General features: G+C 40.7%; 1 protein-coding gene across 4 annotated transcripts; it reads right to left on the reverse strand.

The window, feature by feature from the left end:
- Positions 1-18,311: 18,311 nt before the first annotated feature.
- Positions 18,312-60,215, reverse strand: lipe.L (lipase, hormone-sensitive L homeolog). 4 transcript variants are annotated; one of them, XM_041568323.1, is made up of 12 exons: positions 60,069-60,176; positions 47,513-47,534; positions 36,999-37,537; positions 30,340-30,430; positions 28,920-28,946; positions 28,634-28,779; positions 27,882-28,067; positions 27,241-27,535; positions 24,056-24,283; positions 23,781-23,942; positions 22,044-22,630; positions 20,081-20,429 (listed from the first exon to the last, which is right to left on the reverse strand). In XM_041568323.1, the coding sequence occupies exons 1-12, from the start codon at positions 60,159-60,161 to the stop codon at positions 20,139-20,141; spliced, it is 2,667 nt and encodes an 888-aa protein (XP_041424257.1). In that variant the 5' UTR covers positions 60,162-60,176; the 3' UTR covers positions 20,081-20,138.
- Positions 60,216-60,953: the final 738 nt, after the last annotated feature.

Here is a 60,953-nt window from a genome sequence, read left to right on the forward strand (position 1 = left end):
GCACTCGTCAGCACTTCACTTATATTTGATGAGTATTTGATGTGAAACATAACGTATGCCTCTGTGAGTATAATCGACTACCAGAATAACGCTGTTTGGCATGTGGGTATTAACCATACTCTACAGAAATCTTTTCCCTTTTCTAAAACACTATATCACTATATCTGATGGTGTGTGTGTATACTTGAATGATTCAGCTGCACATTAATGATATATTGGGAATTCTAACGCTTATAAGAGTGAATGTGAATTTAACAAAGAACGCTACACTATTATTATATTTTTCTTGTTTTTTCCCTATTCCTTTTTGATCTATGATCAGTAACACCTTTTGGAACAATTGAGTTTGAAGAAAACCTACGCGTTTATACCAAAAGATGGCACCCACAACAGCAAATGTGTTGAAACCCTTAGGGTGTTTTATTGAGATCTCCACAATCTAAGGGTTTCAGCACGTTTGCTGTTGTGCGTGCCATCTGATTTTCTTTTTGTATGAGGACTTTCGAAACCTCATGCAGCAGCGGTTCCAGATCGTGCTGTACAACCTACACGTTACTGAACTGGGGATAACACTTTATATTTTTGCATCTTATTTTAAGGCATTTGCAATTTGCTGTTTAGGGTTGGCTTATATTTGCTCTTATCTGTCATATGTAGCGTATTAAACTGGTTTCACTTCCATGTGCTTGGATTTATATTCTATTGTCTATTTTTTTTTCTTCTTTTTATAACACCTAGAAACCAAGAGGTCACCATTACATTTGCAAGTAACAAGGGAGCTAAAGAATTCCCTGGATACCCAAAGCAGCTGTCGGCACAGCCATCAACATTTCTTCCCTGTATGTCCTTTCCCCTTGTACAATGGATTGTAGTTTCAGTTCTTGATGCCTCATCAGTAGACCTATCATAATAGCTCATAGCAATGGCCCAAATAAAATGTACTGGCCCTGAAATAATCTTTTAAGGCCATTTCTAAGGAATGATAATAAAATAAAGTCACAATAAACAGACTTTTATTGTAACTTTATTTTATTATTGTGTTATTCAGTGTTAATTGTCTAGTCTGTGAATTCAAGTAAGGATTTCATTGTACTATGTACTGTACTCTGTACATATAACAAAAATTTGAATCTTTTCCCAGATTTTTCTTGTGGCTCAATTATTTTCCAGAGGAAAAGGTTTCCTATGTGAAATCTAGATTTCGCATTGGCCTAAGGCACAAGGAAAGTGAGGTCTCTGGCAAATTCTTCAACCAGTTTCTACAGTGGCACTATAATGCAAGACCTACGCTAATCAGAATCTCTAAGGGAGTTGGTACTTTTCCACTATGTATCAGTATCTCTGTATTAAACCAGTCACATGGTGCCCCCTTCAGGGTTATGGGGCACACTCTGGGGAACTACTGGAGTTCCAAGTTCACCTCTGTTTCTGGTTGATATTTCTGCTCAGAACTATAAAAACCAAGTCTGTGTATAATGTATTGTCAATGGATCTGGTCATACAGTCCTCGACTCGTTGTGAAACCAATGGCACGGTCTCTATGTACTGGCACATGAGTGTTTGCCTTTGTGTAAGTAATTATTTATGCTGCATTCCATGTCCATGCCCTGACTTTATAATATTAATAGGGAGACCCCGCTTTAGCAATGATACTGGTAATACTATTATTGATCAATCTAGCTCACAAGCACAGCTTGCATTACAAACCTGCTCAGTTAACTGAAGTGTCCCCTCAACAAATGTATTTTCTGTAAGGCTGGGGTACAAAAACAAATATACGAACAGTAGGACGGCACTCCGGTAAAAAGCAGGTTTTTATTGTAGAGAACTGCAAGGATACATAAACCTTATGCGTTTCGGGAACACCTTCCCTTAATCATAGGCATCGATTAAAACAAATAAACACAAGCCAGTGACATAACTAACATATAGGGCCCCACAGAAAACAATTTTTCAGGCCCCCAAAACATCTAGAGGTTTTACCAATTTATTGATATTGTATATAAATTAGGGCCAAATGGGGCCCCTATACCTCCCGGGCCCCCCTGCAGCCACAGGGTCTGTTCCTCTGTAGTTACGTGCCTGAGGGCAGCCTTTCCATTTACAGAAGTCTCTCTAAAACAGCAACCCCACACCCAAGCACCCAGCATGCCAATTACAGTCAATGGCTGGAGTCAAGAATGCTATAATAAAGGGGTTGTTCACCTTTAAATTAACTTTCAGTATGTAGTGATATTCTGAGACAATTTGCATCTGGTTTACATTTTTTATGGTTTTTGGAGTTATTTAGCTTTTTATTCAGCAGCTCTCCACTTTGCAATTTCAGCACTCTGATTTCTAGGGTCCAAATTCCCCTAGCAACCATGCATTGAAATGAATAAGAGACTGGAATGTGAATAAGAGAGGTCCTGAATAAAAAGAGGAGTAATAAAAAATAGCAATAAGAATACATATGTAGCCTTACAGATCATTTGTTTTTAGATGGGGTCAAATGGGAATGGGAAATAGTCAGAAGTAAAAGGTAAATAATTAAAAATCTAGAAAAAATAAACAAAATAAAGAACAGAATGGAAAAGTTGTTTAGAATGAGCCATTCAATAATGTATTAAAAGTTAACATAACGTTAACCCTACTAACAAGCTTTGCCACCTTTTTGCACTTGCTCAATTGAATATACATATTGTACTGTATTTCTTGGAGAACAATCCATAGCTCTGAATCAGTGGGTGCCTTGGACTCACTACAACAATCGTATTCTGGATTAACACTTATTATGTGTAACTACATGCTATTTATAGTACAAAGGACTTACTTTGTATATGAGATATTGATTTTGTGTTGGGAATGATTCATTTTATTTATACTGGATTGGAATAGCCATAGAATAGTTTACTGGAAATGACTCACATTATATATATAATATGGGAAAGGTTACATGGTTCACTGGGAATGACTCACGTTCAAAATGTAAATCTGGCCAATCTGTACACTGTGTGCTCTGCAAATGGGGCCTGACACTATTTATAGCAAAGGGGAGGAATATCCAGGGTCTTTTGCTTTGTGATGCTGAATTTATTGAAATGTTGACATACTAACTGTGTACACATCTCTGCATTATGGATACAACCTGCTCCGTGGTGGGTAATTCAGAACTGACAGATTGACAGTGATCTGCAGTTTCCATAATTCATTGTAAAAATGAATACCTATAAGGTCACAAGAGGAACAATAGGCAAATCCCCAACCTTCCCCTCTTTGGGGTAAATTTATCAAAGAGTGAAGTTCCGCCCCTAGAGTGAAATTCCGCAGCTCTCCATTCATTTCTATGGGATTTTGAAAGGTGTATTTATCAATGGGTGAAAGTGAAATTTCACCCTTCGATAAATACACCTTTAAAAACCCCATAGAAATGAATGGGAAGTGGCCGAATTTCACTTTAGTGGCGGAACTTCACTATTAACTTCACTCTTTGATAAATATACCCCTTTGTGTTCATAAAAAGGGACATTTTTACAAAAATTTATATTTTACAGAGTCCATGAAGTTTGAGACCTTACCAGAGTGAGAATTACCTGTTTGACCCTCGCTGATAAGGTTCAGTTGGTGGAATTACGTAAATCCAATAAGCTCATAAATTGAATCCAAATAAATTATATTAATTGCTACTTTTGGGTGACTATGGGAAACTTTTAGTTTCTCATTCCTCTTGTGTGCTAAGCTAGTTTGGTAAACCTGTCAATATACAATGATTGTATTCCATTTTGTCTGCTAGAAGCCGGGCCACCATCAGAAATAATGAGGCCTCCAATACTACATGATTACCTTCATTGTATAAATGCACAAGATCCATATACCACAGATATTTAAGTAGCATTGTCTTTGGGCCCAAAAGCAGCTCCTCCAGATGCTGTTACATTGGACACTCCTACATCTGGGATGTGCATTGGTTGCCAATGGAATGTGTCAGTCCACAAAAGTGATCCCCAATCAGTGGCTTGTAAGCAACATGTTACTCACCAACCCCCTGGATGTTGCTGTCAGTGGCCTCAAAGCAGGAGCTTTAGACACTCCTACACTCCTTTCAGGCCCTCTTTGGCCCTTTCTCAAGCTTGAGAAAGGGCCAAAGAGGGCCTGAAATGTCGCTGTATCCAGATTGTTGCCATGTATATCTAATAAAGGCTTTTTATTCACAATACGGACCAGTGCTGTGCTTCAAGTATTGTACATCTTAGAGTGGATCTGATAGGTTTCCCTGTCTCCTGCTCTGTTCTTCCTTCGCTATGCTCCCTATGTGTACCCTGCTCTTCCTGCCATATGCTCCCTGTGTGTGCCATACTTGCCTATCCTGCTCTGCCTGTGGAACATAAGCCTGGTATTTGTTATGGGGGTTTGTCAGCATATGGAAATTATTGTTAGGGCCCCTAAGGTGTTTAGTCATGTGCTGGGGGTGCTGTGTTATCCACAGGGGAAAAGGAGGCATATGGATTTAAGGGTATGTCTTAATATGACTTTTTTTCACATAAGAGTGATAAGTGATATCCCTGCAGTGAGCACCAACCATTTGGGTTTTTCGTGTGCTACCACAATTAATGTGGACATGGTCTTAAAAGTTCTTGTGGTTTAAAGTGGGTGTGGTTTAAAAACAAGGCGTGGTTAACACTGGCTTACATTAACGGACCTCCTTCCATGTAGGCCTGAAAAATTCCGGCCCTTGGTAACACAGAAGTTGGACAGCCCTGCTGCAGGAGATGATTAGCCAGTTCTCTATAAAATCTATCTGGAAATCTCCCACAATGACACTAAAGAATTATGAGCTAGCAGCATAAAGTACTGTATAGCCACCTGATAACTGATTTGCCTAGAAGCCAGTAACAGTGGTAGTCTGGGTTGATTAGCCACGATAGCTCGGAGACTACACAGTCTTAATCCATTCATTTGTCTCACATCAGCCACGCGGCAACTGCACAGCATTCATTTTAGTAGAAATGGGGGAGTGTTACCAGCTGCATCTGTACTATAAACTGTATTCCTTGGTTTCCAGGTTACCACCAACATGACCGTGTTGTTCCTCATCTTCTTGCTGTTAGATCGCCATCTACTGTTTTGTAGCAATACAGTAAATCAGACACTTTCACTACTGTTTATAAAGGGAAAAAAAATTGTTCTGGCAGAGGGACTTCATACCTCCCAACATTTGAAAAACAAAAAGAGGGACAAAAACTTGCACCTGCTTGGCTGTTCTGGGCTCTCCACCAAAAAAGGCTCTTATTTTAATTTATTTTCAGAAATGTTGTATCTGTTTCTCGAGTCAGTGCAGGAGATCAAAGAGAAAGTTGGGACATTTCAGTAAGAAAGCCGGGACATCGGGCTGAGCTATCAAAATCAGGACTGTCCAGCAGAAAAAGGGACAATTGGGAGGTATGGCTTTAAATGAACCATAGTGAGAAGAAGACTGGACACAATGTGTACAATGTATAGGGTCACAAGATAATAAGAATATTTTTTTGCTTTGGCTCAACCACCCACAGTGCGTTAGTACCCTGGGTGTCATCCACCAGCACAGACGTTGTAGGGCTGGTTTCATTTGTCATAGTAGAAGTTACTCTGGACTCTAACGTGAATTCTTTATGGTGCATATTCTTTTGGACATTATATATACTGTGCCACGGTAATGTTTATTTGCTGGACACTGTTCCTTTAAATATCATGTAGACATATGGATTTCTTTAAAATCTCTCTTAGGTGGGTGCTGTTTGTAGTCCCACAAATGATCAAGAACTGCTTCCAACAAATTATCATCACGTGATACTCACACCTTTCAGGTTTAGTGTTCACAGCACCTCAGAGGTAGTATTGCCTTTGGTGCACAGTCCCCATTGAATGCGAATCTCACAGGGGTCCAATGCTCCAAGGATCTCTCTATCCCTGAGCCTAACCCCTTGAGTCGCTAAGATGGCGGCCTTGTCAGTGCAGGGTACTAACACTCTTGGTCTCCCCGTCGGAGCATCTGGCTGCTCTCTAAATAACTCCTGATCCTGTTTCTCACTCCTAGAGTGACTATACCAAAACTGTCCTTGCACCTACTTCCCCCCTTCCTTTGTTCCAGTCCCTGTGGAGCAGCACAATGCTTTCTCCAGCAAGTGTGGAGCCCAAAAGAGACTGAGCACATGGGACCTTCTCCTTCTGTAAAATGGAATAGTGACATCTACTGGCCAGTCACTGAACTGCCAGCATTATACATTCACACTAGAAAAGAAAACAGCTCCCCTGACTGAGGAGCCAATCTAGCTCACTAAGTTATGCCCAGGGGACCAAAGGAGCAAAACTTTTACCCTTGTACATACTGTTACGTATTTAGTTCTGGCCACAAGTATTAGTATTCATGTTCTTCTGTGTTCATAAAGTGTTTTTGAAACCTGTCCGTTCTAGGAAAGGTTTCCAGTATGTGATGCTACATTCTTTTTCCTCTGCTTGATGTAAAGAGAATAAAGTATCAGTCATGCCTGCAGCATCATCCACATTGGTAAGAAACCTGACTGCTCCTGCACCTCCAAATAAACGACATATACTCTGCTAATATGTAATGGGCCAAATTGCAGGCCATGGATACCAGGCCACATACAGCTCTCAGATAGATCTAGCAGATACAGCTCCAGCTATTGATCTGAATAGTACTGCAGTTACAGGTATAAGCACTACTTATGCTCCCAGCAGAGTTAGTCAAGAGAAAAAGTCAGACAGCAGAAGTAATGGCTGCTAACAGCTCAAATTTCTCTCACAAACCAGAAGTATCTTGGAAGTTTAAAATAAACACCTGGGATTCTGTAAGATTGTGGTGGGTTACGACACTGATAACTAATGGCACTTCGTGCTTTACTTTGGCAAGAGAATTTTTAAAAATATGGCTGATAAGCTAGGGCTGTACACAGACTCTTTTTATAGATTTTTTTATTAAATTGCTGTCACCTGCACTTTATCTTTATATTTATTTTCACTTGGATCAGTGCAATACAACTCAACCAGGTCTACACATTGATCTAGGAGAGAGATTTGTGGCCATTAAGCTCCTTCAACACCTGAAACCCAGCCTTGGCGAGGGTACAACAGCTGACTGGACTTTTTTGGAGTTCTAGTTATATTCAAGTGGCCTTTGTAAGCTTCATGGCTGAAGGAGGGGGATAATGTGGTGAAGGGGTTCCGAAAACTCTTGCCTCCAGTGGGTTTTCTGGCCAGGGAGGTCAGAAATAAAGAGGCCCATCCCAGTCTTTGGATAAAGTTGGGCCTGAAGACTTTATTTCATTGAGGGCCTGGGGACCTGGAGTTTTGGATTTTTACTTTTTTAAGGCCTTATTTTTTTCCCATTTTTTTTTTTTAATGCACTTTTGCACTTTGTGGGTGATGAGCCACTGCTCCGCCTTTAATAATAATAATAATAATAATAATAATAATGCTTCAGGTCCTGGTATCACAAAAGATATATACTATGTAGATGTAAGCAAACAGAGTTCCTATTTACGCAACTGGTTCTTATTCTTTTGATTTCTGTAATAATAAAACAGTATCTTTTACTTTTACTGTGTGGTAACTAAGCTGAATAAAGCCATGTTAATGTTTATTAGTAGCCTTAAGAAATGGCTAGCCAACTTATGGAAAAACCCCTTATATGGAGTCCAGTTTCCAAGCATTCCAGATACCTGCATTCCATTTCCATATTATATAGTAACCTGCAAGGAAATATTCAGCCCTGCAAATGTACCTGAGAAATCAAGCCATATATTGCCTTCTAGTGGGCTATCAGGGTACTGCAGGCATAACGCTAGATTTAGCCATATAATGCATTACAGCGACTAGGTAATTTTCATAAACACTCTCAAATAAACAGTGACCTCTGGTGTCATGAAAAGGTGGTGGAATGCCAAGCATCTCTTAAATGGGTTATTCACGTTTGAGTCAACTTTTAGTATGATGTAGAGAGTGATATTCTGAGACAATTTGCAATTGGTTTTCATTTTTTATTATTTGTGGTTTTTGAGCTATTTAGATTTTTACTCAGCAGCTCTCCAGTCTGCAATTTCAGAAATCTGGTTGCTAGGGTCCAAATTACCCTAGCAACCATGCACTGATTTTAATGAGAGACTGGAATATGAATAGGAGAGGGGCTGAATAGAAAGATGAGTAATAAAAGGTATCAATAACAAATGTGTGGCCTTAAAGAGCATTTGTTTTTTAGATTGGACCAGTGAGCCCGATTTGAAAGCTGGAAAGAGTCAGAAGAAGACAAATCATTTAAAAACTAAAAAATAAATAATGAAGACCAACTGAAAAATTGCTTAGAATTGGCCATTATATAACATAATGTGCAAGGGAAACCTGTATTTATACCTGCTAAGTATAAAGTTCAGGGTTCCCACTGCGTGTGTTGCAACTGCATATTTTAGTACAGGTATTGGATCCATTATCTGGAAACCTGTTATCCAGAAAACTCCAAATTATAAACTCCATTTTTTCCAAATAATCTAAATGTTTATAAATGTTTTTACTCTGAATTTGATCTAAACTAAGACATAATCAACAACAACAAAAAGGAAATCAGATGGCACTCGCCACCACAAAATGTGCTAGACTTTCTTGGTTTAATGAGATCTCCACGCGACATTTTGGGAGATATACCCCCTTTCTCAAGTGCCATCTGATTTGCTTTTTGTTATTGTTCTGCATGGAACCCCTGAGCAGCAGAGTTCCCAGATAGAGCACCATGTTATTTGTTACACAGGACCTGGATTTGTGTTAAGCTATAATTAACTCTTATTGGAAGCAGAACCAGCCTATTGGGTTTATTTCATGTTTATATGATTTTCTAGTATATAAAGATCCAAATTACCCGTGCCCACCAACACGAGGGCCTTGATAATGCAAATGCAATGCACAAGTTTTATCACAAGGCTTATCACCCCGTAGTGTTGATATCCAATATAGAATAGTTCAAAAGACTGTGATTTGTGTGTTGTGGTGCTCTATCCGGAAACCTTGCTGCATGAATAGGTTTCAATATTCCATGCGAAAAATAAAAAATCAGATGGCACACACTTCAGCAATTGTGCTAAAACTTAAGTGGTTTATTTGAGATCTCCATACAACGTTTTGGAGGTACAACCTCCTTTCTCAAGTGCTCTCATTCGTGTAATTAAACCCACAGGTATATCAAGGTACAGGGGTGGAACACTCCTCCCCTCTAATTAAGTGACATCACTAAGTGCATACAGTACATTATACAAAAATGTTGCAGTGTATTATACATTATATTGTATCATTATTGTATCATAATACCTGAATAGTGACAAACCGTGATAAACAGTGTTCAAAGGTGACCTTTTTTTGAAGATTATGTCCATATTTGTGTCAATAAATTAGTATGTATTAGAGTATCTATTGGAGCTCGGGACCTTTGGGTTCCTGGCTCAATGCTTTAACAATTGGACCAGGAGAGAAGCTTGCAAGCTTGCTCAGTACCTGCCCTTTCCATCCAATTCCCAGCAGCAGCAGCCTTATTGGTGGGTCAGTGTCAGCTAATCAGGCTGCCGTATATAAGGCCAGCACTCCTCATTGCTGGTGCGTGAGCAGAGGCCTAAACTTGAGCACTGAGGCACTGTCCCTGGATCTCGTCCCTGTCTGTGCCTTGCCTTGTCTAGTTTCTATGCTGTTCTCCACTTTTCTGGTTGCTGCTTCTACTATCTACTTTACCTGCTTCTGTTCCTGTCTGTCCTGCTCATCCCCCATCCCGACTTGGTTTTTTTTTTTTTTTAAATTTCTTTATTTAATCAAATTTTCCCCAAAAAAAACCACGGAACAAAACATACAAAGTAAATACATAGTACAAACAATATCCAAAAAAACAGAAAAATAAAAAACAAACAAAGGGGTACAGAAAAAAAAAAGGGGTAAGGGGGGGATACTTTGCACCGCCTTATGCTTTATTTAAGATCCCAATACCAGGCTTAGCCATTTCTCCCATAAACCTATGCCATGGGTGCCATATTTTCCAGTAAATGCCACTATTTTTACCGACTTGGTTTTTCATCCTGTTCCTGACTCTGCTTCTTCTCCCACACCGCCCATCTTGGATCCAGTCTTGCTTTCTTCGCCCACTCTGTCCTGCTCCTGTCAGCACGGTATCAGCTCCTGCCTGAAGGACTCGCCTTCCTACCTCTTTCTCCTCTTTAGTGCCCCCTACCTATCCTTGACAGTTTCAACATTTATTTTAGGTATAGGCCACACAGGGAGAGCAGCAGATGCTACTTAAAACTGCCTGGATAGAAGGTTTGTTTTCTAAGCTTGGCTGTGTACCGGTAAGTGCTCCCACTATCACTTTGTTGCTGGACTTGTTTTCTATGGGGCCTGTTATATCCCACTCCTATAATAAAAAGATTGACTTCATGTATTGATTCACCAAATACAAATATATGTACCCAAGTCCATGACCCGTTCTAGTGTGTTGATTTTGGATGGAATGGCAGAGATAGTAGAAGCAGCTACTGTAGTTAAACAAATTGAAGGAGTGAGACTTGGCACAGGCTCCACCGTGCTTCAAAGTAAATAAGCAAACACAACAAGGCAGTTACTGTAGCTGCGTTACCATGCCTACCATGCGGTATGGAGATAGGGTCCGGGCACATATTCCTGTCTGGCATTTTATTATTTATCAAAATTTGGAATATTCAAGAACACAACAGGGGATTCACCTGTGCAACAAGAACTGAGATTAGGCACCATCAGACTTTTAAGGCTATAGAAATACCTTGAGTACATAAGACATAACCTTTGCACAAACCTTTGTTTGTTAATCTTGAGAAAGTCAAATAAAAGGCCAAATGCCAGTTTAACCCATGAAGCCTTTCCTTCCCAAATGTATGGTTCTCGTCATCTTTCAATACTGATCTGACATAATAGTCTTTGTAAGAGTCTAGAAATGCACCCAGTCTATGACTAGTTCATCATCACCTCCCTATGTAGGGGAATTCTGTCCAATGACCTCCTTTACAGAAAACAAACTTTTCCTGCATTGATAGTTAGAGTTTCTTCCTTTCCGTTTCATTGGGTGTTGTACTTTTCCCATCAGATTGATTTACCAAAGCTGCTCCTTATGGATCAGCCTGAGTTAGACTGTGCCCACAAAGGACAGAGAACTAATCCAGCCCCTGTCTGAACCCGGACAAAGGTACATGACCATAAAGTCATCATCAGTAGGAATGCTGAGTAGTAGATATTTATGGGGGGGTTGGTTGATATTCAGTAAATGTCTATGGAATTGCTGTATTGCAGATGGGATGTGTTGGAGTCCTGATGCATGGCACTGGCAGCCATTGAATGTACATGCAGAACAATGGGAGATGCTGAAGACTCTCTGGGAATGAGTATATTTGTTTGTATATTGGAACTATAGAATGAGGGGCTATAATATCAATTTTGGTCACAAAAAGTTTGCCCTTGTTGCTCTGTATATGGCTAGCGTTACCCTCACTGTGTTTGACAAAATTTCGCTTAGTGCCCCGTTTTACCTTTGACTTTAAATAGCAGCGAGTGATTGTTTAATGAGTACAGAGCTCTGCTCAGAAAATGAATTGAGTGAGTGGAGAAGAGTCTTGACATTTCTCTGTGTTTCACACTTTCAATTGTGTCTGAAATGAACAGCAAGTGGCCCTGTTGTTTCAAATTCATTATATTATCAGTGTAAAAGCTGCTAATATCTTGAAAACTAGAAAATGCATGCAAATTGTTCAGAAGAGCACTTCGATGTTGAATTTTGAGGGTTTTTATTTCCTTTGAAGGTAAACTGAGCGGCTCTCCAGAGACCTCAACAAATAAAAGAGAAGCTCAGTTTCAAATAATCTTTGTATGTTATTATCCCTATCTCCATTATTTATCTCTGTTCTTTTACTTATACAGGCCTACAGGACAGACTGAAACCTGTTAAGACTTATGCTGCTGCCCTGTAATGAATCCATAGCACTTGCAAGTAAATACACATGAATAGCATTGGTTACTGCCATGTTGGAATGTACAGCTGGACAACATCCAAGTGGCCACACCTTCCATTATCCTGCCCAGGCACATCAAACTTTGCATTTTGTTCAATTGTGTGTAAGATCCCATTGTAACAAAGGAGTAAGTGGAAAGGCATATTTACATAAGAATAGAAGGATATATTTAAACATATTTTGAACAGCAATTTTCTTTTAGGCAGGGGCCAGACACGAGATGCTCAGACATCTCATAAAGGGATTCAGTTGTCAGAATAAAGAATTTCCTCTTTTGTGTTGTGTAACGCAGTGCAAACATTGGGCACTTAATGCAGGTAACCCAACATTGGAGTCTGGCCTGTGCATTTCAAAGACATCAAATTGCCCCAAAATTCTCTGGTTCATCAGTGGGTCCCGAACCTTTTGCTTTCAACTTTGGTGCAACACAACTAGGGATGCACCCAACTATTTGGGATTCGGCCGAATCCCCGAATCCTTCATGAAAGATTCGGCCGAATAACGAACAGAATCTGAACCCTAATTTGCATATGTAAATTTGGGGTAGGAAAGGAAAAAGTGGAAAAAAATCTTCTTTTGTGACGAAAAGTCAGGTGATTTCCCTCCCCACCCCTAATTTACATATTCAAATTAGGATTTGGATTCGGTTCGGCCAGGCACAAGGATTCGGGCCGAATCCTGCTGAAAAAGGCTGAATGCTGGCCGAATCCCGAACCGAATCCTGGATTCGGTGCATCCCTAAACAGAACTCAAAATGATCGTAATAAGGATCCAAACACACACAGACAAGCATGCAGTTAGTTCAGGAATCCATTGAAATTATACAAGAGGGAGTATTTATGCTTTGCTGCCCATAAATGAGAAATCTAACAGTAGGTATGTTTTAATTTTTTTTTGTATTATTTGTATTTTCACCTTTCAGATGGGGGGTGGGGGTAAAGTGGACCCTAGCAATCAGATAGCTGCTGAAGTCCAATTGTCTCAGAATACTACTAGTCTGCATCATACTAAAAGTTTATTCACAGGTGAACTACCCCTTACTTTCCCAGCTGTCAGCAATAGTTTCTGATATTGGCCTTGGTGCTCCGAACGTTTGCAATGTATTTTTATTGTTAGCCAATATAGGTATCACTTCTACAATACTTTTTGTATTTGTTGGTTTTTTTCATTTGTTATTTTTGCAACCACAGTTTTTGTTTTGTGCTTTTCTTTTCTGGGATTTCAGGCAGCTGGAGCTCCCAATACAGGTCAGTTAACTTGAAAGCAGAATGTATTTTTTTAAAAAAAAACAATAGTCAGCATCTTTCAAATACTCACTAAACCTCTGTTCTCTGACCTTTCATGAATCATGCTTGGCAGCCCTCTGATCACCACCCGATGTGCCCTCATTCAAGTCTGCACTTGTCTATTGGGACTGTACAAAGAGCACTCTGCTTGCGTGTGAGTGAGTGTGTGTGTGCAATATCCCTGCAGGCGTCTCTTCACTGCTGTTATCTGTGGCCCTGGAACATGTCAGGTGAAGGTCAGAGTCAATTTCACGTACATTCCCTCCCTGCAAGGCTAAACTGCTATACATCAGATAACACACACAGGAGACAGCATTTTGCCTAAAATAGAGGCTGCTATACATGAGTTACTACACACACATAGAAAGGCAATATAAACCCTTGTTCCATTTAGTGAAGCCAATAAAAAATGTTTTGCTGAAAACGTCCTAGTAAAAAACCCACACAATTACAGATGCCAGGGGATTGGCCAATGTGAATCCTGCCTAATATGTCTGTTTCAGTCATCTTGTTCATATTTAACAGAATACCTTAATAAAGGTATGAGATCTGTTTTCCAGAATTCTCTGGACCTGGGGTTTTCCTGGATAACGGATCTCTTCGTAATTTGGATTTTCATACCTTAAATCATGTAAACATTAAATAAAAGCAATAGGCTGGTTTTACCTCCAATAAGGATTAATTATATCTTAGTTTGGGTCATGTGCAAGCTACTGTTTTATTATTACAGAGAAAAAGGAAATCATTTGGAAAAAATTGGATTATTTTGGATAAAATGGGAGTCTATGGGAGATGGCCTTCCCGTAATTTTTAGCTTTCTGGGTCTCCAGATAATGGATCCCATACCCGTTCACAGTTTTGGCTTGATGCCATTACATTGTAACCATCTATATCAGGACAGACAACTCTGTATGTGTTAAAAGTACACATAAAGTACACATAATAGGGTGTAGGATCCGTTTGCATTCATTGGGCTATTACTACTGAAAAGATGAGACTGAGAATCTTCCTGTATAATGACCTCCTCTGAGTAAATGCCTATTTCCTCTCCTAGATATACCTGAAAGAACAGCTTGAAGGTGCATTAGGTAGAGATATGGGGTGACAGCCTTGGGTTGGACTGGGCCCAGACCCACTCCCCGTGGCCAAGACCCTATGTGCTGCTCCCTAACCCCCCGCTGGTGGAGGGGGGTTGCAGTGAGGTGAGGGCCAGGATGGGGGGGGGCAAGTGGGCACCTGATGCAGCAGCCCCGGACTCATCCCCAGTCTGACACAGCCGACAACTTATTTACAGTGTCTAAAACAAAGCTGAATGGCTGATGACACCAGTTTTTTCCAAGGAGTCCAACAACACCAGTACTAGTGGTTCTGATGATGCCTCTGGGTAGAGGGGACAGAAACAATACTCTCTGACAATAGTTCAATAATCTGTGCTACAACAACAACAACAAAAAAACACAGCTCCTAACATACATCCTCTTCTTTCTATTCTATAGATTCACAGAGTGGCTTGTAGAACAGTCAGAGGCTAATCATATATATTTTTGAAACCAACATGGAATTACACCACAGTTGCATTTAAATGTATATAGGTGAACCATCTATATTTGTCTCTCCTCTCTGTTGTTCTGTGCAAGGAGGGGGAGGAGTCCCTGCCTCTGTGAGCTGACAGGAAATGCTGGGAGAGAAGCTGACAGGAAGGAAGGTCTGCAAAGGAAATGCTGCTGGGAGACAGAAGCAGCAAAGTGTAAGCAATGCACCAGATGCTATTGTGTGTGAAAAGCCAGTTAGGAACCCCAGTGGCGGAAGGTTCCCAGGGAGGGGTATTGTTGCACCCCAGTCTGTCCTGACCCTGGGAGGAGGCACACCGAATTATAGTGTACCTTCCCCCCCTACAGTGAAGATACAGGACTCCTGTAGCGCCACAAGGAAGAAAATCAGTGCTAGATTTCTTGCAGTAGTAGAATGGGGGGAGAGGGGGTGTGTGTGTGTGTGTGTGTGTGTGTGTGTGTGTGTGTGTGTGTGTGTGTGTGTGTGTGTGTGTGTGTGTGTGTGTGTGTGTGTGTGTGTGTGTGTGTGTGTGTGTGTGTGTGTGTGTGTGTGTGTGTGTGTGTGTGTGTGTGTGTGTGTGTGTGTGTGTGTGTGTGTGTGTGTGTGTGTGTGTGTGTGTGTGTGTGTGTGTGTGTGTGTGTGTGTGTGTGTGTGTGTGTGTGTGTGTGTGTGTGTGTGTGTGTAGAAGAAAGGGCACCCTTACTAGAAAAAAAAACCCATTAAGGAGAACTTGAACTCAAAAATTATGAAAATAACTGCCACAATGATCTGCCCATGCCCTTGAAGTAGCAAAATGTGGTAACCAGGTGCACTTTCTGACCAGTCAGTCCTTTGGTTATACAGAGGGACAGCACATCACTTTGCAGGGTAGCAATTGTAAATAGAATGCTTTCAGTCCCACATTCCACCCCAAAACCACAAAGAGGCAGAACACATTGTCAGTACAAGCCCTATTTATTTGGAATATATTGAACATAATTGTAATGTATATTGCCCTGTTTTTCAGTAAGGAGCAATAGGCATAAAATATTATCAAGTACATAGGAATAAACCAGTTGATATGAATTGCAAATAATATTCTAAAAAGCGGTTATATTTTACATTAGACGGTGTGCGTGGATAAAAAAAAAAATCCGACTTAAACCCACATATAGCCCTGCCTCCTGGCAAACATTAAAATGCAGGAATTCTAAATGGGAAAACATGTACTTGTTTTGCTCTTTGTGCTCATAATATCAAATCCCAATGAGTGAACCCCAAATACTGACATCTGTCTGCTTATCTGATGTACTTGGCTTTCAATGGACAGCAGCACTAAATCTTTTTAAAGGGGTGGTTAACCTTTACATTAACTTCTAGTATGTTATAGAAGGTCCTATTCTGAACAACTTTTCAATTGGTTTGCATTCTTTACTTTTTGAAGTTCTTTTTTTTAATTATTTGATTTTCTTTTCTGCCTCTTCCGAGCTTTCAAATAAGGAAAAACATTTACTCTTTGAGTCTACAATTCTATTGTTATTGTTCATTTATATTGCTTAGCTTCATATTTAGTGCCTCTCCTATTCGTTTTCCAGTTTATCATTCAAACCACTGTCTGGTCGCTACGGTAAAGAAGACTGCAGTAACCAGGTAGCTGCTCAAATCTCAAACGAGAAAGCTGCAAGCTAAATAAAAGCTAAATGTCTGCATCGTACTAAAATTTAAAGGTGAACTATCCCCTATAAGTTTCATAAATAGAAACCGAGACATACAGAAATACAAATAAATGCTTGTTATGAGCAGGGTTCACTTTGACCTTATTGTAAAGTTGAACAGAATATACAGCCAAGTCTTATTTATTTATATATATTTATCAAAGAGGGAAGTTAGAGATCTCCATAGTCCGCAGAGTGAAATATCGCCTCTCTCCATTTATTTCTATGGGATTTTTAAAGGCATATTTATCAAATGGTGAACTTTCACTATCACCCTTTGATAAATATGCGTTTAAAAATCCCATAGATATGAATGGAGAGAGGAGGAATTTCACTCTAGAGGACTGTGGTGATCTCTAACTTCACTCTTTGATAAATATAACCCAGAGTCTTAAGCTGGCCATAGACGCAAAGATTTGACCGTATGAATCTCCGTTTCGTACGATTTTCAGGCCATGTGTGGAGTTCCCCCGACATTTCTTGTGCCATGGCGATCAGTCGTTCAGACGATCGGACAAGTTAGAAAATTTCTGTGGGCTGCAGATAATATCTCTGCATGTATTTCTGATCTGACGATATCAGTGGGAGACTGTCACCAGCTTTTGTCAGACATAACTTTCGTACGATTGCTGTCAGAGTCAGAACATTGTCTGATCTGTTCTTTTACTACTTTATTTGATCTGAATGGTTAGTGGCAGGTCAGGAGATGGCACCGAATGATCGTTCGTCCGATATGAAGGTAAATCTGCACGTCTATGGCCACCTTTATTAATATGCAGTGAGGGCGGGGGTAGGGGGGATGCTTTCACTATTTACAAAGGCAAGGTTGTAAAACCTCTCTGACATTGCATTACTCAGTAAGGGTGGTGGCAGACGGGGAGATTAGTCGCTGAGCAACAGATTTTCTCTACTGCGTGCAACTAGTCTCCCCAAATGCCTTCCCGCTGGCAAGAATGTGAATCGCCGGCAGGATGGCATACGTGGAAACCAAATGATAGGATCTGTACAGATCTCTCCGACACTGAGGTTGTACAGATACTGGAAAGCCTTTCTGTAGATGCTAAATGTTATGCAGTGTGAAACCAAATACAAAATATTCTGATGAAAGTGGCTTTTCCCCCTATGGTTGCAGCACTTGTAACAAACAGAATTCACCCATGTCACAGGTCTGTATTGATCAGCTGGTGCATAAAACGTTCTTGTGGACACACACATACTGTACATGGGGTTTCAGAACATGACATGTTGGTATTTACAAATGAGAGGAATATGTACAGATAATGACACATAAATATGAATGAGTATATGAATATTAGCAATTTACACATATAAAAGTTAAAAAATTCACAAATACGAGCAACTCCTTTAGGCAAAATTCACATTTTCTGTACACAGTGCAGTGATCGGAGACACTGACACCAGAAAATGATTTGTACTGTGGCGCACGGCCATTCACATGCCGAATTTCCACATCTAATTCAAATAATGTGAATTGTGTCTAATGAACGCCTGTATCTATACACACGTATAACAAATATAAAATTGTACACACAAAGGTAAAATCTCACAAAAAGCTGATATATACATACACACACACACACATGTACATCAACTATGCAGACATTCTTGCAGGGACAGTATGGCTGCACAGTTGCTCATATAAACATGTCACATACAGACACACAAAGCGGCGGCTTTTCCAGTATAGTGGTAAATAATAACAGAGGATAAAAATGCAGTGGTTATAGGAGACAACCCAAAGAGCTCACATTCAGCTTTATTGGGAGAGGTCACTTTAACAGTATGTGCAGAATCGGACACTGTCCTTTTGTTTTGTAAAAGACACAACTATCAGTGGTGTAACTAGGGACCCGTGGGACCTCCTGCCACTACACACGTGGCCCATATCAGAACAGAGATCTGGGCAGAGGGGCACAGTTCCTTATTGGACCCATGCTAGTGATGTCACAGACGACTACATTAAGGGGATTATTTATCAAAATCCGAGTATTTTCTGAAAACTACTCCGACCAAATCCGCACAGGTTTTTTTCCCCTTATTTATCAATACATTTTTCTGAAAATTTCCTGTGCAGGGAAAAACTACCCCAATACAATAAGGGAAAAATTGAATCATACTAATTTTTCGGATTTTCTGCCCAAAAACCACGGATTATTCCACTATTGAGCTTTTTTTTTTATTCTGACTTTTAACACCCTCTGAAAAATTCGAGTTTTTTTTTTTTTGCACTAAAAATTCGGATTTTATAGTAAAACAAAAAACAAGTTTTTCGAGTTTTTGGACTTTAAAGGGGTTGTTCACCTTTAACTTACCTTTTAGTATATCATAGAATGGCCATTTCTAAGCACCTTTTCAGTTGGTTTTCACTATTTATATTTTATAGTTTTTCGATTATTTGCCTTTTTCGACCAACTCATTCTAGCTTTCAAATGGGGGGTCACTGACCCCATCTAAACAAATGCTCTGTAAAGCTACAAATGTATTGTTATTGCTACTTACTCCTCTTTCTATTCAGGTCCTCCCCTATTCACCTTCAAGTCTCTAATTCAAATTAATTCATTGTCGCTAGGCTAATTTAGACCCTAGCAACCAGATTGCTGAACTTGCAAACTGGAGAGCTGCTGAATAAAAAACAAAATAACAAAAAACGCAAATATTGAAAAATGAAAATTAATTGCAAATTGGCTCAGAATTTCACTCTCTATATCATACTTAAAGGTAGCTCAAAGGTGAACAACCCCTTTAATAAATAAACCCCTAAATGTTTTCCCCACTAACGCATGAACTAAATCCGGAGAGGTTTTATGAGCCTTCCTAGGGCAGGGAAATACAATATATACATACAGGGGGTATAATATACACAGGTAACCTAATTTGAGGTAGGTTTTTAGGGCTCCTTTTGGTTTGTGGCATAAAACTGTTTTGCATACAACTATCTTTGGTGGGAAATATCCTCTTGTCTCTAGTCTGTCCCTGGCCAGATCCCCATGGTTAATCAAAAGACATTTTGATTATGCTTCCCCTTTTGGTTTAATCTTCAGTGAAGCTCATGCACAATGACTCACAAGGGGGCAAAGGTATAGAGCAGAAAAACAATAATATGCTATGACTTGACCCAGGATGAGAGGCACCACCAGTGGGCAAAATGGAGTTGCATGAAGCTGCTGTCTGTGTAAGCCAATCAGCAGCCCCATATTATTACAAGCAAAACAAAAGAGACTTGTACTGTGTAAATCCTCAAACAGCTTAAAATACTCTGTTGTGACTCAAGAGATTACCAATAATTGTAACCCAATGACATCCCACCTGCCAATGGCAATATATTCGGCTTTCCCATCCCAACTGGAGAGAATTCTATCTATGCGATGGTGTAATAACAGCCCTACTTGTTGCAATACTAAAGAAAAATAAAAACATAGCAGCTTCCGGTTAGTACCTCAGTGACTTGTAACATGTACAGGAGAATTAACACTTGGACTACTGATTGAGGTGATGTGTTAAACTGGAGTGCTCTATTTCTTATTGGACTACATTAAACAAACACAAGGTTCTTAAGCTCCAATCTCTCTCTCCGTCACTAAGTTCTTCCCCAGGGTCCGTTCAAGCTTCCTGTGCTTTCGAGGCTCGGTGGGTGGAGGAGGCGGTGCCTCGTTGTGCAGGATCTGACGGATGCATTGGACACACACGGCCGTGGCTTCCCGAGTCTCTCTGGACAGCTGAGACAAACTAAGGAATCCATGAGGAAGGTCTTCCACCACCTGCAGGGTGACTGGGCGATTCAGCGCTCGCAGACGCTTAGCAAACATGACAGAATCATCTAACATTGGGTCCAGGGCGCAGGCCTTTAAAAAAAAATAAAAAGGAGATGTTCAGGATTAGGAAGAGGTGCTGTAATAGAAGATGAAGGAAGAAGCATGCAGTTATACCTTAAAGGGTTTGTTCACCTTCAAATTAACTTATTATTATGTAGAGAGTGATATTCTGAGACTATTTGCAATTGGTTTTCATTATTTGAGGTTTTCGAGTTATTTAGCTTTTTATTCAGCAGCTTTCCAGTTTTCCATTTCAGCAATCTGGTAGCTAGGGTCCAAATTACCCTAGAAACCATTCATTGGTTTGAATAAGAAACTGGAACATGAATAGGAGACTTTCTGAATAGAAAGATGAGTAATAAAAAGTAGCATTAGCAAGACAATTTGTAGCCTTACAGAGCCTTTATTTTTTTAGATGGGGTCAGTGACCCCCATCTGAAAGCTGGAAAGAATCAAAAGAAGGCAAATAATTAAAAAAACTATAAAAAATAAACAATAAAGTCCAATTGAAAAATTGCTTAGAATTGGCCATACTGTAACATACGAACAGTTAACTTAAAGGCTTATTTAATGCTTTTGTATATTCCCCCTATTTTATAATGACTCATATATAACTCATATGTCCACACTCAAGTGCATTATTTGCAGCAGTCAATCTCATGACTGTAAGTGAACAGCATCACAACTTTGGCCAATAGTGAATTATAAATACAAATATGGACTTTTGTCATTAGACATTTGTGCATAAATAAATCCTGGCTAGTAAAGGAAACACGGTTGACTTCTTAGGCCTCATTTACGAAGTGGAGCAGTGATTGTTGTAGTTCGGCAATCAAGTTTGTTTGCTTTCATGCTATAGACCGGTCAGTGCTAACTGGTTGCTATAGGTTACCAGGACTGGGCCCATGTAATTTCATTCTTTTATATGTATGCACAGATGATGAAATGGTGAACTGTGAGATAATAATATAGGATTTATTATGGTCAGCAGAAAAACCCTGACTAGATTACTCCATATATTATTAAGGGAACTATCGCAAAAATTAAAATATAATATAAGCTTCCTCATACTTTAGTAAGACACTTTCTAAATATAATAAATTAAATATTCTGCATTGTTTCTGAAACAATCAAGTTCATCTTCATTCTCTCTTCATGCAGGAGTTGGGTGTCAGATATTCATTGACAGTTAGATCCAATATATCTTATAGGGGGGGGGGGGCTTCCTTTCCTAGCAGATGTATTAGAACTCACTCAAATAACTTATTCCAGTACAAACAGAATCTAATAAAATAACTGCCTTTTGCACAAATTGCATGTAGAGAGACAGGATGTCTGGTGATTTTAATAAAGTGAGCTCTAATACATCTTCTAGGCAAAAGGAGTCCCCTATAAAATATATTGGATCATTCATCTGACACCCAACTGCTGCAAAAAGAAAGAATGATTAGAAACAGATGCTGAGAGAGGAATAATGATGATAAACTTGATTATTTCATTAACAGTACAGGATTTTTAATTGATTGTATTTAGAAAGTTTTAGTATGCTGAAGCTAATATAAAATTTTATTTTTTTTGATAGTTCCCCTTTAAGAAGTGCAGTGGCAGCTCCCATGTAATTGTTGCCCCTGTGTATGTACATACCACTATATGAATAGGGGGTAAGCCTTGCAGCATACTGTCAGGAGCCAGCAGAGGAGACATGTATGGGTTGTGCACAATGGCTGAAGTTTGCAGAGTCATGTTAGCAACACCATTCTGAGAGCGCAGGGGCTGGAAACCTTCCGGGAATCCGTGCGAGTGCGAGGTAGTGAGTAAGGACGAATTGTCCTCACTGGAGTGCAATGGAGGGATGTTCTCTTTCAAGAATTGTCCAGATGTGTCACTGTCACTTTCAGTCTCTGACAGAAAGAAGCTGCCTCCCTGCACTTGGGGGCTGAGAGGAGAAAGTTGCTCTGTGCCACCCTGACCTGGTTGCACCGGCAAGGTAGAAAGTGGCCGCTGGATGTTTCCACAAGGGCCACAACCGTTCTGCAGTCCATTGGCTGTGCTCTGTTTGTGGGCTTTCAAGCTGTGCTTGTTTTGTGCTAGATGTTGGTTCTGATTCCCATCCTGCTCAACGTACTGATGTCTGCTTAAATCCTGGCAGGTCTTGCTCTTTAGAGAAGCCCTGATGTGAGTTGCACTCTCATCCATTAGGGCTGCCTCCGAAACACTTGTTCTCATGGTATCTGCAACGTTATGGGGAAAACTGTGGTTAGACAATGACATATGCTGGACAAGTACAGAGCAAATGAAGTAAAAAAAAAACCCTGCAGTTCCTGGGGGCCCAGTTAGGGTAAGATATGGGGAGAATGCCTATGATTAAGTGTCCTGGGGGGGCATGAAACGCATAGGGCCAATGGAGATATTGTTCCTTTTTCAATGAATCTACAATAAATATATTTTTAACTTTAATTTAGGTGTTTAATTTGGAATTTTTGTGAGTGTCCGATACCCCTTTTTTTGTATTCTGCTGATAATGCCTATGTACTCAACAGGATAGTCCTGAAAACCCAGTCTAAAGTCAATTTAAAGTATTAGGTGAACACATATTCCCAGCCTCAGATAGTCTTGGAACTGGTACTAATTGACTAAAATAATAATGTTTTCCCATACTTAACCTTAACCTTTTTATTATGTAACAGGGGCCCTGATAAAATGCCCGAACAATACAATACAATTTAACACTGCACTATTAGGTTGAAACCGTAGCTTGTAAATAATCATCTAATAAATAGTGATGGACGAATAAATTCACCAGGTACAAATTTGCGGCGAAGTTCCGCGTTTTGCTGCCGGCGAATAAATTCACGAAACTGCAGTGAAAATTTGCCAAGTCAAAAAAAAATCGCTGCCCATGACTATTTTGACACCCACAAAATTTTGACACCCATTGATTTTAATGCATTTGGACAAAATTGTCGTGGGCGTCAGCATTTGCGTTTCGCTAATTTTTCACCGTTCACAGGAAAAACGTGTTACCCAGAAAACCCCAGGTCCCAAGCATTCTAGATAATGGGTCCCATATCTTGTATTAGAAATTCTACAGAATTTTTAACTGACTTTAATTGACATTACTTCCATGAGATCAAGCATTTGCTGAACGTTTATATCTTTATTTAGTGCTGGCACCACTTCAAACGAGCCGCAGAAATGAATCACAAGCATGTTAAAAAAAAAAAGCACATCTGTTGCATGTTAGCAAACCGAAGTTAAAGATAAACAATTGCAGCTATCTCAGATATCATGTGGACTATTCAGGGTAAATACAGAAAATTCCTTGGTCTACACAGCTGCAAGTAAAGGGCGAAGTCCTATGATAAACCGTTGAGAACCCACCTAGGTTCCCCTTCTCTTTTCTCCCGTCCATGAATGAACTCAGCCAGGATGTGGCTCCATGGCGAATATCTCTCAGAAACAAAGCGGTCCCTCTTCTTACTTGACTGAGGGCACTCTGCTGCTTTTCAAGAGCACGATCATCAACAGGCACTCGCTCAGTACCTATATATAAAAACAGGAACATGGCACAAAGTCACATAAGCGGACACAAAGTGGCATTTGCAGCAGTTTTTACTAAATAAGTATCTGGGCAGTTTCACAAAATATCCCGGTACCTGCATAGGCGCTCAGACATTTGGACAGCACGCTGAGAGGAAGCAGGGGGTCCATAAGGGTCAACAGGCGGGAAGGTGAGGCAGTTGCTTGCAGCAGTGTTGCAGGGTAGGCAGCCATGATCCCATCGGGCATTCTGATACCAACAGAGGCAGCACGAAGTGACACAGTGATACACAAATTACCACCAGCACTGTCACCTGCTAAGCAGACACGCTCTGCTGTGGAACCTGAGAAAACAGAACAATGTCCGATGTTATGTGTTAGTAAGATACAAAACAACTAGGGCGCATGCAATAAGGTTTGTAGCGATGGTTTTCCCTGGCTGCCTACAGATAAAATTTCTGATAAGACAAACAGATGGTTTTCATTGTTAGAAGATGAAGAAAATATGCTATCTCATCATACTTTACTATATAAAGTATATATATATATATATATATATATATATATAAATATATAAATATATAAATATATATATATATATATATATATATATATATATATATATATATATATATATATATATATTATCCATAACTACTACAAGAAGGTCCGCAGAAGGTTCTCAAAGGCTAGGGACCTAGCCGAAACGTTAGTCATTTATAATAAATATTATGATTTTCATAAGTCCTGAGAGTGCGGACCTTCTTGTAGTAGTTATATATATATATATATATATATATATATATATATATATATATATATATATATATATATATATATATACACACACACACACACGTATGGGACCTGTTATTCAGAATGCTTGGTACCTGAGGTTTTCTGGATATCGGATCTTTCCATAATTTGGATCTGCATACCTTAAGTCAGTGATCCCCAACCAGTAGCCGGCAAGCAACATGTTGCTTGGATGTTGCTCCCAGTGGCCTCAAAGCAGGTGCTTATTTTTGAATTCCAGGCTTGGCAAGTTTTGGTTGTATAAAAAACCAAATGCATTGTCAAACAGAACCATCCAGTAGGCTGCCAGACCACATAGGGGCCACCAAATAGCAAATTACAGCCCTTATTTGGCACCGCAGGAAGTTTTTGCATGCCTGTGTTGCTCCCCAACTCTTTTTATTTTTTAAATGTGGCTCACGGGTAAAAAAAAGGTTGGGGACCTCTGCCTTAAGTCTACTAGAAAATTATTGTTTAAAAATAAAGTGTCCAAAGTCCTTAAAATTCTCCCTTGATCCGACCTGTAGAAAACTTGTTTTCCCTCGAGTATATGCTTTAAGGCCTCCAAATAATTAAGCGAGTCAGTGCTAAGAAAGCTCAGGAGATTAAGTATGCAGCAATTCCAGCAATAGTACCCATCTATCACTAAAACACTTGGTGGTCTTAAAGAGTGTGAAGTGTAAGTTATACACACCTCTTGCTAATTAAGCTTGGAAGAGGAGGATATATGGTGTTGTGCAACTACAACAAAAAGAGAAATACTACACTATATTGTTTTATTCTTTCTTTCTCCATATCTCTCTTCCCCTACAGGAATCGATGCATACTTAGGGGCAGATTCACTAAGGGTCGAATTTCGAAGTAAAAAATACTTCGAAATTCGACCCTCGAATTGAAATCCTTCGACTTCGAATATCAAAGTCGAAGGATTTAGCGCTAAACGTTCGTTCGATCTATCGAAGGATTTTTCGTTCGATCGAACGATTAAATCCTTCGAATCGAACGATTCGAAGGATTTTAATCCAAAGATCGAAGGAAAATCCTTCGATCAAAAAAAGTTTAGCAAGCCTATGGGGACCTTCCCCATAGGCTAACATTGACTTCGGTAGGTTTTATCTGCCGAAGTAGGGGGTCGAAGTTTTTTTAAAGGAAAGTACTTCGACTATCGAATGGTCGAATAGTCGAACGATTTTTCGTTCGAATCGTTCGAATCGAAGTCGAAGGTTGTAGTCGAAGGTCGAAGTAGCCCATTCGATGGTCGAAGTACCCAAAAAATACTTCGAAATTCGAAGTTTTTTTCATTCGAATCCTTCAATCGAGCTTAGTGAATCGGCCCCTGAATCTTCTGAGCTTTCTTAGCACTGACTCACTTAATTATTTGGAGGTCTACTATAAAATCATGTAAACACTAAATAAACCCAACAGGCTGGTTTTGCTTCCAATAAGGATTAATTACCGTATATACTCGCGTATAAGCCGAGTTTTTCAGCACCCAAAATGTGCTGAAAAACTCAAACTCGGCTTATACGCGGGTCATACCTCTGCTCTTCCCTCTGTCCTTCCCTCTGTCACCTCTGCCCCAGCCGGACTGCCTGTGACGCCGCCCGGAGCAGGTCCAGGAGCTCCGGGCGGCGCGTCCTTCCCTGCCGGCGTTCGCTTTCAAAATGGCGGCGCCCATGGCCGCCACGTGGGTAGCGGCGCCGGCCGCTACCCACGTGGCGGCCATGGGCGCCGCCATTTTGAAAGCGAACGCCGGCAGGGAAGGACGCGCCGCCCGGAGCTCCTGGACCTGCTCCGGGCGGCGACACAGGCTGTCACAGGCAGTCCGGCTGGGGCAGAGGTGACAGAGGGAAGGACAGAGGGAAGAGCAGAGGTGACAGAGGGAAGGACAGAGGGAAGAGCAGAGGTGACAGAGGGAAGGACAGAGGGAAGAGCAGCCAGGGTGGGGAGAGCGACAGATGGGGGGGGAAGTGGCAGAGGGAAGCAAACATGAAATAGGGGTGGCAGAGGGAAGCAAACATGAAATCCGGTCGGCGACACAGTCAGTCACAGACAGTAACAGGTACCTGCCCAGTGTCCCCCAATTGTTGCGGCTGGGTCACATTCACATTTTGAAATCTGACATGGGGCCCCTAGGCTTATACACGAGTCAATACATTTTTCCAGTTTTCTTAGGTAAATTAGGTACCTCGGCTTATACACGGGTCGGCTTATACACGAGTATATACGGTATATCTTAGTTGGGATCAAGTTCAAGGTACTGCTTTATTATTGCAGAGAAAAAGGGAATCATTTTTAAAAATTTGGATTATTTGATCATAATGGAGTCTATGGGAGATGTTCATTCTGTAATTCTAAATGTTCTGGATAACGGGTTTCCGGATAACGGATCCCATACTTACGAAAAAAGTATGTAAACACATGTCAATGATCACAAGAATAGAGGTACACACAACTCATGGCACACAATAGCACAGATAGTAATACTAGAACTGCATTCACTAACCTAGAAGTCGGCAATTCTTCAGTGCCCAGCAATATGCATAGAAACATTCCTCCAGTGCCCGTGGGAAGGGAGCCTCGGGTGCCAGGGAGTAATCAATGGACAGAATCGGTGCTTCCAACTCTTGGGCCCATGTTCTTAGGTAGGGTTCATGGGACTTGGAAGTCTGAGCAACAAAACCTCCCCCATGGAAATGAATGATGAGATCGGGAGAGAGGGGAGCTGGACGGGATCGGAGACGAAGGTCCAAGCTTAAAGGGCCCTCAGGTTTCATGAAAGCACTAAGCTCCTCGCTCTCCTGTGGGACAGAGACAGGCAGATTAGGAACTCCTGTATGTAATATCTGAGCCATAGTCAGTAAATGAGAAAAGACTGTCATTATCCTTTGTATGACAAATGTTGAACATGGGCAGCAGGAGTAATGATTCCAATATATGTGGGTAATCATGGTTCATGTGGGTGCATAAAAGCAATATAAAATGAATGTGGTGGTTACTAAGTGGTGCATTCCAATAGACAGTGACGAAATACAAACTCCTCCAATCCAGAGCACTCTGTAGAGGTAATGCTTTGTAGAACGGATACACTGAAACAGTGACTTGCAAAAAAAAAAAAACGTGTTCTGTTGAATTGTCTTTTCTTACCTGCCCTTCCCGCAGCTGGTAGGATATTAAGCGCATATGTACAGGCCCAGGGCCAGTGTGAGCCACAGGGGGATTAATAGTGACTGTGAGTCGGGGATCAGATGATAGAGGCATCTCCAGTGGTTCCGGGGGCACAGACAAGCATTTGTTGATACGCACGTTGGTTGAAGCGATGCCAACTATGGACTAGGGGAGGGAAGATACAGATAAGGAGACAGAAAACATTCATTATCTTTGTACTTTATAAATTACCTTCCCTATTAATGTGTTTGCCTTCCTCACTGTTCTAGCTTGGAACATCCCACATGCACATTACCTCCTATTCACCTCTCCCCATTCCTCAGACTTTCTCTTTCTCGCTACTTCATCTAAATATCTTGGGAGACAACATTATGTGGGATGTATGCCAAAACATTGCAATGGTTCACCAGCAGCCAACTGAATGCTCTAATTGCACTAATCCAGTAAACTCTGGCTGCCACGTGATTGTCATTGACTATTGGACTGGGACAGATTTTACTCCTGTTACTACAAAACCCTCAGTGCAGTGGTTGTTGGGCCCTTGGAGGTCCAACCTTTGTTCAGGGCCCCCTTAGCTCGTAACAATGTTCCAGATATAGATAAACATGGTAGATCTCACAGTAGTTCCAAAATTATCTAGAGGACTAAAGAAGTACTCAAAATCACCCCCACAGTTTTGGAATCACCATTTTGTGTTTCTCTAATAGCATTGCCAAGTGCCCAGTCCTTACCGTGAGCACCTCCATCTCAGTGATATTCCAGAAGGTCTTCCAGAAGTTCACGTCCAAATTCTGAGTGATTCTTTCAAATTCTGCTCCTCGAAGCTCTGGGTCAATTGCATATCTGCCACTTATAAAGAAAGAGCTGGCAGCTACACCTTGAGGGAATGAATATCAGATGGTTAATCAAACAATACAAGATGATAATAATTGATGGCCTATTTACATATCTGAAGTCTCAAGGTCAGTTATAAGCATTTCTTCTTATTAGTCAGTCACTTGTTAGATCCTTACTTACCATAGTAAGTCCCAATAGCTCCCTCATCTGCCAGTGAGAGCATTGGGAGGAGGAAGAAAGCAAATAGTGAGTAGACGGTAAAATCCTATTCGATGAAACAAACTTATACAGTCACCAACAACCTGCAAATCAGGCAGTTAAACATAGGCAACAGCCAGAGCTAGTCCAGGTCTCCTCTGACAGTGATGCGGGAAAGCACAACAGTAACTACAGTGCAGAATAACTACTCTTATCAAGAGGAAGTCATGGCACCAAACTGGAGTGTTTCCTAAGGGTACAGCATAAACATTTAGTTTTATTGCCCTACAACTCTGACTGGGGAGCCTTTCCAGGTAACCCGAGGGTTTGTCAGGAGCACAACTTTGTCTGGCAGTGATAAAGACCTCTCACACTATATGCTGGGTATTCAGTAATCATTTGCTCCACACAGACTCCTAAAAGTGGCCATACATAGAGAGATCCGCTCGTTTGGTGGTGGGCGATAACGGGCTGATCCGATTATGATCTGATTATGGGCCCAACGATTGGATCACAATGAAAGGAATATGGGTGGTCGGATTGCAGGACCACATCAACTAGCCCTGCCCGATCGACATACGGACGACTTTCCGCCAGATGATCGGTGAACCCCGTCGGAGGGCTCCATACATGGGCCAAAAAGCTGCCAACTCGGTCTGTCAGCAGCGTTTATTGGCCCGTGTAGGGCGACCTTAACAAGGCTTGACTGCATAGATCATTTCTGCACATTCCTAACATATGCTGTGGGTCATTTATCAACACTGGGCAAATTTGCCTATGGGCAGTAACCCATGGCAACCAATCAAATTGCTGCAATCATTGTCCTACTTGCAGCTGGCTTTAAAAAGCGAATCCCTGATTTGTTGCTATAGGTAACTGCCCATGAGCAAATTTGCCCAGTGTTGATAAATGAGCCGCACTGTGAATGACCTGCCCCTACATATCCTCAACAGGTAGTGCCTGTGGTTTCTACCTTAGCAGAAGTACCAGTGCCACTGCAAGTTAGGATTGGCTTGCTTAGAAACAAATCTGTCAGGGTTGGACAGGGCCAGGAAAAAACATGGTGGGCCCTGGCCTTCATGGCGCCCGACGACCCAGACCGATCCCCACCTGCTGCACTGTTGCCTTCACCTCACCTGTGTTGTCGCTCCCCCTCAGGTCTCCCTCTCCCAATTGTGCAAAAATAATGTACTGTACATGCAATATTACAATAGGTACAGACCCACACAGACGTTTGCTTCATGGAAAAAAAAAAAACCCCATGACTTGTTATAAGAACTTTTCCTTCAAAAGTACCAATTTTCCTTTACAGATAGATTGACCAGGGCATTTCCAAGGCTAACAGAGTCTACAGAGTCTAACAAACACACAGCAGTCTCAGATCTTGCAACAATGTACTTACTGATCCCAGATTCATGGCGCTTGTAATTCTCCCCGAAAGACACCAGTCCAATGGAGATGGTCTGAAGGAAGGGGCGAATCGAAGGAGTGAACTAGGGGCAAATGACAATAGTTAGAAAAAAAGCCAATATCAAAAGATGTAAAAGTGGGTTCGAAGGATCAGGGAACATATATTTATTAATACTAGGTATTCAGTTGTATCGTTCAATAGAACAGGTATTGGACCCGTCATCCAGAATGCTCGTAACCTGGGGTCTACTAGACAATCATGTAAACATGTAAATAAACCCGATAGTCTGGTTTTGCCTCCAATAAGGATTAATTATATCTTAGTGTTGGATCAAATCAAAACAAGGTACTGTTTTATTACAGAGAAAAAGTAAATCATTTTAAAAAACTTGGATTATTTGGATAATATTGTTTGTGGGAGACGGCCTTCCCGTAATTAGGAGCTTTCTGGATAACAGGTTTCCGGATAATAGATCCCATACCTGTACAAGTGAGGCAAGCAGATGAGCAGCACCCATGTGTAATAATCGTTATGATGAAAAATATTAATCTTTTATGAAACACAGTGATGACAAGGCATGCCCTAATATATCTCTTAAATGGGTTGTTCACATTTTTTCAGTTGTTTTCAGATTGTTCCCCAGAAATAAAGACTTTTTTAAATTACTTACTTAATTATTTATTTTTTACTGTTTTTCCAAAATCTAAGTTTAAAGTTTAGTATTCCTGGTGTTTGAGTCTGGCAGCTCAGTAATTCAGGTGCAGACTCTAATCTGTTACAATTTTACAACATTTAGTTGATACATTTCTCAGCAACATCTCTGGAGTATTAGCAACTATTGTATTAATTCTAACAGCTGCATGTAATGTAACCCAGTGAGATTCTGCTCAGCAGGGACAGAAAAAACAATGTATTAACTAAAAGTTTACAGGGTCGGCGACCCCCCCCTCCCAGAGCTGCTTTAGAAAATACACAATACACATAGAAAATAAAAAGCAATTGGAAAAAGTTATTTCTGGTGATCTATCTGAAAACAGTAGTTGTTTGAAGGTGAACAACCCCTATAACCTTCAAAAAAACACCACCAATGCAAATTAAACACTTTTTAGGGTAAGGGCACACGGGCAGATTCGGAAAGATTTGTCGCCCCGGCGACACATCTCCTCTTCATCGGGGCGACTAATCTCCCCGAACTGCCTTCCCCTATCTTCCCGCTGGCTAAAATGAAAAATCAACAGCTGGATGGCACTTGCAGCTCTTAGTTTTCTGAAGTCGCCCGAAGTCTTCGGAAAACTAAGTTCCCCCAAGTGCCATCCAGCTGGCGATTTTTCATTCTAGCCGGCGGGAATTCAGTTCGGGGAGATTGTCGCCCCAAAGAAGGGGTTTGTTGCCAGGGCGACTAATCTCCCCAAATCTGCCTGTGTGCCCTTACCCTTAGAGCAAAATTCCCTCTGCGAAATGAATATCCGAGTCAGAAATCAACATCCCGAAAAAAGCAGGAAGCACAGGGTCAAACACATCATTGGATTGTGACACAGAGGTTGAAGGCCTGCTTTTGTGTAATGACCAACAAACAAACAAGGGATTAAAGCGTGGGGGAGAAGCTGCAGTGTCAATACAGATAGAAGCTGCCATGATAATTGCAGAGTGATCAGAAACAATTGTTTCATGGAAAACACCTTGATCAAACACCAGTTGTGCTCAGCATCCTGTTCCTGCTGACTTATGCAAGACTAATGCAAGAGGGAAGGAAAATGTAACTTCGCTCAATGTGAAAACAAGTTGAGAAATTCAAACGGTGTGCAAATACAGCTTTCATTTCAAGCAAATATTAACTCAAATGTTGACCCAAAATGATCTTATATTTTACTGTATATCGGGATTCCAATAGCAGAGGGCCTGAATAGAAAGATGAGTAATGAAAATTACCAACAACAACAAGGGGGTTATTTACTAAAATCTGATTTTATCTCATTATTTAAAAAAACATGACCAAACTCCCATACCCTATTTTACTATTTTTGATATTAAAAAAGCTCGATTTGATAAAGACCCGATAAAATTAAAAAAAAAACAAAAAACTGAATCGTACAATTTTTTTTTTTGGTGTTTTTTCCCAGAATCTGTAAATTTTTTGGGTCTTTTTCCCAAAAAGCTCACATTTTTCTGAATTTTTTTTACCACCGAAAAGGTCGGATTTTCGGGCTAATTCCAGCGCAGACCACAGAAAGGGAAAGGGATCTCTGCCATTGACTTAAACATAACCTCGGCAGGTCTGAGATGGCGAATTTTCAGATTCGGGCTTTAATAAATCTAGAAAAAAAATTGAGTTTAAAAAAAAAAAAAAAAAAAAAAAAGTTTTGCCCTAAAAAGCCAAAATGAGTTTAGTAAATAACCCCTTATAGGTGTAGCCGCCTTACAGAGAATTTGTTTTTCAAATGGGTCAGTAACCCCCATTGGAAAGCTGGAAAGAGTTAGAAGGCGGCAAGTAATTCAAAAACTATAAAAAATAAATAATGAAGACCAACTGTAAAGTTGCTTAGAATTAGCCATTCTATAACATTCTTAAAGTTTACGTAAAGGTGAACCACCCCTTGGAGACCATGGGTCTCCAGCTGGAGGGAGCGCAGCTATGGTATAGTGTGACTTGTTGGCTGCAGCTGTCCAGCTTTCTGTTGCATGTGACTGCCCCAATAAAACATTGGTCACATCTCTCAGCACATCTCTGTCAGCATTTACTATAACGGCAAGAGTTGCCAAAGAACAGCATGAATGTGTGCAAGAAACAGCTGTAGCTCTTACAAGACAATATATCCCTTTAGTTTATTTAACAGATATTAAAAGTCATCATGGAGCTCCATGCCATGTACTTATCTCCTTGGTAACTAGAGTCATAAATAACACTTTACATATCCTTATACAGTGTAAAATCAATCTGACATATTCTGGATTTTAAAGGAACAGTAACATCAAAAAATGTAAGTGTTTTAAAGTAATGAAAATATCATGTACTGTTGCCCTGCACTGGTTAAACTGATGTGTTTGCTTCAGAAACACTACTGTAGTTCATATAAACAAGCTGCTGTGTAGCAATGGCGGAAATTGAAAAATGGCTATATGGCACAGGTTAACTAATGGATAACAGATAACACCATTATGTTCTACAGAATTTATCTGTTATCTGCTGTGTAACCTGAGCCTTTTCTCCTTTGAATGGCTGCCCCCATGGCTACACAGCAGCTTATTTGTATAAACAATAGTAGTGTTTCTTAAGCAAAAACAGCAGTTTTACCAGTGCAGGGCAACACTGCATTATATTTTCATTACTTTAAAACACTTTTATTTTTTGACGTTACTGTTCCTTTAAGTCTTCCTGTGTTTTACATTTTTCTGTTCTCCCACTTTTTTTATGCATTTCAGTGGGTGCTTTTCCCTAATTTTACATCAAAATTGTGTCCTGGATGATTGCCCTCTGTGAATTTTGTAGGGATGCACTGAATCCACTATTTTGGGATTCAGCCAGACCCCTGAATCCTTTGTGATAAAGTCCGCCGAATACTGAACCGAACCCCAACTTACATATGCAAACCAGGGCAATGAAGGGTGACATTTTCTTTAATTTCTTGTTTCACATGATTTTAAAGTGGACCCGTCATCCAAAAAAATTATTCAAAATCCTATCTTATCACATTAGTCAAGCAAAATGAACTTTAATTACACTGTATAAATTATTTGAATCTTGTTTCCTTCAGAGTGGAAACTCATAATTATAACAAGCAGGCAGGAGCCATTTTGTGCACACTGTTATTAAGGCAAGCCTTGCATCATCTCAGAATATTGTTTCTGCACCAGAATGGGGGACCTGATGTCCTTCCTCATGCCCTGGTTACACAATTAAACGGTGAAGAGAACGGGGGAATGTGTGGAGAGCAGTGACATCTAGGAAGTGCTGAATGGAAAGTGAAAGCAATGGTCTGCCCCGCCTCTATGCCTAGGCATAGAGGCGGGGCAGACAATATTTGATTGACAGCTGAGATTTTTAAATGAGTTTACAACAGCTATGAATGCTTTAATAAAAAATAGAAATTGGATTTCATGTTTAATTTGAAAAGGACTTTTATTATACAGATTTTTGTGTCTGGGTGACGGGTCCACTTTAAGGATTCAATTCAGCCAGGCACATGGATTTGGCCGAATCCATACTGAATACTGGATTTGCTGCATCCCTAGAATTTTATTAGTGAAATTAAGAGGTTTAAAATAATAAGCAAATGCATATTTGCCATGGTTCTGTCTGTAAATCGTCAATTTTAATTAGTCTGCACCTCATACAGTCCTGCACCAATCACTTATTGCTTTAGGTTGTGTATGTGACTGACAGAGAGGCTTTGCACATGCCCCCATAGTGTAACATTAATGCTGCAATGAAGAATAAGTTGCTTCAACACATTTCACTGATTTTACTTTTACCAGATTTTAAAATAATATTTTCCTGGTTCCCTGAAAAAAACCATAAAACTGGGGTTTCACTGTAATAGACAAGAGACATTAATAACATAATATGTATTATATTTTGCCAGTTGTGCTAAATGAATCACTGAAATCTGGTTGTTAAATATAAATAAAAAAATAAATTACCCACTGTTGTAAAAAATGAAGATATTAAGTCATCCCCCAGTTCCATGACTTTTATAAACTCTTGCAGCCCTATGCCTTTATATTGTCAAACTCTTCACTATAGCTAGAGAGGAATTGGTTGGATATTCTTGATGCAAGAAATCTTCCGTTGAGCGATATACCGAATATACAGAGATGGGATCCATTATCCGGAAACCTGTTATCCAGAAGGCTCTGAATTAAGGGAAGGCCATCTCCCATAGAATTTTTTAAACAAATAATTCTAATTTTTAAACTTGATTTCCTTATTCTCTGTAGTAATAAAACAGTACCTTGTACCTGATCGCAACTAAGATGTAATTTATCCTCATTGGAGGCAAAACAACCCTACTGGGTTTATTTTATGAATTATGGAAAGATCCTTTATATGGAAAACCCCAGGTCCTGAGGATTCTGGATAACAGGTCCCATGCCTGTACTGTTTACTTTGTTCAGAACTACATTTAATAATTGTCATCCCTGAACCTATGTTACTATGTTATTACGTGCACCTAATAAAAATGGAAGTTTTGCTCTGCAGCCACTTAATGTCTTGGTGACTTCTAATATTCTTCTAATTTACAGAGTATGTAATAATGTGGCCTATGTTTTACTTTGCCAAAGTGTTCAGTCTTGATTTGTTGGTGAATGTAGGTGGCTAAAATGTAAGTGATCCACATGCAAGCTAAAGGGAAAAGGTGAGTCACGCAAATGGCCAGAAACCAGGCAAATCTCCCCCGATCTTATCACTATTCCAGATAACAGTCAATGATGTCAGCATACTTCTTGCCAGCGGAAAATCAAGGCTGCGCATAATGTCGAGGTCAGGGAAGCGTAGTGCTCGCCAAAACGAGTGTAACAAACAGAAAGTGAAAAGTAAATAGCTGCAGGCTGCCATGGAAAGACAAAAGAAAGGGTAACCTGAGATTGGGATTTCAGGACAGACTAGGTAACAACGGAGACTAAGAACAGGTAAAAAAAATAAATGGAATGACAAAAGAGCAGCAAAAGTGGATGCAAGCAAAGAAAACAATGTGCTGATGACCAGTAGGCAGGAAGGAAAACTCAGAAAGGGCATGGACACCCATGTGGTTTTACCGTGCGGAAACGCGGCGTGGTTTTTAAAAAAGCTGACTCCTACGTAAATATGCTAAGCAGTCTCAAGCTTAGGAAATGGCACACTAGGTTAGCGTATTTATGCAGCAGTCGGCTTTTATAAAAACGGTGCCACGTTTCCGTGCCGGAAACCGCATGTGTCCATGCCCTAAGGCTAGGGCCACATGGGGCCCAAAAATGCGGTGCGGTTTTTAAGAAAGCTGACCGCTGCGTAAATACGTTAGGCGGTTTCAAGCTTAGGCAATGGCACACTAGGTTAGCGTATCTATGCAGCAGTCGGCTTTTATAAAAACGGTGCCACGTTTCTGTGCAAAAACCGCATGTGTCCATGCCTTAAGGCTAGGGCCGCATGGGGCTCAAAATCAGCCACATGTGGCCCTGTGAGACCCTACTGTGAGCAGTAGCCTCTCTCTTCTGTTTACATCTGGAACCATTGTATCAGCTCCGGTGTCAACACATTTGGAAGATTTCAACAAAGAAACGTGAGACTTCGCATTTCATGCCAAAATCCATCGAGTGTGTTTGCGCTGAAGCCGACACAAGGGTCAGATGCGAAAGAAAGATACTGCTCAATGTAGGGGCTGAAATCGGCCCCTGGATTTCACCAGGCTGATTTCAGCCCTGAATGGCACTTCGGCAAACTTGAGACTTTGCATTTCACGACAAAATCTGCTGAGCCTGTTCACTCTGGAGCAGTCACGAGGTTTCCAGACGTGAAAGAAGGAGGATACTGCACGTGGTAGGGGCTGAAATCGGCCTGCGCATCTCAGCAGACTGATTTCGGCCCCGTCTGGCCATAATGTTGAGATAGTAAAGGTTATATTGGTCTAGAATACAATCAATATGGCATCAATATGGCAAATGCAAGGGGTATGTACCTGGAACCCTAAGCATCGGCCATAGAAGCAGCCCTTGTGCATGGTGCTATACTCCTTCAGGAACTCTTCAGATAAGCCCCGCTCCTGCCAAAAGAAAAGATCTCCATGCTGGTTGGCTGTGAGCAGGCGCTCTGCAAAGCAGAGCAGGGCACGGAGCTGTATGAGTGCAGAGCCATAGGCCTCTAGCTCAGAACAGTTGTGAGCAGTGCGGAAAAAGAGGCTACGTCGGTTGTCTGTCACATATCGGCACTTGTGCAGAATGTGCTGGGTACAGGAGAGCACCACCTTCATCAGGCTGCGATACCCATTTGCTGGAGTGTAAGGGTCCAAGTCAAAGAGGGGACATACTGCAGCTAGGGCACGTAATGCTGGTTCAATTCCCCTGGTTTGCTCTTGAATTCGAGAGAATGCCTGCACCAAGCGGGAGCCCACTTCAGAACCAGACCCGCCAAAGTGGCTGATGTTTTCATCACATAGGGTGTCCACAGCGAGGAACAGGGGCCGATGGTCCATCTGTTCGGGGGGTACAAATACCACACCTGCAAGGATAAAAGACAAACAGGATTAGCTGAAATTACAAGTATTGTTTATATTAATACATACAGTAAAGGACACCCATTTGCACTGTACTCTCACAGCACTAATTGCTCTGCACGCAACTAAGCACTTTTGTGCAACCTGAAATGCATCCCCATCGCAAAGTGAAAGCTCTTCTAAGGGCCAGCTTATCAGAAACCCTAAACGAACCAGTTTCAGATGCATCAGACAACAGAACAAATGGAGCCATTATCAGTGTGCTTGCTTATAGAGCAGCAGTGGGGTTCATTTATCAAGCTGCCGAAATACTGTTCCAGCAAGGTGCCCCCCCCGAACACCACAAGATTTTGCCAGTCACTTGCAGTCAATAAAGGTCTAGAAAGTTAGAGCAATCAATTATCAGGCAGCATTTACTGGTCAGCTGATGATTTGTTGCTATGGGTTACAAGACCCCGCCAACTTTTATTACAGTTTCCCTATGGATGGAATATTGTCAATTATTAGCCTTAGATTCAAGCAAGCTTGGGTTATTTTCCTTTTTTGCATCCATTTGAAAAAAGGGCAAACTAAGAATCTCCTAGTGCCCAAGGTATGCCCAGTGCAGGAACACAATGTGCTATACAAGAATAAATATAATCAGGTTGTGATCTGTTTATTTATGTACCACTGAGACTAAGAATAACAATGTCACTGTGTTACCAAATTTTTGTTCCTAATTAAGGGTAAGCACAAAGAGATCCATCCAAGTAATGCACACCATAACCAAATGTTCGAATGGAAACATTAGAAATTCAATATAGAAGACTGAAATTAGATAAACACTGGGCTTCAAGGGTGTAACCTGAATAAACCTATTAAAACCCACCTATGGTTAGAAAGCCTATATTATTGTCAAACAAATGCTAACAGGCAAATATTTGGCATTTGTTTAGGGTTGGACTTTGATGTGTATGTCCAGAAGCCTGAGAAGCAATAAAATGTGCAGGAAAACCGAATACGGTTGTTTGGGACATGAAGAAGAGGGGGATAAGTGGGCAATGCAGGAACACTATATAAATACTAGCTACCTTTACCTGACTACTCTGCAATTCTCTCTATAAAATGTATACATTAGAATCCCCAATTTACAGAAATAAAATGGTGTAAAATCCAGAAAAATGTAAAATCAGGGAAATGTATTATGCATAATATATAGGGGGGGACCACAAAACAATGTAAAATGAGGGGAAACTTAAAATCAGGGGATGTAAAATTGATGTTTTACTGTATAAAAGGTATGGGACTAGTTATCCAGAATGCTTGGGACCTGGGGTTTTCCGAATAACGGACCTTTCCATAATTTGGATCTTCATATCTTAAGTCTACTATAAAATCATTTAAACATTAAATAAACCCAATAGGCTGGATTTGGCTCCAATAAGGATTAATTATACCTTAGTTGGGATCAAGTACAAGGCACTGTTTCATTATCACTGAGAAAAAGGAAATAAATAGTTTAAAACTTTGGATAAAATGGAAATATAAATCACCGGCGGGATGGCACTCTGAATGACTCGTTTTCCGAAGTCGCCCGAAGTTTCCTCGTAGTGGCATCCCGCCAGTGATTTACATTTTAGTCGGCGGGAAGGCAGTTCGGGGAGAATAGTCACCCCAAAAAAGAGGGGATTTGTCACTGGTCGACTAATCTGAGCCTAAGGTTAGGGGCACACTGGGCGTTTCGGGGAGATTTAGTCACTTGGCGACTAATGGCCTCGTCTTTGCGGCGACCAATCTCCCCGAACACCAGGCGACTAAATCTCCCCGAATCGCCCAGTATGCCCCTAACCTAAAGGCATTACAGAACTACAGTAAACAAAGAAAGCAGCTACAAGTAGCAGCTACTGATCTTCCTGTCTGGCAGTGTCGCTGCATGGTACAGAGACAACAGTGCAATAAAGAAGTAGCAGGGGTAAAGTATCTTGGAACACTACAAAGGTGAATCCCTGTTCAAGTGCAAAGCAAGTTTATACCCCCAGGCACTGATAGGGTTAAAAGAAGTATAAGGAAAGACATGTGGTTAGTCCTGTAACCCTAACTGGTCTGACTGGCTGTGAAGACAGATCCCCTGACACTGCTAAACAGAACTCAGAGAGGCACCAAGTGAGATAGGAATCCCGACTAGAGAGTGATGTTTAGCTGGGCTCTAAAGCTGGCCATAGACGCAAAATCAACGTACGATCGGACTTTCCCATCTCCCGACCCTCCACTAACCATTCAGATCAAAGTATCCACGATTTGTACGATCGGATCTTTGCGTCTATGGCCAGCTGAAGTAAGAGTCTATGTAAAAAGCCCCTGGAGAAAGTTCCTGTGATGAAACATGGAATAGAGAGCGCGGTATTGCGTAGCTTGCTCTCAGTATATGAGGGGAGGCTGGCAGAGCTCTGACACACTGGAGCAAGACACTTGCCTTTCTCTGTAAGGGTAAGGCGAGACGAGGAGATTCGGGGAGATTTTGTCGCCTGGCGAATTATCGCCACGTCTTTTGCGCTACTATCTCCCCGAACTGCCTCAGCGTCTTTTCCCCATAGGCTACAGCGCAAAATCGCCTGCGCTAATGCACACGCGGCGATGCAACTTTGGCCGACTATTGAAAACGCATTGCCGCGTGTGCATTAGCGCAGGCGATTTTGCGCTGCAGCCTATGGGGAAAAGACGCTGAGGCAGTTTGGCCGAATCTCCTCGTCTGGCCTTACCCTAAAGCAGTAACAATGATATCCTCACCCTGAGCCCATTCACTTCCAATAGTAGATCTCTATTCATCTGTCCCTATACTGTGCTTGACTGCAGTGTCCCTTCATTGCATTTATATAGAGAATAAAGTACCCCCTCTTGTAAAATATAACAATATTATAATATAAGTTACCGAGGAGTTCCATGACCATATAAAAAAAAATACAAGGTTGAAGGTCGAGTGTTTTTATACAGGTCATGGAACTCCATGGTGATTACCAATATCCTCATATTTTGCAACAGGGGGTCATTTATTTATTATAATACACACGTTTCAGTGAGTCATGTGACAGAAATGACATCACTAAGCTCCAGTTATAACCAATGACATGACTAAGCACCGTTTATAAGAATAAAATATACAGAATATTTATGGCTCGTGTATTATATTCTTATTTGACATGTAACATGCACATGGCACACATTGCTTCCCACAAGCCCCTCAATATGCCCCCAGGTAACAGAACACTCTAAGGCTAAGGCCACACTAGGCGATAGCGCCGCGATTTGACTCGCGGCGACTTTTCGCCGCGACTTTTAAGCCGCAATCGCTGGGGAAACTTTTGCGCTGGCGTCTATGGGGAATCGCGAAAAATCGCCAGCGTAAAAACACACGCGGCGATCTTTTTTCTATTGTCGCTCGAAATGGCCTTAGCCTAAGCCGCATAGTAAAAGCAGTTATTCCAAATAACCAATCAAGCTGGGCTTCAGATAAATGTAACCAGATCACTAGATGGGAAGAGGAGGAAGGGCAGAGAGCAGTGCTCACAGGGAGCAGGCCACAGAGATACACATAAGTGCAGACTCTGGGGAAATGCAATTGGTGGGACATGGGGGATGTGAGCCCTTATTGGAGTTTCCCATTAAGCCCCAGTATCATTGGCCCTGAGGGAATGAGCATTGCTACTGCTGCAGAATGGACACTACTAGCCAGCCGCACCACCAATGCCCTGTGACAGATACAGTGAAATGCAACAGCAGAGCCAGTTTGTATCTTCATCCCTGCAAGCCTTCCCTGCTTCCACACTGACACACAGACTACTATAGGCGCCCACACACAGCCAATCAGCATGGCAGCACAACAATTCCCTGTCATACACATCATACACAATGAGACTGCTGAGCTGCAGGACAAGCTGAGGGGCAACCCTCCCCCACACATCTGGAGCCCAGCTGCAGCCTCGCCAATGCCTTATCTAACCAACATATTCAGTACATGAGAGACACTGCTGCAGCACAGCCTTGCAGAGGAAAGGTCACTTGCAGGAGAGAGGAGGGAGAGAATAGGAGAAAGTAATGACAGGACAGGGACAGACCGAGGAAAGTTCATGAAAGGAAAGTTCATGAATGATATGAATAGTGAGCGAGAGTCTCCCCTGGTCTCTGTACCTGCAGGCAGTGCAGCTGCTTCTCCCCTTGGCACTTTCACAATGGGACCTTCCGTGTCAGATGATTCACAGGCACTGTCCAACCAGGCTCCTCCTCACACAGATATATAAACCTGCTGGGGAGGGAGGGGCAGCCGAGGACCTTGCCCACTGGCACATTCACATCTCTCTCTGGGACTCACATCACTGTCACTCATATCTCTTCTCCAACACTCACATTGTCACTCACATCATCCTCACTCACATGATACACACCTACCTACTGCTGTCACTCACCTACTGTCACCTGCCTACTGCTGTTACCTACCTCACTGACTTCTTACTGCTGTCACTCCCCTGCAGCACTGACACCTACCTACTGCTGTCACCTAACTCACATGTCACTGACACTTTCTTACTGTTGTCATTCACTTGCAACACATCTCATGGACACCTACCTACTGCTGTCACTCGCCTACTGCTGTCACCTACCTCACATGTCACTGACTTCTTACTGCTGTCACTCACCTGCAGCACTGACACCTACCTGGATGGAGAAACGCTGATGTTATTCCATTATTTAAAAAGGGATTACGATCTCAGACTGGCAATTATAGGCCAGTAAGCTTGACATCTGTGGTAGGCAAATTATTTGAAGGCTTGTTAAGGGATCACATTCAAAATGTTGTCCTAGTGAATGGCATTATGAGCAGCAATCAGCATGGCTTTATGAAGGATAGGTCATGTCAGACAAATTTGATTGCATTTTATGATGAGGTAAGTAAGATGCTGGACAATGGGGGGGGGGGGCAGTAGATGTGATCTATTTGGATTTTGACAAAGCGTTTGATACTGTGCCCCACAAACGACTGCTTTCTAAACTAAGGTCTGTTGGGCTTAATGAAGTCGTTTGCACGTGGATAGGAAACTGGCTACAGGATCGGGTACAGAGGGTGGTTGTTAATGGGACATTCTCTACTTGGAGTAAGGTTCTTAGTTGGGTCCCTCAGGGCTCGGTATGAGGTCCAATTTTATTTAACTTGTTCATTAATGACTTAGGGGAGGGTGTTGTCATGCACCTGGGATGTAAAAATATCCAAGCCACTTATACCCTTAATGGGACTGCACTAGGCAAATCCATTATGAAAAAGGACCTTGGAGTCCTTGTAGATGATAAACTTGGCTGTAGCAAGCAATGCCAGTCAGCAGCATCAAGGGCAAATAAGGTCTTGAGATGTATTAAAAGGGGCAAAGAATCACGGGAGGAGGGGGTCATTCTCCCACTTTATAGAGCACTGGTAAGGCCCGATCTAGAATATGCCGTTCAGTTTTGGTCTCCATCACTCAAACAGGACATTATTGTATTAGAGAGGGTACAGAGAAGGGCAACTAAGCTGGTGAAAGGTATTGAAAATCTTAGCTATGAGGAAAGACTGGCCAAATTGGGGATGTTCACGCTGGAGAAGAGGCGCTTAAGGGGTGATATGATAACTGTGTATAAATATATAAGGGGATCATATAATAATCTCTCTAATGCTTTATTTACCAGTAGGTCTTTCCAGCTGACACAAGGTCACCCATTCCGATTAGAAGAAAAGAGGTTCCGCCTAAATATTCGGAAGGGGTTTTTTTACAGTGAGAGCTGTGAAGATGTGGAATTCTCTCCCTGAATCAGTGGTACAGGCTGATACATTAGATAGCTTTAAGAAGGGGTTGGATGGTGTTTAGCAAGTGAGGGAATACAGGGTTATGGGAGATAGCTCATAGTACAAGTTGATCCCGGTTGAACTTGATGGACACATGTCTTTTTTCAACCTTACTTACTATGTTACTATGTTACCTACTGCTATACATCGGACACATCTATATACAAAAAGTACCTTCCCTTGCAAAGGGAACAAAAATAAAATGTAACAAAAAGGAGTCTGTACCGGCTGAATGCAAAAGTGGGGTACTCCTAATATTTATTCAAAGCTAAACTTGTTTATCTGATAGATTGGTACCAGCAGAACCCTGCCTGCCCAGGCTACTATTATTAATCTCATATCATCACCAGTGGAACCCTGCCTGCCCATGCTAACATTATTGGCCAGATAGATTGGTGCCAGTGGAAGGCTGCCTGGACAAGGGCACATAATGCAGGGATCAAGGACATGTGCATAGGGCTACTGTCATCAGGGTAATGTCACTGGGACATCTGATAGAAGTAGATAAAACCAGAGATGAGTGATGATAAACATCCTCTTTACCATTGGTTGGGTGTGTGAGGAAACAACAGGCTTTCTGTCATAGTGGATGGGTTTGGTCCTGCCTGGCACAACTACATCACGAGCGGCAATTAACACATTCCCACTGCGTGATCTCTGCTCAGAATGACCTCTACACAGCGAGGCACAGATATAAACACAGGACTCCAGCCAAAGCAACAGAACATCACACATCCTATTCTCCTGCCAGGGACTGAAAGGTTTCCCACCCTTACCTTCAGAGCAATGACACATCCTTCATGCGCTAAAAGAAAATTTACCAATAATTAATATCAGATGGGGGTGATTAGCTGCTGTTCCATATATTCTTAGACCTAGGGCTGAACGGCTGATGCACCCCTGTTTTTATACACCTGAAACCTCAATAGGAAATAAAGGGGTCCTGAACAAGATTTGGGACTCCAAGGGAGCTTAAACTAAAAAAAAGTCCAAGGAGCACTGCTTTAGAATAATAACATGGAAGGAACATTCACGACTCAAAACTATATGTTGGGGAACAGAAGACTTCTAGGTTGAGCACATATAGGAAATGGGCAAGTCACAGCCGCCTCACTGTGTAGAGTCCTGCAGTGGGTAATCTGTGGGTAATCGGTGGGCTGCAGGTAGGATGCGAGTTGGCAGGTCTGTGGGTTGTGGGTCGTATCTATAGCAAGTTTTATTTCTTTACACAATTTTTAAAAAATATTTTTCTGCCCTGCCCACTTCTGATGTCACTTTGGGTTTGCACTTCCTGTTTAATGGCGGTCAGAGGGTTACTGAGCGGGTTGCAGATAAGGCAGTTGTAGGTCAGGTAGCCCATAAAAATGCAGGTTACAGGTCGGGCTTTAAAAAAAAAAAATGGTTCTGTGCAGGACTCACATACTATTTACAATTGGTTGCAATTAAATGAGAAGAAAAGTAACAGCAATATAGCCAGGCTGTAACAAGTATGGGACCTGTTATCCAGAATGCTCGGGAAGATAGCTGTGCTTTAATAGGATAACAATTCACTCTATTTCTAGGACTCTTAGGTTTGCAATTCTGAAGGTTATAATGGCACCAATGCCAGATACACGTGCCTAGTATATTTGCTTAGTACAGGTATGGGACCTGTTATCCAGAATGCTTGGAACCTGCGGTTTTCCAGATAACGGATGTTTCCATAAGTTGGATATTCATACCTTAAAGGAGGATTCAACCTTTAACTAAAAAAATCCCTACCCCCCCCCACCCTACGTAGACCCCCCTCCCTCCCCCCCAAGCCTAGCTGCTAACCTGGAGAAAAGCCCTTTTTACTTACCCCTCAGTGTAGATTCAATGAATCGCAGTTCACGGCAGCCGTCTTCCGGGTCTTCATCAATCTGAGACGGAGACCAGCAATTTCCAGCTTCGCAACAACTGCGCATGTGCCGAAATAGATGAAAAATTGCAGAATCGCTGGAAGAGGACACGACGAATCCAGAAGATGGCTGCCGTGAACTGCGATCCCTAAATCTGCACCGAGGGGTAAGTAAAAAGTTAGGAGCATTTTCCTGGGGTAGCAGCTAGGCTGGGGGGAGGAGGGAGGGGGGTCTACGTAGGGTAGGGTTTTTTAGGGTTAAGGGTCGAATTCTCCTTTAAGTCTACAATAAAATCATTCAATAAACCCAATAGACTGGTTTTGCTTCCAATAAGGATTACAGTGGAACCTCAATTTTACATCCACTGATTTTACGTTTTCCCTCATTTTACATTGTTGTTTTGTGGTCTCACCTATATATTATGCATAATACATTTCCCTGATTTTTACATTTTCCTGGATTTAAAAAATTTTTCTGGTCCCCTGAAAAACGTAAAATGAGGGTTCTACTGTAATTATATCTTTGTATGGATCATGTACAAGGAATGGTTTCATTAGTACAGAGAAAAAGGAAATCATTATAAACAATTTGTATTATTTGGATAAAAATGAGTATATGGGAGCCATTCTGTAATTCAAAGATTTCTGGATTAAGGGTTTTTAAATAACGGATCCCATACCTGTAGTGCTGCGGTCATAATGGAAGCCCATTGGCAAGAATGGCCCAGCCATGGATTTTTGTTGTCCTCTTTATTACAAATGCTGTTGTGCATCAGATGTCCACAGTTAGCCCTTGCCCTAATACCCTCTCCAAATCAGCTAGCCTTATATTCAGAATTCCTGTGTACTACATGTCCCCCCATTAATGCAGAACAACGTGCTTTAATTCTCAGTAATTCCTTTAATGCCGGCCACCCTCAGGGACCCAAGAACAGTGATAAACAAGCAAAGCAGTGATGCCCTCTGTACAGAAAAGCCCTGCCAGGGCCAGCAAGAAGCACATGGGCGGAAGGCAATGGGGTGAGCCAGGCATGGGAACAACAACATTATTCAATGAGTCAATGCGATGAACAACAACAACAACACGGGACCATGTGGGTATGTCAATAGGGAATAACTGCTGAGAACAAGGAGTCACGCAGCAAATACCAACAATGCCCATGTGGGAGCATAATGAGAAACTGACTGATATAAACAAGATGGGACCATGAGAATATAGAAACAAAGGGGAAACTGCATTTTACAAAAAAATAGCCCACCATGCACAGCTGAGGTGTATTATAGATCTATGTAGATTTATTTATACAGTGCTCAAGGGGACAGTAAGTGGCAGAGCCAGGCACGTAACTATAGAGGAAGCAGACCCCGCTTTTGCGCGTGGGGGGACACCCCTTAAAGGAAAACTATACCCCCCAAACAATGTAGGTCTCTATAAAAAGATATTGCATAAAACAGCTCATATGTAAAACCCTGCTTCATGTAAATAAACCATTTTCATAATAATATACTTTTCTAGTAGTATGGGCCATTGGGTAATCATAAATAGAAAATTGCCATTTTAAAAAATAAGGGCCGCCCCCTGATATTGTAGGATTCACTGTACTCACAATTTCAGAAAAGGACAGCACCGTATCATGGGTAAAAAGCCTTTATTGTAACTTGGCTACGACCAGAGACACAGTTACGTTTCAAGCCACATCCTGGCTCTTTATCAAGAGCCAGGATGTGGCTTGAAACGTAACTGTGTCTCTGGTCGTAGCCAAGTTACAATAAAGGCTTTTTACCCATGATACGGTGCTGTCCTTTTCTGAAATTGGATCGAATTTAGTGGATTGTGGTCACTATTGGAGCGTGCACCGGACAACTTGAAGGAGTGTGTGCTGACTCAAGTACTTCACTGCTTCACTGTACTCACAAACATACCAACAAACCATACATGTTAGGTCACATGAGCCAATTAACAGACAGAGTTTTGTCTTTTGCTTCCACACTTCTTCCTGTTACAGTTAGTTGCAGTATTTCTGGTGAGGTGATCTCTGAGGCAGCACACAGACCATCACGAAATGGTGGCTCAAGGCAAGAGATGTAAAAGGGCAATATTTACTTAAATATATATTCCAGTTTGGTAAGATTCTTTAATATGCCACTTAATATATGAACTATCTGTTGCTTAAGTGTTCATTTTGCGGGTATAGTTTTCCTTTAAAAGGTGAAATCTCTGGGGGGTGCTAAATGCTGGATGTATTCACTTACCTGATACCACAGGCTGGTGCTCCTGTAAACAGAAAAAACACACTGAAATGCCGCTCACCCATTTTTATTGGGTGTGTATGTATATATATACACACATACATATATATCTTGAAGAGTATTTATTTAACAAAATTCCCTGTGCACCGACATCTACTTACCTATATTTGAATTCCTGGGAGCACCAGGGTATGGAACTTATCAGCAAGCGTGTGCAGTGGCCTTGTGATGTGTGTGTGTGTGTATATATATATATATATATATATATATATATATATATATAATTCTCCAATGAGTATCCGCACTCCAAGGCAATATAGAATAAGGAGGGGTGCACAGTAATTTTTGCATACACCAATAGTTTCCAAACCAGCACTCCCTTTAGTGAAAAAATTTAATTTTTATTATTACATAGTACCTATTTTCCAACGTTTCGGTCCCTGTTGGGACCTTTTTCAAGGAAGAACGTTGGAATTTCTTTTGTTTGTCAATTAAAATCATTTACTCTAACTAAACTTGTTGAGTGCGGTATTTTTTTTTACTATTTTAACTATTTTAATAATAAAACATTCCTTTTTCACAGCTTATTTCCCATGCTGGCACCCAGGTATTAATTTTGTCTACGGAGTGCACCATTCCTTTGGTTATATATATATATATCAATTCATTAGTTACACCTACTGCCTTTGTACATTGTTTTCTATAAACACACACCCAAAACAGATTGACACAAAATAATAGAGGAAGAATACAGATACAAAGGGCCATGACTGCTTTTGATCTCTCAGCACCACCTGCCCTATTCAGCCCCGATGTCACTATTACACACATAACTATGAACATTACCACACACATTAACTCACGCAAAACTCATAGGGGTCAAAAAACAACAGTCAGTATATGTACTGAATTTTGCTCTATACACTCCCACACATACACAGGAGCTCCGTATACAAACAATAGGGAGATCTAGGTAGGTGTGACAGGTCAGAGTGAGCGAATAGATAGCTGGACAGTGGTGGTGTGATGGGCTGGACTGACTGTCACTCTATGGCCATGGGTTGGGGGCACTGTCTCAGGACTTGTGTCTGCACCTTCATGTCATGTCACAATTAGGGATACACCGAATCCACTATTCACTATAGATTCGGCCAAATACCGAATCCGAATTTGCATATGCAAATTAGGGGTGGGAAGGGGAAAAGATTTTTAACTTCCTTGTTCCATATGCAAATTAGGATTTGGATTCGGTTCGGCCAAGCAGAAGGATTCGGCCGAATCCGAACCCTGCTGAAAAAGGCTGAATCCTGGCCGAATCCCGATCCGAATCCTGGATTCGGTGCATCCCTCGTCACAATTAAAGGGGTTGTTCACCTTCAAACAACTAGTTGTTATCAGATAGATCACCAGAAATAACGACTTTTTGCAATGACTTTCTATTTTCTATGTGTCACGGTTTTTCTAATATTGAAGTGTAAAGTGTCATTTCTCTCCTTCTGAAGCAGCTCTGGAAGGGGGGGTCGCCGATCCTGTAAACTGTTCTAAATGGACACATTTAGTTGATACATTTCTTACATTTGTCCCTGCTGAGCAGAATCTCTGGGGTTCATTACAGGCAGCTGTTAGAATTGATACAATTGTTGCTAATACTCCAGAGATGCTGCTGAGAAATGTATCAACTAAATGTTGCAAAATTGTAACAGTTTAGAGTCTGCACCTAAATTACTGAGCTGCCAGACTCAAACACCAGAGACACGAACATTCAACTTTAAACTTAGATTTTGGAAAAAACTTAAAAAATTAATTATGGAAAGTAATTGGAAAAAAGTCATTATTTCTAGGGAACAATCTAAAAACAACTAAATTGAAAAAAGTGTTTGGAAGGTGAACAACCCCTTTAAGGACAGAGAGAGCCCAATTGGGAGAAATAAGTTAATAAAAATAAATATTGCAGGTTTATGATAAAACACAACCATATACCTCTGTAATGGGTAAGGTGAGTGAGTGGTATATCAATAGCAGGAAACTAAACGAATAAATTACATTTTATCTTTCATTATGCAAAAACCCGTTTTTAGGTGGAGGATCCCTTTAAAGACATACTGACACCAGAAATTAAACTTTTTTCTTTTTTTCTTTTACACATTTATCATCAAATTGTCTTTGTACGCTATTTACAATTTTGTATTTGCCCAGTGCTTTTACCCATCTGATCCCCAATTTTCATCTTTGAGGGGGCTGCCATAGCTGTGCTGAAGTCGTCCGTTAGCATTAGAAACTCTAACAGGTGGAGAAGGGACAGTCAGGGTGGTACTTTAGGAACTTCAGTTCAGATCAGTGAAAAATTATCACCATGGTGTACAGGTAACTTGTAATGCACAGGGGTGTTTTAAAGAATAGTTAAGTGTCAGTTTCATTTTAACAAAGCAAAAAGATGCCAATAGAATCTTATTCAAACGTAATAAAAGGCACTAATTTTGCACAGTAGCAGTAACCCATAGCAACCAATAGGATGTTTTCTTTTAGAGAGGTTACGAATAAATTCAACCTGCTGATTGGTTGCTATGGGTTCCTGCACCGGGGCAAACTTAGTGACCACATCGAAAAACAAGTGCTCTGTAAATTTTTTCTATTACTTCTTTCTATTCAGGCCTCTCCTATTCATATAGTAGTCTCTTGTTTAAATCAATGCATGGTTGCTAGGGTAATTTGGACCCTAGCAACTTGATTGCTGAAACTGCAAACTGGAGAGCTGCTAAATAAAAAGTTAAATAACTCAAAAACCACAACTAACAATGAAAACCTATTGGAAATTGTCTCAGAATATCAGTCTCTACACCATACTAAAAGATAATTTAAAGACGAACAACCCCTTTAATGGTTACATGAATTCAGTAGTTGAGATATGGTGCTCTAAATTAAGAACCCTTATCAGGAAAACCTTATCTCCCAAACACAAGGGAATACAGATTCCATACCTTTACCTGACTGTAGCAGGGATTCAGGTCTGTAGCTCTCCAGCTGTCAACAAACTACAGATTCTTCAGAATTACTATAATAAACTGCAGTAGAACAGCTCAAGCTAAACCCCGATTCCCATATTACATATGTAAATAAAGACATTAAGCAAAGGAAAAGATGTTGCCCATCTATATTTCAAATCATTATTATAAGGCATGTGATATAGAAATCCTGAGCCCTGTACATTGGCAACACATAGATTGCAGGACGTTACCTATTGGCCGATATAAAGCAATGTATCAGAACCCTGATGGAGAAGAGGAACAAAAATAAGGTAATTATTGCCAGCACATTCTGCAGGTTGCAGCCAGAATGACTTTGTGTATTCAGTAGTACAGGTATGGGACCTGTTATTCAGAATGCTTGGTACCTGTTATTCAGAATGCAATGTTTTCCGGATAACAGATATTTCTGTAATTTGGATCTTCATACCTTAAGTCTACTAGAAAACCAATAAGCTGGTTTTGCTTAAAAAATAATAATAATTATACCTTAGTTTGGATCAAGTACAACATGATGTTTAATAATTACAGAGAAAAAGGAAATAATTTAAAAAATTTGGATTATTTGGATAAAATGGAGTCGTGAGGGCCTTTCCGTAATTCAGAGCTTTATGGATATCGGGTTTGCAGATAATGGATCTCATACCTGTATTAATAAATTGACTGATATTTTTGCAGGTTCCATACAGACTGTGAGTTGCATGAAAAAAAAGAAAGGAAAGATGATTAAAAGATAGAGAGCTCTTGACAGTTACCTGGTTCAGACTCCATAGCCATTGCTTTGTTCCTTGTACAAAGTTGCTCTTTATATATATATATATATATAATCAAGCCTTATGAATATTATATGCAGGAAACTAACACCATGTATTGAGTGACTGCCTCCTTGAGCTTCACCATCTCTCCTATCTGTTACTGATCCCTCTACTTTATCAGCTTCCCATGTAGCTGCTGCCTTCCCATTTTGTGTGTTATCTGCCTCACACACAACTGACTACTGCTATGTGTCTCTGGGTGGGCAGTAGTGATGTGATGCTTGTGAAAAGCTTCACACACACCCGGCTTCACCACTCCATTTACTGTATAGACCTGCACATCACTAGTGGGCAGTAACCTTCACTTTTCCTTAGAGCTGCAAAAATGCTCACTTATCCTTTTTAAAGACTATACTCCAGCAGAACATCCCAAACAGAAAGACCTCCAAAACTGGCTTGAGATCTACTTACAAATTAAAGGGGCTGCTCCCATTTAAATTAACTTTTTAGCGTGATGTAGAGAGTGATATTCAGTGTGAGTGAGTCAGTGGCCCTCATTTGAAAGCTGGAAAGAGGCAAATCATTAAACTATAAAAAATAAATAATGAAGACCAATTGAAAATATACTTAGAATTGGTAATTCTATAACATATTAAAAGTTAACGTATAGGTGAACCACCCCTTTGAAATATTTGATGAGAACCATCATTTTGAGATAACCGTATTACATAGCAATGGGTTTCATCCAGAAAGCTATAGAAATTAGAGCTGTAAGAACAGAGGCCCTGTGACATCTAATGTGATACAATTACCTGTTTCAATTTGCAAATGGCAGTGCTGGGGGCATCTTTCATTTCAAGACAGCAGCCTCACACTGTCAGGTTCATCATATTCAGGAATCTCAGAGACAGGTACAGTTATGCACTAGAAGCAGATACACTGTGTGGAGTCATTTGGCTTACATGGGCTTATCTAGCTGCTGCGTCTACATTCTGAATGTTCACCCAGCTCAACTCTGTCATCTGTCTTTCCTCAGAGTTTAAAGTGTGTTATTCACCTTTACTTTAACTATTAGTATGATGTAGAAAGTGATATTCTGAGACAATTTGCAATTGGTTTTCATTTTTTATTATTTGTGGTTTTTAAGTTATTTAGCTTTTTATTCAGCAGCTCTCCCGTTTGCAATTTCAGCAATCTGGTTCCTAGGGCCCAAAATTACCCTAGCAACCATGCACTGATTAGAATAGGAGACTGAAATATGAGTAGGAGAGGGGCTAAATAGAAAGTAAAATGAGTAAAAAGAAGTAGCAATAACAATACATTTGTTGCCTTACAGAGCATTTAAAGAGTCAGAAGAAGAAGGCAAATAATGCAAAAACTAGGGATGCACCGAATCGGGCAAATCCCTGAATCCTTTGTGAAAGATTCGGCCGAATACCGAACCAAATCAAAATCCTAATTTGCATATGCAAATTAGGAGCGGGAAAGGAAAAAGTGTGAACATTTTTTTAACTTCCTTGTTTTGTGATGAAAAGTCACGTGATTTCCCTCCACACCCCTAATTTACATACGCAAATTAGGACTCGGATTTGGTTCCGCCAGGATTCCTGGATTCGGTGCATCCCTAGCAAAAGCTATAAAAAAGTCAACATGAAGAAGAATTGAAAAGTTGCTTAGAATTAGCCATTCTATAAGGTGAACCACCCCTTTCAGTTAACTTTGACAATGTCATAGAATGGCTTATTCTTAGCAACTTTTCAATTAGTATTCATTTTTAATAATTTTCGAATTATCTGTCTACCTCTTTCTAGCTTTCTAATGTGGGGCCACTGACCCCGGGAGCTTTACGGCTACATTGTTTATGGTTACTTATGTTTCCTATTCATCTTCCAGTTTCTCATTCAACCACTGCCTAGTTGCTATGATAAAAATGACCCTAGCAACCAGGTAACGGTTGAAGTTCCAAAACTGGAAGCTGCTGAACAAAGAGCTTAAAAAAAAACTACAAAACATAAAGATAAAGACCAATTGCAAATTGTTTTTGAATATTACTGTTTACATCATACTAAAAAATTATTTAAAGATTAACTTTAATATCTTACCTGTACTCCTCCAAACGCTCTATCTTAATCACACATATCTAACTACTCAAACTCCTCACTGTACCCAACCAAACTTTGTCCTTGTTTTGTCTTGTGTCCCTTCCAAATCTGAAGTTTAAACAAGCAGGTTCCTTGCCATCTCTGGCATCAATCTGTATTTGTTTGTGTTGCAAAATATGTTGGCATACTGATGGTATGTAATTCTGCCAGGAAACTGAGGGAGTCCCTCCTGGCACTCTCATGCCTAAGACACATATAAATACCAGTCCCAAGACATGAGGTTTGTTCAGGAACATGTCAGCTGTAAATAATAGATTTACAAGGGCAGAACTGTCATGTGCTCTGTAGCTTAAAAGCAGATTGAACTTTGAGCAACTAAAAATAACTAGGATATAGGCTTTCTGCACAATAGCTGCAGTATTTACATTCAAAATCCCTACTCGTTTGAGAAAAGCTGCTTTACATGCCGATTTCAGGAACAATTCATTAATTAGATTAGCTAAAAAACACATTTAATATTTTCTCAGAAAAGGTAAGAAATCACAAATGCCCAAAGTTCTAGAGGTAGGTCAACAGGCTCCTTGTAAAAACTGTTGCTATTGTGTGTGGGGAAAAGTGACTTGATATCAGGGCCACATTTAGAATCACAGGGCCCTACACCGAGCATTCAGCAGAGCACTGCCCCAATTAGTAATCCACTAGTTACCTGGACTCTTGGATAGAGGGTCCTGCCAACAAGGAGACAATGAAAAAATTCTCATTACAGGTATGGGAAACACATTATCCAGAAAGCTCCGAATTATGGGAAGGGCGAAGGCCATCTCCGATAGACTCCATTTTAATTAAATAATTCAGATTTTTTAAAACGATCTCCTTTTCTCTACGATAAAGAAACTATACCTTGTACTTTGTCTAAAATAAGGTATAAGTAATCCTTTATACAGGCAAAACAATTCTATTGGGTTTATTTAATGTTTACTTTCATTTTAAGCAGACAACGTATGGAGATCCAAATTATGGAAAGATCTCTTATCCAGATCCAGGTCCCGAGCATTCTGTATACCTGTATATTAAAACCCCACACACACACAACCATTCCTGTCCCAACTCCACACAAACCCCACAAATCACATTTTTTAATTCTTGGAGCACCTCTTGCCATGGGTCCCCAGAATGCAGTACCCCCTGATGGTGGCCTTACCATAAGCTGCAGAGGGGCAGGGACTGATTTTAATGATGCCGAGTGACATTTCAGTGCTACAAAGAGTAATATGTGATTGCAATTAAAAGCATAAGCATATAGTGGATAAAGTACCCCCTACTGTAATTTATAAGGATATTATAAGTCACTGAGGAGTTACATGACCATATAAAAGCACAAGGCTGCAGGCCGAGTGATTTTATACAGGTCAAGTAATTCTGAGAGCTTTCTCTCTTTGCAGAAAAATGGCTGGTACAAATGTGGCCTAGGGTCTGATTATCCATTTACAAAATAATACGGTGAATTAAGTACCTCTCTTGTAAAACAGAAGGATATTATAAGTTACCAAGGAGTTCCATGACCATATAAACACAAGGCCAAGTGTTTTTATATAAGTTATGGAACTTCCGAGGTGACTTCTAATATCCTCATATTTTGCAATAGGTATTTATTAGAACACACAAGATGAGTCATGTGATAGAAATGACATCACTAAGCTCCAATTATAACCAATGAAATCACTAAGCAACTTTATATAGTGAATAAAGTACCCCCTCTTGTAAAATATAAGGATATTATTAGTTACCGAGGAGTTTCATGACCATATAAAAACACAAGGCCGAAGGCCGAGTGTTTTTATACAGGTCATGGAACTCCGAGGTAACTTCTAATATCCTCATATTTTACAACTGGGGGTACTTTATTTATTATAATACACAAATTTTAGTGAGTCATGTGACAGAAATAACATCACTACTCACCGTTTATAACTGAGGACATCACTACTCACCGTTTATAAGGATATAATTTACAGGATATTCATGGCTTTTGTGTATTATAAGGATATAATACACAAAAGCTATGAATTTCCTGTAAATTATATCCTTATAAACGGTGAGTTCTGATGTCATCAGTTATAAACGGTAAGTTCTGATGTCATTTCTGTCACATGACTCACTAAAATTTGTGTATTATAATAAATAAAGTACCCCCAGTTGTAAAATATGAGGATATTAGAAGTTACCTCGGAGTTCCATGACCTGTATAAAAACACCGGCCTTCGGCCTTGTGTTTTTATATGGTCATGAAACTCCTCGGTAACTTATAATATCCTTATATTTTACCAGAGGGGGTACTTTATTTACTATATAATACACAAAAGCCATGAATATCTTATAAACGGTGAGTTCTGATGTCATCAGTTATAAACGGTGAGTTCTGATGTCAGACTCACTGAAACTTGTGTATTATAATAAATAAAGTACCCCCAGTTGCAAAATATGAGGATATTAGAAGTTACCTCGGAGTTCCATGACCTCGGCCTTCGTCGTTGTGTTTTTATATGGTCATGAAACTCCTCGGTAACTAATAATATACTTTATTCACTATATAATTCACACGATATTCAGGGCTCTTATGAATTATAGTTGCTTATGTTATGCTTATGTTAGGAGATCACCAGAAGTTATAAATGGCATGTTAAGAATGATGTAGGAGCACAATACTTATAAGGATATTATATACAGTTTGGACCCACAGAGAAATTACCAAACTGTAGGTTACTTAGTTATTATTTATATATTGATCTTTGCAAATGATTGATGGATACTACTGTGTGCAGTGGTAATTCAAGGCCCCAGGCCAACCCAAGATGCCTTCCTGATGCTGCCCCTGCTTATAAGGGCCCACACTTATCTTTTTAGTGTTTGAGTGAGTTGAGGGGGACCAAATTGCTAATGCACTGAGCAAAATTGTGCTTTCTGCACTAGAAAAGATCAATTTTAAGAACCATTATTTTGGATCTTAAAGTTATCAGGAAGGGCTGCTTGCAGGGTGTGCCACACCTCACATTTACATATTAATTAGCTAGTGCATGGACAATTACACACTTGGCCCAATCTCCAGCATTGATTTAGAATCAGTAAATACAGACTTGCACCTTAGCTGTTATATACTGCAGACAAGGTACTGCCACAGGGGAATGCTGACTGCAGTGTTTAAAGGCAAGTCCCAGCAGGAACTCTAATTTGAATGGGTGCAGCCACAGTTCTGAAGGGGATATCTAACATCAGAGGCTTTAGTACAGAAATGTTAAATTAATTAATCGATAACAAGGTTACAGATAGACAAAACATTGCTGTATTAGCCATAGTTTCAACTATATAGAAAATAAGTGTCAACACTCTAATGTTACTCTGCTTGACTTTCACGATAAGCTTCCAGGAGTACAGGTACGGGATCAGTTATCTAGAAACCGGTTAACCAGAAAGCTTAGAATTACGTGAAGGCCATCTCTCATAGACTCCTTTTTTTCCAAATAATTAACATTTTTTTTAAAAAGGATTTGCCTTTTCTATGTAATAATAAAACAGTACCTTGTACTTGATCCCAACTAAGATATAGTTGATCTTAATTGGAGGCAAAACAAGCCTATTGGGTTTATTTAAGGTTTAAATGATTTTTTAGTAGACTTAAAGTGATACCCAACCAGTAGCTCGTGAGCAACATGTTGCTCTTTGACCCCTGGGATGTTGCTCCCAGTGGCCTCCACTTTTGAATCCTTGTCTTAAAGGCAAGCTTTAGTTGCATAATAACATGTGTTCTGCCAAATAGAACTTCCTGTTGGCTGCAAGTCTACATAGGGGATACCAATACCCAATCACAGCCCTAATTTGGCACCCCAGGAACTTTTTGCATGTGTGTGTTACTCTCCAACATTATTTTATACTTGAGTGTGGCTCATGGGTAAAAAGGTTGGGGACCCCTAAGGTATGAAGACCCTAATTACAGAAAGATCTGTTAGATGGAAACCCCCAGGTCATGAGCATTCTAGATAGCAGGTCCCATAACTGTATCTACAAGAGTCATTAGGCATTCTCCCCAAATCTCACCCTACTGGACTTTAGGCTGAACCCCCACCGCAAGCCACTACTGTCAGCCCTCAGTCCCACAGTTTGGGAACCTCTGGGCTAGGGGGATGCATTTAGAACTAGGGATGCACCGAATCCAGGATTCGGTTCGGGATTCGGCCTTTTTCAGCAGGATTCGGATTCGGCCGAATCCTTCTACCCGGCCGAACCGAATCCGAATCCTAATTTGCATATGCAAATTAGGAGCAGGGAGGGAAATTGTATGACTTTTTGTCAGAGAACAAGGAAATTAGGGTTCGGATTCGGTTCGGTATTCGGCCGAATCTTTCACGAAGGATTCGGGGGTTCGGCCGAATCCAAAAAAGTGGATTTGGTGCATCCCTATTTAGAACTGTTTTGGTTTTGAACCAACTGTGTACAAATGGTTTTCTTGAAATACGGACTAAAGCCTGAATATTTAAGTTTTAGGGAAAAACTATGATATGTTTAGGAAAAATTCATAAAAAAAGTCTCTATTATGGCCAACCATTTAGTAGTAGATTGGCCATATGCAAGAAGACACTGGGTGGCATCATACACCTTCAATACCTTAATCACTGTGACCATAATCCAATCAATAATTTATATCCTACCTGTGGCTATACTGTAAGGTCCAGAAAACAGCAATTGTACAGAATCCCCTTCACAAAGGACTTGGTGCCTGAAACATTGGGGTATTCTCCCACACACCAACTGTCTGCCTTACAAGTTGTTTTTTTGGGCACTGTGTTTGGTATGTACTAAATTAGGTTTTAATTACTTTGTAATTATACATTGCTACATATGTAATTATATTGTTCATTAAACCATTTATACATTGTAACATTTGTAAGGGTTAGGCCACACTGGGCGTTTTGGGGAGATTTGGTCGCCTGGCGACTAATCTCCCCAAACGCCTTCCCTCACTCTGCGCCGGCTAAAATGAATAAAAAAACGGTGCTAATCACACACGTCGGTTCGTTTTCCTAAGTCGCCAGAACTGCTCCGGGAGTTTTTTCATTTCAGCCGGCGCAGAGTGAGGGAAGGTGTTTGGGGAGATTGGTCGCCGCAAAGACAAGGCGATTAGTCGCCAGTCGACCAAATCTCCCCAAAACGCCCAGTGTGGCCTTACCCTAATTATATGCTTTATGAAACCATTTATTTGCATACCATAAGTGTCTCTACTAATCATTCCAATAGAGTGTAGGATTCAACGTCTCAGTTCAATCACAAATACTTCCGTCCAATGAAGCAAACATGTTTCGAGCGTAGCATTATTGATGTGTGTTACACTTGATAAAGAGCTACGCTCGAAACATGTAGTGTTTAAATAAACAGCACCTGTCTGTATAATGATGTGGTGTGCAGAGTAGCTTTTGTATCTTGTTAAATTACATTAACTTTAATGACTATGTGGGAACCCAAGGGGCATTTTAAAAAGAACAGATATACTTGGGAGTATGGGAGTTAACAGGGGCATTTTTTTGTTTTTGCCAACATACTGATGATAAAACTCCAGATATAACAATATGCCCAAATAAGAGTCAAACCCGAGTCTGTGTCCTTTTTACATTAACGCCTTGCCCCGTAAACAGCCAGAACCAAGCAGATACAAACAGCTAAGCTGTCAGCTTCTGATGAAGTGACCGCTGTAATCACGAAACGCGTTGAGCCATGCATTCCTCTGCTCTGCTCATCAGGATTTTTGTGTTTTTAATCAAGTTTAATTAATAAAAGTTTTATACAGTTCTTTCATATAGTGTCTCTATCCAAAGAAGAATCCGACTTATGCGCCTTCAGTATAGTGTTAAGCTGTCACATAACAAGCTAAACAAATGTTGTTGCTCTGTGCAGAATTTGGGAAATGTTTGCTTAAAACAGGATACAAATCATTACAGGATGTTCCCCGGAAAGGATATATAAATGTATAAACAACAAATTGCTGGAGCTGACAGAAGGGGGTCCTGTGTTCCAAGAGAAACCTACATAAATCAGTATTGCCCAGCCAGCAATTTGGGAGTTATAGTTCAATGGCAGCTGAAGCTCTCCCCCCACCCCCCAAAAAAAAATCCCAGGCCAGAAGACAAGCTCCATTCTATGCTCCCCAAAAATCCAGGATCCTCCAACTGAATTTACAGTTTCCAAGCCACTAAGAAGCCTGGGATAATAATGGGATTGTAGTTCACAAGCCACTGGGTGACCACAGATTAGGCACAAAATAGACGAAATACAGGTTTTTATGTCAGGTGAGAAATACAGATGTTCCCTAAAGTGACAGAACAACATTCTAAAGGGGAACTACTACTGCAAGTGTCACATTTTACATGGGGAGGGGGGAAGCACTGGTAAACAATTGTTGATATTTCTGCTGCCAGATCCACAGACACTCGCTAATATCACCGAGCTGTTGTGCTGCAGGGATTTAAGCAGCCGTAGGATAATAGGAGTATTAGCTCAGCCCAGTGTTTACTACGCGCATAGCCCAAGAAAGTAACGAACGTTGCGAGCACACTTGCGCTAAGCCTACGCACATAATCTAATCAAGATAGTTTGTAGCAATCAAAATCAATGTAAAAAATAAAAATCTTACCCGCACAGCGGTCCCTCCCAGTTCTATCCTCCCCCTCCCCACCCGGCGCCATCTTGTGATGTCATCCAGCAATTGACAGCCGGACCCGCCCATTGGACGTCACCAAGTCAAGCCCATTGCCCAAGCAGGTAGTATCTGCGCATGGTGGTGGTGGCACGAAGCGCTGATTGGTCATATCAGGGATCAGCTGACACGTAAGAATATTTATCTTTCCCGGGGAGTGACGCGTCACGCTTGTTGTGCGCAGTGAAGACGGCGGGAGGGGAAATTGATACGGATTTGGGGAATGAAGTATGAGGGAAATGAGGCGGATTTGGGAAGTGAAGTTTTGGTGAAATGAGGGGGATTTGGGGAATGATATTTGGGAATAATTAGGCGGATTTGGGGAAAAGTTTGGGCGAAATTAGGCGGATTTGTGGAATGAAGTTTGGGTGAAATGAGGAGGATTCGGGTAATGAACATACCTCCCAACATTTTAGAAGTAAAAAGAGGGACAACATTTTTTTTCCGCATGTAGCGCAGCAATTTTTTGGACCACACCCCTTTCTGTGGCCACACCCGATAATTACCATGTTTGTTTTACAAAATTTGGCAGGTTATGAGAGTTTGAAAATATTTCTCCTTATCTGAACTGTGTTTTTGTGTCTCCAAATTGTTACAAAGTATCTTATTTGCACCTGTTAGCTGTTCTGGCCTCTCTGCTAAAAGCCAATTAAGTGGGAAATTTTGTTTCTTTTTCTGGCTGTTCAGTGCAGAGAAAAGAGGGACTTTCCAGTACAAATGAGGGACTGCGGGTTGAGCTGTCAAAAGAGGGACTGTCCCTCCGAAAAAGGGACAGTTGGGAGGTATGTAATGAAGTTTGTGGGAAATAAAGCGGATTTGAGA

The sequence above is a fragment of the Xenopus laevis genome, chromosome 7L (genome assembly GCF_017654675.1).
Source record: "Xenopus laevis strain J_2021 chromosome 7L, Xenopus_laevis_v10.1, whole genome shotgun sequence".
Taxonomy (NCBI): domain Eukaryota; kingdom Metazoa; phylum Chordata; class Amphibia; order Anura; family Pipidae; genus Xenopus; species Xenopus laevis.

Excerpts from the sequence above, each read along its gene's own strand:
- lipe.L (XM_041568323.1), bottom strand. The coding sequence starts at position 60,161 with ATGGGCGGGTCCGGCTGTCAATTGCTGGATGACATCACAAGATGGCGC. Across the intron at positions 47,535-60,068 it reads TGGGAGGGACCGCTGTGCGG|GAGCACCAGCCTGTGGTATC; the intron begins GTAAGATTTTTA and ends TTCTGTTTACAG. Across the intron at positions 20,430-22,043 it reads TACCCCCTATTCATATAGTG|GCCTGCGCCCTGGACCCAAT; the intron begins GTATGTACATAC and ends TTTTTTTTAAAG.